The sequence below is a fragment of the Pelodiscus sinensis genome, chromosome 22 (assembly GCF_049634645.1).
Source record: "Pelodiscus sinensis isolate JC-2024 chromosome 22, ASM4963464v1, whole genome shotgun sequence".
Lineage (NCBI taxonomy): Eukaryota > Metazoa > Chordata > Testudines > Trionychidae > Pelodiscus > Pelodiscus sinensis.
Window position 1 is genome coordinate 20,147,061 of NC_134732.1, and position 71,461 is coordinate 20,218,521.

At 50.4% G+C, this 71,461-nt stretch overlaps 1 long non-coding RNA gene across 1 annotated transcript in view; it reads right to left on the minus strand.

The window, feature by feature from the left end:
* The window catches only part of LOC142819346 (uncharacterized), a 4,279-nt gene extending 2,928 nt beyond the window's left edge, over positions 1-1,351 (minus strand). The window contains exon 1 of the long non-coding RNA XR_012897210.1: positions 1,066-1,351. This is a non-coding gene — a long non-coding RNA (uncharacterized LOC142819346). The remainder of the gene's footprint in view (positions 1-1,065) is intronic.
* Positions 1,352-71,461: the final 70,110 nt, after the last annotated feature.

A 71,461-nucleotide genomic window follows, 5' to 3' on the forward strand; every position in this document is an offset into this window, starting at 1 on the left:
GAAGTTTTTTCGGGAAAAGGCTACTTTTCCCGAAAAAAACCCTGAGTCTGGACACGGCCAGAAACTCCCTCCTAGCCAATGCTCGGTAGGGTCTCAGGAGCCAAGGAAGCAAGAGTAGAGGGTTAGGGTTAAAGCTCTGAAGGAGACTCACTGGGGAATAGCACTAAATGTGACTCCCCACACCTGGCCCGAATTTGGGCACAGCTCAGGGATGCAGAGAGGATTGAGTGACTGAGGACTCTGTCCTCCAGCGGCCTCTTTTTTTGTATATTAACTATCGCTTAGTACCATCTATGGAAGGTCTGGGTTGATTGCCTAGTGGTGAGAGCAAGGTTCCATTCTGTGCTCCCCACCTTACCTACCAGCTGGCTCTGCTAGCAAGCTTGGTGGCTGGAATTTGCCATCGGGGGTGGGAGCCGCGGAGGAAGCTGCAGTGTAGACAGGATTCTGGCATTTGTACAACCTACACCAGCTTGCTTGGCGTGGACAAGATCACAGAGAGAAGCTGGGCAGGGCTCTTTGGTTCTCTGCACTCCGTCTGCCCATCTTTAAGCAAGGGTGGGCGCTAGCCAACCTCCCCAGCATGCGTGGCGGTTCCATTAAACCTTGCCAACCCCTTCCAGGTCCTCAGCTGAACTGGCCTATGGAAATTCAAAGGGTTCTTTTCCTGTTCTTGTTTTATTACAAAATTATCCTTTCGGCGACTTGTGCATGGGGGAGACGCCGGCCGTCACCCAGCATCCTTCGAAAGTAACCAGTCACAATCCCGGCTGTTTTTCCCCTTGGATTATTCTGCCTTGTGGCAGGGACAGTCTTGAAGGTTTCCCTGCCTTCTCCCATAAATCTCGGAGTCAGCCAGCGAGCCAGAGAAACAATAATAAGTCATTAGCCTGACAGACTAGTGGAGCAATCGGTCCACGCCCTACCGGCAAAACAAAACACAAACCCTGAGATCAGTGAAGAGACAGGGGCCAGGTGTGGTGCTTTGAAAGAGGCAAACTGCCCTGCCTTGGCTTGGCAGCATTCGCTGCCTGGAGTCCTAGTTTCAAAGTCCTTTAAACTCACCTGTGATTTAGAGCGACGGAACGGAATTGTGCCAGCAAATGCCATTTGTCTCTCCCAAATAGCAGGCTCTGGGGCAGTCAGCAGCCATGCATTGACAGCCCCTGGAGACTGCCCCCAAAGAGTACAGCACCGACAGGATCAGTGGTCAATTTTCTCCCGCAGCTGAGTTTCCTCCTGGGGTCCCGGATTGCCTGTTTCTCTCTTTCCCTGGAGCCAAAAGGCCATAAAAAGCTTTGAAAGCAGGTGGCAGAGGTATGCTCAGGTGCCTGCACGGTGTTCCCCTGGGAGCTGCAATGCCAAAGTTAATATTAAACTGTGTGCGTGCACATTGGCAGCCACCCTTTATTCGCCTGGACTCACTCATTCAAGCATACACCAGAGAGAGGCCCAAACTAGATCTCAGGGTCCACATTTCCCACACCAAAGAGGGGGCATGTGGGGACCACAATTGGGACCCAGGGCTGAAATCCATATCTCAAACCTGTGTCAATGAGAGACTACTCTGTCTTCTCTTACACGGCTGCTCTTGCTGACCGACCGGATCGGAATCAGAAGGCTGATTCAGCATTTCCATTGACATTGGGCCCCCGTCTGGAGGTCATGGCTCAGGGCCCCGTCTCTATCTAGTACACACTCGCTCAGCAGGTGAGTCCATTGCCAGCTGCTTCTCCCTCCAGTACGGGAGGCGATGCAACATCTCCAGCCCTGCCCATCACACAAGAACAAGAGGGCACCCAATGAAATGAATAGGCAACAGGTTTAAAACAAACAAAAGGAAGAAGTTCTTCACCCAGCGCGCAGTCAACCTGTGGAACTCCTTGCCAGAGGAGGTTGTGAAGACCAAGTTTTTAACAGGGTTCAAAAAAGAGCTAGATAGATTCATGGAGGTTAGGTCCCTCGATGGCTATTAGCCAGAATGGGTAGGCATGGTGTCCCTCGCCTCTGTTTGCCAGAGGCTGGGATCACTTGATGATTCCCTGTTGTGTTCATTCTCTCTGGGGCACCTGGTGCCAGATCAGTTGCCCCTTTCACTCTCCCTTGCATCTGACGAAGTGGGTCTTTGCCCACGAAAGCTTATGCTCTAATAAATCTGTTAGTCTATAAGGTGCCACAGGACTTCTCATTGTTTTCACCCTCCCGTCCCCCATCGGTGGACTTGCCCGTAGCCTATTATGGCCTTCATGAGTCTAATTATAACCATAGTTCCACAGATATCGGACAAAGCCCAGGAGGGGGGAAAATGTATTTTCTGACACGATCCCACGAACAGTTCCTGCCCAGAATATTACACACATTTCCTGGTGGCCACAGTTCACTGGCAGCGGCTCTGAAAAGGAATCTGGGAAAACTCATCGTAAAAACGTTATCTCGGTTGCGCGGCTGAGATAACGCCTGCAATATCCTTCCATGGAGAGCACACATCTGCTCCAATTCGGCCACCTTCCTTCGTTCAGGGAGTGGAGTGCGGTTTCCTAGCCAAGTGCCAAAACCAGGCCTGCGCACTCCTGTTCCCACCAGAATCTAGTTATTGTTGGGAGGGGAGGAGGGGGGGCTCTATGTAAATAAAACCCAACTGGATCTAGAGGCTGGGTTTGAAATGTCACCAACTGGGCACATCCCCTGAAGTAAACATCCCTTAGAGAAACAGAAGGGGGAAGGGAACCTCTGACCAATGCAGAAAAAAACAGGAACAATAAATTACAAAACGGACAGTGAGCCAAAGGGGAGGGGGGGGGAAGGAGTGGCCGTAGTAAGGATACAAGCTGAACCAGGGTGTTGTCTGCGTATTAGCAAAGGATCTCCCTGCTGCAGGAAGATCTGCCTGGTTCTGTTAAAGAGGGTAACTTGGCATTTAGTTCCCTCTTTGCCAATGTCCAGGAGGATGTGGGATTGTATCAGGCCGTTCCTGGGGGGAATGAGACATGGGGAAAGGGGTGGGGTCCTGATGGTGACACGTATTAGACCGCAGCAGGTACGCCGAGGGGGCAGCAGCAGCCGTCGCTGTGGGCCCTTTAAATTGCCACCAGAGCACCGTGCAGCGTGGTCCACACAGCCATGCGGGCTGGGGGCGGGGCATGCGTCGCTCGCTGCCCCCACCCTTTCTACCCAAGGCGCAGCCCCTTCTGGGAGAACAGAGCCGGGGGGCCCCACACCTTGCCCACAGGCCCACGCAGGCTCTCAGCTCCCCTGCACAGCAGTTTTGTCTCCTAAAAGCCGTGGCGGAAACTCCCTCTGAGTCAGGCCATGTAACGCTGTATGGAGCCCTGGCAAATGTTCTGAGCATTCCTGCTCAGACCTGGCCCGGGCGGGGTGGCATGAGCTCCTGGGATGCTCCCCGCTGGTTTCGACAGTTCAACGTCCCCTTTTTTCTTTTCTCTTTCGCCAGCAGGTTTGCTGAGCTCCCAGGCATGCTCGCCTCTGCCTGACCATTCCGAACGGCCCCTCCCCAAGGAAGAGCTGCTGGCACCTAATCCATGTTCAGCGGAGCCTTTGAGGAGCCCCATTACACACATGCCACCTTGTAACCCCTTGAAGAGAATGGAGAGGCCTGGGAGCACGCCGAGCAAAGTGTCTGCGCCATTTTTTGAAAAAATTCCCCCGTGAGTTTTAGCATCAGGAAGGAACATTTTAACGTAACACAGGGCAGCTAGAGAAAGGACCTCTCTGCCATGAATGTATCTAGTTCTGTTTTGAACTCTGTGCAAGTCCTGGTCTTCACAACATCCTCTGGCAAGGAGTTCCACAGGTTGACTGTGCACTGCATAAAGGGAAGCAGATGGGAAGGGAGGGTAAGCAGAGTGCAATATACAGGGAAAGTTACAGTTGTTCTTTCCATGTACTGCATCCTTCAGGGTAAGTAGAGGGGCGGGGCAGCGCAGGGCATGAATTCATGACAACTGTTTGAGAAGCAGTCTCTTCCGCTGCGTGTTCTTTCTTTCTTTGGCCTTTTCCTGAGTCAGAATTCTCTCCCCCAAACCAGCAAAGTGCTGCTCTTTGCATCCGGGAAACACAACAGCAAGAAAGATACCAGCCAAAGAAAAGGGAGTTACATACATCCTGCTTTCATTTCCTTTCAGCGTCTTCCCATTCAGCACGTGATGAAGCGTTCCTTTCCCCCACCCACGGCAGAGTTGCGAGCCAACTGCTGCGGGGCTTTCCCCTCTCTGCCTATAATACCTTTAATATGCTCAGGAGATGACACAAATTAGGAACGTGTGAATCCACCTCCCTGTCCAAACTTCTGCAAACTTGAGACTTTGGGTCAGCCCAAGACACCAGGTGCAAAGTTCCTATCACAATCCAAACTTGCCCAGAATTCCAGGGGTATTTTCAGATGTGTGTGTGGAGGGCAGAGTGTGTGTGTGTGTGGGGGGGGGATCTTAGCTTTGGCCTACCCTTCTTTAAATGAGAAGGCAGGGTAGAGGAGTGGCTAGAACACTGGATTGGGACTTGGGAAAGCTAGAATCTATTCCTGCCACTGAGTGACCTTAGTCTTGGCACCGCACCTGTCTGTGCCTCAGTTTCCCCTTCTGTTAAATGGGGATGACGACACAGACCCAGTAGTACATCTGAACAAGATGAACGCAGTCTTTGTCCTTTAGTGGGGGACACACTGAAGATTCATGCAGTGCACTGTGTGTTCACTGTCGCCTGTCTGAGACCATAGGCTGTGAGTGTTCTGCTCTGCTATTCGCCGGGCCTTTTCAGAGTCTGCCCTGACGTCCTTGGCTCAGATTTCCCCTGCCCACACATGCTGCACCAGGCTGCTGCACGCCCACAGTGCTGTCCAGGAAGTGCACTGGGCTGAGCTAACAGGTGCACCGACCAGAGCACCCTCCGTGAGAAGACACTCAGGCCAGACTCCATAAAGACAGGAAAAGCACCTTTCCCTTCCAGTGTTTGTAGCGAACCTCCTGGCTCCTTGGCACTCGACACCTCCAGCCAGGAACTGAAAGCAGCAACCTTCTGCCTCTTAACTTCCCCACAACAGCTCCGAGTCGGCCGCACACCCATAGGAGAGAGCCAAAGAAACAGTGAGAAAAAGAGGCGACCAAACCCAGTTCCCTTTCCTAGCTGGCCCTGCAGGTAGCGAAAAGCCAGCAGATGTTTCCTTGCTGCTTGCTTTGGGAGGCACTGGGCTGCTGCAGAGACTGGCCAGACAGGTACCAAGGCGGAGAGAGACAGTGGATGGCAAAACGTTCACTGTTCTGTAACAGCGACTCCTCCCAGGCCTGACAAACTCATTACACCTAATGTGGTGCTTTCATAGTATTTATCCAAGAAGGGCTATGGGAGGTGTCTGCTAAAAGCTTGTGTCATGCTGATCCCCATAACTGTTCGCAGGCGTACGAGGAGTGTGAGGAGTTGTGTATCTCTATTGACAATGGATTTTAGAAGCTGCGCCCCAGGCAGGATTGACAAGCAGTTTTTGCCAGCCCAAAGGTTTTGTCTGCCTAGGTCCATGCATTAAGTGTTGTAAACCACTACAATAGAAACCCATAAGAACATAAAAACAGCCGTACTGGGTCAGACCAAAGGTCCATCTAGCCCAATATCCTGTCTACCAACAGTGGCCAATGCCTGGTGTCCCAGAGGGAGTGAACAGAATAGGAAATCATCAAGTGATCCCTCTCCTGTCGCCCATTCCCAGTTTTTGACAAACAGAGGCAAGAACACCATTCCTACCCATCCTGGCTAATAGCCAAGGAGGGACCTCTCCTCCATGAATATATCTAGTTCTGTTTTGAATTCTGTGATTTTCACAACCTCCTCTGGCAAGGAGTTCCACAGATTGACTGTGTGTTAGGTGAAGAAATACTTCCTTTTGTTTGTTTTAAACTTGCTACCTATTCATTTCATTTGGTGCCTCCTAGTTCTTAAATTATGAGAAGGAATAAATCACTTTTCCTTATTCACTTTCTCCACTCCAGTCATGATTGCATGGATCTCTATCATATCTCCCTTAGTTTCCTCTTTTCTAAGATGAAAAGTCTCAGTCTTTTAAATCTCTCTTCATATGGGACCTGGTCCAAACCCCTGGTCATTTTTGTTGGCCTTTTCTAAACTTTCCCATTTTGTATATGAAATCAACATGTATATGTGAAGAACACTTGCAGCCAGCATCCTAGGAAATGAAATTCCAGAGGATGAGGGAGAGGAGGAGAGGTAGGGGTGGTCACCATCCTTTCCTGAGGACAAAATCCTGAATTTTGGGAAAAACATTCACTGAGGAAGCAACAAGGCCAATGCTTTTGGCACTCGTGAAAGGTGGATCCCCGCTACGTTGGTGAGTGATGCTAGAAAATTGTGTTGGGTGAGAAACTGCTTTAGACAAGGGTTTTAGCCTGTTTTAGCCTGTTAAGTGTTGGACTGTAAGCTACACATTGCAACTTTGGTTATATTCACCCACTGCTGTTTCCATGGGTATGTCTACACTAGCCTCCTAGTTCGAACTAAGGTGGCTAATGTAGGCATTCGAACTTGCAAATGAAGCTTCATTTGCATGTTCCCGGACGGGCACCATTTTTAAATCCCCTTAGTTCGAACTGACTGCCCGCGGCTACACGCGGCAGTCAGAAGTTAATCCGAATTAAGTCCTTAGTTTGGATTAACTGTTAAACCTCATTGCAGGAGGAGTAACAGTTAATCCGAACTAAGGACTTAGTTCGGATTAACTTCTGACTGCCGCGTGTAGCCGCGGGCAGTCAGTTCGAAATAAGGGGATTTAGAAATGGTGCCCGCCTGGGAACATGCAAATGAAACCTGGGATATTTAAATCCCGGGCTTCATTTGCAAGTTCGAATGCCTACATTAGCCACCCTAGTTCGAACTAGGGGGCTAGTGTAGACATACCCCATTAGACTTATTCACTCTTCCACAATTCTGGGTCTTTGATGATCTTTGAGTAACCTTTCACACAGGCATTACCACTCTGTTTACTCCCAGTTTGCACCAGTGCAAGTGATAGATGAGGCACACCCACCCTGCTGCCCCCTAGCTTTGTTCTGGGTGCAATGGCCAGGCCCCATCTTTTGCACCAATGCACTGCTGCCATTCATAGCTGCAAGGAGAGAGAGGCAGGACATTTCTGCTGACACCCAGCTTTTGGATAAGAAGGTGGAGGGGTTTGGGCTGCAGGGCAGACAGCCTCAGTCAGATAGAAGGAGGCAGGCCAAAGGGGCAACAGAAGCCAGGAAAAAACAGGAGTGATAACAAGGCAGCAGAGGGGTGGGGAACCCCGAGGGGCCAGAGTTGAGAGGGAGGCTTAGCGGAGCTAAAGAGAAACACCTTTAACCTGTGGAACTCCTTGCCAGAGGATATAGTGAAGACTAGGACTTTAACGGAGTTCAAGAAAAGAGCTAGATAGATTCATGGAGGTTAGGTCCATCAATGGCTATTAGCCAGGATGGGTAGGAATAGTGTCCCTGGCCTCTGTATCTGGAAATGAATGACAGGGGAGGGATCACTTGATGATTACCTGTTCTGTTCATTCCCTCTGGGGCATCTAGCATTGGCCACTGTCAGACAAGATATTGGGCTAGATGGACCTTAGATCTGTCCCAGTATGGCCACTCCTATGCTCTTGCATAAACCTTTCTTTGGTGCAGGGAGACCTAGAACCAGGGAGACTCTTGTCTTTCAGTTTTTAGACCTACGTGGCCTCACAGGCCTGGCACTCCAATAGTTTTCCTACCTGGTGTGAGAAGAACCCCCCAGGGCAGCATGTGAGCACACATCCCACTTCAAATCCAGAGAGAGCACAGGGACGATCATTCTCCATAGGACCATAGCAGGGGTGAGGAACTTTTTTGGGGTCAGGAGCTGGATCCGGACAAGCAGAGGAGCACATCTGGCTTCCCAGGCGTTAGGTACCCCACCCTGCTCTATAGAACTCCAGCCAAGGAAACCAACTACCCAGAGCTTATTGTCTGGGCCTAAACCCCTCTTCCTCTGCCAAGGAAAAATTCCTAATCTCCCTCCCACTCTCTCCAGTATCCTATTCCTAACCCCTCAGCAATTGAGCTCAACAGTGACAGATCTTTGCCTGTGTTGTAAATTCATTGATTTGGGGCATATTTTTCCTTCCCCCAAACATCTTGCCAAAGTCTCACTCTTTCTGCCTTGCTACCTACAGTCCCATCCACCTGGACAATAAGTTTTCTACCTTGTCTTTGCACTCATTGGCTCTTTTATAGGCTCACCTGGGGGGTGGACCTCATGCTGGCCAGCCCACCATCCAATCTGGGTTTCTCAGCAGTTGGGCTAATTAACAGCAGGGCGCAGCGTGTTTTGTAATCAGAGGGTAAAATACGCTCTCTGGGAACAAAGAAGATCCCAAATCACTGAACCAGCCCTGAAAGTAGACAAACACCAGGCAGAAGTTCTTCTCATGGACAAACATGAGATCTACCCCCTTTTAGATTAGTGTCCCATGGTTACAATGAAACTGGAGTGGAGTTTGGTTTAGCTCAAGCCAGATTAAGGAAGTATGAAGTCTAAATTAGCCTCGTTAGCACCAGGAGGCTAATGATTTCATGGATCTCTATCATATCTCCCTTAGTTTCCTCTTTTCTAAGATGAAAAGTCTCAGTCTTTTAAATCTCTCTTCATATGGGACCTGGTCCAAACCCCTGGTCATTACCACCAGGACTATAATTGATAGGTACTTTTTTTTCTCTCCTCCCTCACCCTTCTGATTCTGAGGCTGTGTCTACATTGGCGCGATCTTGCGCAAAACTTGCTGCCTGTCTACACTGGCGGGGAGTTCTTGCGCAAGTACACTGATGTTCTAACATATGAAATCAGGGCTTCTTGTGCAAGAACGCTGATGCTCCTGCTCAGGAATGAGCCTTCTTGTGCAATTGTTCTTGTGCAAGAGGCCAGTGTAAACAGGCAACATGAATTTCTTGCACAAGAAAGCCCTGTGATTAAAATGGCCAGCAGAGCTTTCTTACGCAAGAGAGCATCTATACTGGCATGGATGCTCTTGCGCAGAAGCACATCTCTTGCGCAAACGCATATGCCAGTGTAGACGCTCTCTTCTGGAAGAGTTTTTGCACAAGAACTCTTCCGCAAAAGAGTTCTTGCGCAAGATCATGCCAGTGTAGACATAGCCTGAGGGTCCCTCTTTTTTTCTCCAATCAAGATCATCTCATCTGAAGAAGTGAGTTTTGCATATATATATATATATATATATATATATACACATACACACATGTTGGCTGCATCTAGACTGGCAAGTTTTTCTGCAACTGGCCGCTTTGAATTTGTGCAAGAACACTGACGATCTAATGTAAGATTGTCAGTGTTCTTCCGCAAATACAATGACTCTCCCATTCGGGAAAAAGCCCTCTTGTGCAAATGCTTTTGCGCAAGAGGGCCAGTGTAGACAGCTGAGAACCATTTTGTGCAAAAAAGCCCCGATGGCAAAAATGGTGATTGTGGCTTTCTTGTGCAAAATCGCATCTAGACTGGCCACGGATGCTTTTGTGCAAAAGTACTTTTTGCGCAAAAGCATCCTTGCCAATCTAGATGCTCTTTTGTGGAAAAACTTTTCCGTTAAAAGTATTTCCGCAAAATCATGCCAGTCTAGATGTAGCCCTTGTTTTTAGGGCCTTTTAAAAATCTCAACCCTTCTGGGCCTGAGTCTCTTGGAAATCTTATTAACCTGGTGTTATGAGCTTAATAAGCAAGGCAGGAAACTGGCCTATGGAATGGGTGAGATGGGTCCCAGCTGTGATCTCAGTGCACAGGTGTCCACAAAACCCATCACTCCCCAATTACCCACCCACCTGGCTGGCTCAGATAAGAAGATAAAGATGGGATGAGTCATCAAGGGTGGACTTATTCTATCCTAGCACTATGTTAGGTTGGGCTAGTGCATGTTGGGAGGGGTTGCAAGTGCTTTGGAGGTGAGGGCTGAAATTCAAAATGATCGGGACAAGCTAGAGGAATGGACTGAGGTAAATAGGATGAAGTTTAACAAGGACAAATGCAAAGCACTCCACTTAGGGAGGAGCAATCAGTGATGCCTACAGAATGGGAAGCGGCTGTCTAGGAAGGAGCACTGCAGAAGGGGATTTAGGGGTCATGGTGGACCACAAGCTAAATAGGAGTCAATGGTGTGACCCAGCTGAAGAAAATGGTTGGTGCCAGTGCCCCAACATAATTTGATTGGCGTGTGGGCTCCAGGGGGGGCATAGGAGGAGAGCTTTAGCATGTAGGAGGGGGGTCCGGCTTTGTGGGCTAGGGCAGGAGGGGCTGAGCTAGAGCAGCTACCTGTCAGTGGTGCAGGGGGGGCTAAGGCAGTTTCGTGCCTCTCCTGGCCCTGCAGACAATGATGCCCCCAGAAGCAGCCGGCAGCAGGTTGTAGCCAGTTGGAGTGTGGAGCTAGTGCTCAGGGTAGAGGCAGCCCTGTATGCTCCCCACCCCCACCTAGAAGCTGGTCCTGCTGCCAACCCCTTCTGGTGCGCAGCACAGTCTGTGGTGCCAGGACAGGCAGGTAGCTGCCTTCGAGCCTCCCCCCTGCTGGTCTCCCTGCACAAGGAGACCCCGTGCCTGATATTCTCTACCACCCAGCACTGGGTCGTGACCCACAGTTAGAAAACCACTGCTGAACTCCTGTTTGAGACCCTGACGGGTCAGTAGCCTGCGGTGGGAGGGGAGGAAATCATGCGGTGCCTCAGTTTCCCCCATGCAAAATGATGATGACACTTCCCTTTCCACCTCCAAAAGATGCTGGGAGGGTTATTGCGTGAATGTGACAAGTGCTGCGGATTAAGCATTCTTATCATTCCCAAATATTGTCCATCCAGGACACGACTGGGGCCGGGTTGCCAGGGCAACTTGAAGGCAGACTCTGCAGAGCCATCCCCTGAGCTGCTTCTGTTCTGTATAGCCACAGAGGACGCCAGCCTGGCACTCGCTACGCCACAGCGATTACCAATGAAACGAAATTCACTCACCCAGAGACTGTTTCAGGTAGAAATACAAATCATCCCCGATTCACCATCACCACCGTTTGCTTCGCCTTTGCTCCAGCTTCTCTTGTACAAGTGCTGCCCCTGAAATAAAACCTCCGGGTGCAAGGAGTGTGTCCATGCTTGCGTGCGGGATCATTTTGTGATGGCGGGTGCACAGCGGATGTGTTTAGGACAGGGGTGGCGGGGCTGGGGGCTGGATGTGGCCCTTGACTTGCCTGGATCCAGCCCCCGAAGCTCAGGGCTCCCACTCCTAGCGTTGCTGGAGCTCCAGACCCACTGCCATTCTACTGTGGGGCTGGAGCACACAAAATCTACTACCCTGAGCCCCCTTAGGCTCTGGTGTGCGAGGGAAATGCGGGGAGCGTCTTTCTCCTTCTGAGTCAGGGGCCATGTCAGTGAGGTGGGGGGTTTTTTTTTTTTTTTTTGGCTTTTCTTTTCTTTTGTGTGCGGCACCCGACTGATTTTTCTGTAGGTCAGCAGCCCCCGACCCAAAAAAGGTTCCCCAGCCCTGGGCTAGAACAATCACCAAGCCCTGCATTTTACAAGTTGGGAGGCCCAGAGGGGTGGAAAGGACGCTGGCGTCTTCCCCAGTGACAAACACAGGCCCTGGGAACAACGGACTAAGCCTCTCAGGTTGGCGGTGATGAATTATGGACACCTCCTCGCGGCCGAGGCTGTCAATCCCGCCGGCAGAAGGCTTTGCTTGGCTTCAGCAACCACATCTGCCTCTCGGCGGCTCCCCGGGGACAGGAGGGCATGAGAATCATTTTGCTTTCGGCAGGACTCGCACACAACCCCCAGGCCCAGAGGGATCGGGCTGTCGTTTGTCCCTGTTGGAAGCTGTTTGTTTTGCAAGTAAGGGCCCTCTGTACTTGGATGTCCAATACAGCAGGCTCACGTTCTGGACACAGTTTGGCCATGTCTACACTCGCGGCTTCTTGCGCGAGTAATATGCAAATGAGGCTAAGCGTGGAATATCGCCGAGCCTCATTTGCATACCTAACGAGCCACCATTTTTCTCAGAAGAGGCTCTTGCGCAAGAAGGAGCATCTATACTGCCTCTTCTTGCGCAAGAAAAACCCTCTTGCGCAACGCCGTTCTTCTTGTCAAGTAATAGGTGTAACGGCGTTGCGCAAGAGGGTTTTTCTTGCGCAAGGAGGGGCAGTGTAGATGCTCCCTCTTGCGCAAGAGCCTCTTCTGAAAAAAATGGTGGCTCATTAGGTATGCAAATGAGGCGTGGCGATATTCCACGCTTAGCCTCATTTGCATATTACTCGCGCAAGAAGCCGCAAGTGTAGACATAGCCTTTTTGGGGAGTGAATGCAGCAGTGTTATTCTGCTGGTTTGCTATCAGCTAGAGTCAGTCTGGGTTAGAGCCATTGTATTGGTGTAAATAAGGAGGAAGCCGCATTAAAGCAGCGTAAGTGAGGTCCATTTCAAGGCCTCTGTCCTCAAGCTCTCAGGATTGTTATAAACTCGTAAGCCTCCTGGAATATATTGCACTTTGCGTTAGGGATGTTAAGGTGATGCTTACTGAGTACCAGTTAACTAGTACTGGGAGCAATCCCCCACCCGTGGGCAGAGGGCTGCTCCAGCCCCTTGGGGGTTGAGAGCCGGCCCCCTCCAAGCGGGGGAACGGGGAGCAGTAGCAGAAGCGGTGGGTGGTGGCAGGAGTTTCTGCCAGCCCCCCTGTGTGTCGGGCTGCCAGCTAAGGATTAGCTGGTTAGAGTAACGGGGATTTTACATCCCTACTTTGTATAAAGTGATGTTACGTTTCCACATTTCTGTGCAGTGTTACAGCTCCAAAAGAGAGAGACACAACAGATGGGCACCAGACCCGGGGGGCTGACTCCTACTCCCATTGCAGTCTGCAGGGACGTCTGCAGCTTGGAAAAACCAGTACATAGCATAAATCCATCAGCAGTTACAATTGGGGGCTAATTTGGCTATGACAAATCAGAAAGAGATCTTGGAGTTATCATGGACAGTTCTCTGAAAACTTCCACACAGTGTGCAGCAGCGGTTGAAAAGGCAAATAGGATGCTAGGAATTATTAAGAAAGGGATAGAAAATAAGACCCAGAATATCTTACTGCCCCTGTATAAAACTATGGTACGCCCACGTCTTGAATACTGTGTACAGATGTGGTCTCCTCACCTCAAAAAAGATATTTTGGCCTGAGAAAGGGTTCAGAAAAGGGCAACTAAAATGATTAGGGGTTTGGAATGGTTCCCATATGAAGAGAGGTTAAAGCGACTGGGGCTTTTCAGTTTAGAAAAGAGAAGACTGAGGGGGGATATGATAGAGGTCTATAAAATCATGAGTGGTGTGGAGAGGGTGAATAAAGAAAAGTTATTTATTAGTTCCCATAATAGAAGAACTAGAGGACACCAAATGAAGTTAATGGGTAGCAGGTTTAAAACTAATAAAAGAACGTTCTTCTTCACACAGCGCATAGTCAACTTGTGGAACTCCTTGCCAGAGGAGGCTGTGAAGGCTAGGACTAGAACAAAGTTTAAAGAGAAGCTAGATAATTTCATGGAGGTTAGGTCCATAAAAGACTATTAGCCAGGGGATAGAAATGGTGTCCCTGGCTTCTGTTTGTCAGAGGCTGGAGAAGGATGGCAGGAGTCAAATCGTTTGATCATTGTCTTCAGTCCACCCCCTCTGGGGCACCTGGTGTTGGCCACTGTCGGCAGACAGGACACTGGATTAGATGGATTATGGCCGTTCTTATGTTCTTATGTACAGGGTTTAGAAATATCTGAAAAGGCGCTGTCACTTTTCAAGTACAGGTTGAACCTCTCTAGTCCGGCACACTCTGGTCCAGAAACATTTGTGGTCTGGCATGATTTTAATTACCCAGGTGTCCACTTATCATGGGCCTGGCCATGTTTTCTGTGGTCCCATAAAGTTTGTTTACAGCCACCAGTTCTGGCTCTCGGTGTTCTGTGCTGTTATTTAGTTCTAATTGACCCTTACATGTCTTCTAAGAGCCCAGTAAGCAGTAATAATAATAAGAGAATAGAATATTGAGAGAAGTAAGAAAATGTCAGTGAAAACAAATAAAACAGTGAAAAATGGAAACAAAAGGTTTCAAAAAATGTTTATCTTTCTCCTTCCTCCCGCTTTCCAAACAGCTCTGGTAATGGTCAGTGTTCAGTTACTTCTCTAAAGTAGCTGAATTGTCTTGGGCTTTCCGGTGGGGACGGTTTTCTCAGGAGATCCCTGATGCCATCTGCTCTGATGAGACCCAGAATTCCAAGGAAACAGCCTTTCCCATGTTGTGTGTTGTGATCCGGCCTGGCTGGAACCGAGAAGCCCGTAAACTACAGCAAACAATGGAGAGTGATGGGGAGGAAAACAAATGGAGCTGGCCTCACTTTGACCCTAGGAAAGCTCAGGCTAGCAATTACAGTGGATTTGCAGAGAAGGTTGCATTTACCGTTTGCTTACTCTGTCTTGATTAGTATGCATTTATGTTAATTCTTGTGATTGCGGTAGTGTCTCTGAGCCTGTTTGTGCATGGTGCTGTACAAACAGCGCAAGACAGTCGCTGCCCCAAAGAGCTACTCTCTAAATAGACAAGACAGACAAAAGGCGGTAGAATTATTATCCTTATTATCAGGGCTCGCCGAACTGCATCGAGCCTCGCTCCCCAGCCACACTGGCGATCTGCGCATGTGCAGATCGTTCTGCGCATGCACAGATCACCTGAACCCGGCTCTTCCAGGTTGCAATCTACTTGCCACGGCGAGTAGATTGCATTATTTGTCGAGCCCTGTTTATTATACAGCACTAGCTGGGAGACAGAGATGTTCTGTCCATCCAATAGGAATTGCCAGAATGGTGAGACCAATGGTTCCAGTCCAACGTCCTATCTTCTGATCCCTGATTGATCCCTTCCCATCCAGGACACAGGTGCAACTCACACACATTCTCTTGCTCATTTGCCTGGCCCTTGCAGAGGCTGGTTCTGGAAGTACCCAGGAGTGCTGCTGAATGGTACCGTGTCCCGACAAGAGTAGACCCCTTGTTCTGAAGCAGGTCGGAGGAGAACAGCTGTCCCTTGGGTAAACCTCAGGCTGTTTAACCTTGATGACTGCACGAAACTCTAAAACAAATACCCCGTCTTTCAGTAAGGATTAGATGAACAGCAGCTTTTATTTGAACAAACTTGTGTTGCAGGTTGTAACGCAAGAGCTACAACGACAAAATCTAGAACCGCACTTGGCCAAATTCCAGGCTGATTCTGTTCCACCTGCCTGAAGCAACCTCCTTGCACTGGATGAGCCTTCCTCAATTTCCCATCGGCAAACTGTTAGAGTGTTACTGTGCAGTGTTAAACTGCAGACTTGTTCTACCCCAGAAGTGGCTGCATTTTGTTGGTGGCGGACACAATTCCTTTAATGACAGCTAGTACATTACTTTGCAATTAACATTTGAAATGGTGCTGTGAATCCATTCCTGATCCACTGACATCAATGGCATTGCTTCTGTTAACTGCCGGATTAAGCCTCATGAAAATGAAACTCATTGTCACCCCAGATTCCTTTAAGTTTAACAGAATGCCTGGCACTCTTTGGTGTGTTTACCCTTAGCAAAGATCAGAGTAGTGGTAGAAATGTAGCCGTGTTAGTCTGGGGTAGCTGAAGCAAAATGCAGGACAATGTAGCACTTTAAAGACTAACAAAATGGTTTATTAGATGATGAGCTTTCGTGGGCCAGACCCACTTCCTCAGATCAAATAGTGGAAGAAAATAGTCACAACCATATATACCAAAGGATACAATTAAAAAAATGAACACATATGAAAAGGACAAATCACATTTCAGAACAGGAGGGGGATGCAGGGTGGGCGGGGAAGGAAGGAAGGTAAGTGTCTGTGAATTGATGATATTAGAGGTGGGGAGAGTGGGATGTTTGTGAGTTAATGGTATTAGAGGTGATAATTGGGGAAGCTATCTTGGTAATGGGTAAGATAGTTTGAGTGTTTGTTCATTCCTTTTTGGAGAGTGTCGAATTTTAACATGAATGACAGTTCAGAGGATTCCCTTTCAAGATCAGAGGTGAGACTTGAGGAAAGGCAGGGAGGAATGAAGTGGCTTTGGTGATGTCTGCACAGGCAATTGATGGACAAAACTTTTGTCATGCATGGGATACTTCCACCCCCCCAACCCCAAATGACCAAAGTTTTGCCGCAGCAAATGCAAGTGCGAACGCTGCTTTATTGGCAGGAGTGCTCTCCTGTGGACAAAGCAAAAGCTGCTCATGGGGGCTAGAAGTAATCTGTCAGCAAAACTGCTGACAAACAGCATTCACACCTACTGACTTTTAGTGATGGAGAGAGCCTTGCATGGATACAACATTTGTGTCCGCACCTGTATCTGAAAAAATGAGCCGCAGATAGCTGCATCGACAGCCACGGACACTGAGACCCACAGATAGAAAGCAGGTAGCCACAGATTTGCAGTGCTCTAGCTATGGGGCTGTGTCAACACAGCCTTGTTGCCATGGGTGATGAGTGAAGGCCCTGCTGAGGAAGGCAAACCCGGCCTTGCCCCTTCCACCTGAGGCCCCACCCCTGAAGCGAGGGCCCGCCCACCCCAATCCATCCTGGATACCTGGAAGGCTGGGGTTGCCATGTTGTAGCCCTGACCCCAGCCCTCCTGATGGCTGCCATGCCACTACCCCGCTGCTACTCCCCAGCGGCCAGGGGAAACCGACTTGCCACACCGCAGCCCCAGCCCTCCCCAGCAGCCGGGCATGTAGGCAGTTTTGGGAAGGCTGTGCCTTCCCTTGCCTACATTACTGGCTGCCCATGCATGTGGCTAAAAACTGCATCCTGTAGACACACACGTGTAGCTTGTCTGTTGCAGGAAAGCCTGTTATTCTCACAACCACTGCTGAGTTCCTACTCTGCTCCAGGCTGAGCAAATCTTTTCAAAGGGATGAGGAACCTGACCCTCTTCCTCTGGCTCTGTTGTTTCATGTCCCTGCTCCTTCTCTTACAGAAAGGTCAGGGTGTCATGGCAGCATCTAATTCAGCAGCCGGTCCCTGGCATGCACAAGCTCCATGACAAGTCTCCACCCCATCACATCTCCCACATGGTGGGCTGGCTGGGTGGAAGGGAAAGACCCTTGTCTTCTCCCTGCAGGGAACTCCTTCACCTCAGCACTGGACACTAGAGGGAAACTTGATCCAACCCCTCCGAACTCTGGGAAACTCATTCAAGATCCTGGCCGCATTTTCTGTAACGGGCCGGGCATACCTGCAAACTTCAGGGACATTCCTCGGTGGGTCCTTCCCCCAAATTGGCAGCACATTTCCCTAATGAAAACACACTTGCTTGTAAAAGGCCTCCTCCGGCAGAGAGCCTGCTTAGAAAGAGGGCTTAGAACAGGCGATAAATATTTCACAAGGCTATTCCTTTCCCCGGATGTCCCTCGGTCTGCTTAGAGCAGTGGTTCCCAAGCTTTTCAGCATCACGCCCCCTTTTTGATTTTTGAGAAACCCTCACTCCACTCCCCACAGAAAATAGCAGCAAAACGTATTGAGCAAAAAAAAAAAAAAAAAAAAAAGGCCTTTTAAGAGTGGAGCAGGCCTTTTAAGGTGGCCAATTTGAAGTCTGCCCCAGCCAGCCCAAGCATACAGATAGACCAGGCTCTTTCTTGGGGGGGATTGACGGGGGAGGGGAGCTGGGTCATTTCATGCCCCCCTGGAATTTCTTCACATGCCCCCCCAGTTTGGGAACCCATGGCTTCGAGAAACCCTGGCTTCCTAGCTCTCGGTCTCTGGTTTGTGATTGAAACAATAAGGGTATGTCTACACTACCCCCCTAGTTCGAACTGGGGGGGGTAATGTAGTCATACGGAGTTGCAAATGAAGCCCGGGATTTGAATTTCCCGGGCTTCATTTGCATGATCCTGGCCGGCGCCATTTTTAAATGCCGGCTAGTTCGGACTGCGTGCCGCGCGGCTACACGCGGCACGAACTAGCTAGTTCGGATTAGGCATTTTTAAATGCCGGCTAGTCCGTGCCGTGTGTAGCCGTGCGGCACGCAGTCCGAACTAGCCAGCATTTAAAAATGGCACCGGCCGGGATCATGCAAATGAAGCCCGGGAAATTCAAATCCCGGGCTTCATTTGCAACTCCGTATGACTACATTACCCCCCCTAGTTCGAACTAGGGGGGTAGTGTAGACATACCCTAAGATTCCTTCTGAAAGGAGCTTTGCATCGCGATGGGCCCCAGGAAGCTTGATGGGGCCCCCTTTGGACAGTGTATGAATTACATAGCGGGGCGCTCTCCAGCCGTCCTTCTCCACAGAAGGAAATCTATTGTGCACTGAGGCCTGGAAGGTGCTGGGGGAGAAAGGGCAACGTCTCTTCTGTGTGACACCAGCCACGGCACCGTGCCGATCGCCGGGTCTGTGGCCACATCTGCCTCCTCGAGATGTCTGTGGAATCCCTAGCTCGAGCCTGGCTTTCTGCTGAGGGCAGCTGCAGAATCGCAGCAGCAACTGTTCTCCGGTATGTGTCTGAAAGCAGCGGAGCCCAAGCGACTGCAATGCCCAATATGTGACACCAGATACATCCCGGCACCAACTGGACGCTCCCCCGGGGTCACCTTTCCCTTCCCGGGGGGTGGGAGAAGCTCTCTTGTTTACTCTGCACCAAGCAAGCTGCCGCTTGCAAGCCTTTTCAACATGCCGGGATAACAAATCGCTTTGATTCTGGTTCTGGAAAAGGAGGAGGCAGCGAGTGATTTCCCACTGGGGCCTGGAAGGGAAGATTCAGTGAGTGACTGTCTGGGTTGCCAGCCCCATGCTGAGCAGTCTGAATGAGAGCTGGGGGGGAGGGGGCAGACCTGCATCGGGATATACCAACTGTGGACCCCCACAAATAACTACTTCCAAGGGGGACCACTCTGGAGTGGGTGGGAGGCAGAAGGCTGTGGATAATTGCGGGGCAAGGAAAAGACATGGGGGCTGGAATCGCACCAGGCAAGCAGAAAAACACAGGGTGTGTCTAGACTGCAGGCTTCTTTCGAAAGAGGCTCTTTCGAAAGCATCTTTTGAAAGAGCCTCTTTCGAAAGAGAGCGTCTAGACTGCACGGAGAAATTTCGAAAAAGCGGCTTGCTTTTTCGAAAGAAAGCATCCAGTGAGTCTGGATGCTCTCTTTTGAAGAAGCCCTATTTACATTGAAGAACGCCTTCTTTCGAAAGAGGAACTTTCGAAAGAAGGCGTTCTTCCTCGTGAAATGAGGTTTACCGCCATCGAAAGAAAAGCCGCATTCTTTCGAATTAATTTCGAAAGAACGCAGCTTGAGTCTGGACGCAGGGGAAGTTTTTTCGAAAAAAGGCTACTTTTTTCGAAAAAACCCCTGAGTCTGGACACAGCCACAGAGGAGCTGGGAAAAAGCCTGCAAGATTTCTTTCTTTCTTTTTTTTTTAGGTGCCTGGGAAAGGAAACCATTGTTAAGAACAGATCTTGATGGCTCCAGCCAGCTCTCCTGGGAGATAACCAATCACAGCCCACAATGCTCACGACCAGAAACCCAGCCAGCAGGGCTGAAAGGGATCATGCAGCCTTCTCTGTGCGAGCACAGGGAGGGCAGGGTGGGGATGTAAAAGGTTAAACAGCTCACCCGTTACCTGGTAAGCATTAGCTGGTTAAGCATTAACATTAGCCGGGAAGCCAGGTAAGCGAAGGTCTCAGCCGACAGAAGCAGCCCCTCCTATAGCAGCCCAGCAAGGGGGACCCTGACCACAGATGGGCCAGCAGGAACGAAAGAGCCCCAGCGCACCGTGGAGCCGGGACCAGATCAGCCCCTGCCACCTGCAGCTGCAATGGGACCGGTGCCACTGCCCGCCCACAGCCGATGTTTAAACAAACAAATCATTTAACTAATTTGGGTGGTTTTACATCCATAGGGTGGGTCCCCTGGAGGGGAAAAAGACACATGCTCACAGCTAAACTCATTGCAAGAAAGGGAATGCTTTAGGGACAGGGCTTCTCTGCTGGAGGGCGCTGGGTTGGCTTCATTAGCTGATTTACACCTGCTGCGGATTTACCCCCTCACGAATCAGCCCTGACGTGGTTGGAAAGTGAATGATCCTTGGCTGAGAGCGACGTTATCAGTCTCTTTGGAGAAACCCCTCAAATTCCCCCCCATCTCTGCAGCCTTGGCGCTTGCGCTGGGCACAGAAGAAATAGATAGATGATCTTGGGCCAAATCTTCAGCTTCTCTAAATAGGCAGGGATCCTTTGGCTTCAGTGGAGCCCTGCTGGTTTATACCAGCTGAGAATCCGGCCCACGAGGCCCACCGTGAAGAGTCTGGGGGAGACACCCAGCTGCTTTCCAGAGGCCATATTTGTCTTAGTCGCGGCGAATTTATTTCTTGCAGCTGCATAATGGCCCCGTCCTTCCGTTTGCTCCTTGTGCGTCACGTCAACTCCATTGAGCCAGCCGATTTGCTGCGCTGGGTCGACCCCGGCGAGCACTGCTCGGGGACGGAGCTCTCACCTCCAGCCCGACCTGCCAGGCCTCATTAGTGTTTGCTCCGGGGCTCACAGTCATTGCCCTGCACAGGTTGGCTCTGTGTCTCTCCAGAGAGCTATGTATGCAAGCAGACAGTAAACAGTGATTTCACCAAGTCCTTGAGTGGCTGAGAGGTTAAACAAAACGGGTCCCAGTCCGTCTGTTACATGTACCATATGTCTACAAACCCGTCCTATTATGGATATGCTATAGCAATCCAGAGCCATTTCCCATCTTTCCTTGCTCTTTCTCAGCTGCTGTGGAGACTGAGCAATGACAGGAATGCTTTCTATCCTCAGAGGTTAATGCCAGAGAAAGCCCTTTCCTCACAGGCCTGGTGCGCCAGCATCTTTAACCTCCCAGCTCCTCCTCCAAATCCTGGGGCTCTCAAACTTCATCGCGCAGCAACCTCCCAGGAGGGGAGACCGAAGCCTGAGCCCACCTCAGCTCCTCCATCTTGGGTGAGGAGGACCAAATCCTTAGCCCCACTAGTCTGGGGGGGAGGGCAAAGATGAAGTCCAAGGCCTTCTGCCCCATCAGGAGGGCTGTAACCTGAGCCCCGCTGCCAAGACCTGAAGACATTGGGCTTTGGCTTCATCCTTGGGACCCAGCTAGTCTAAGCCAGCCCTGGCATCCCCATTTCAAGGGAGTGGCAACCCACTTTTGGGTCCCGAACCACTATACCAAGCCTTACTTGTAGGCCGTGTCTCAAGTGCCTTTGCCTTGATTTGTTCAGAAGGCCACTTTATTCTGAGGTCTGAAGTATACCAAGAAAGTTAAATTCGACACTTTACACTTAAGTTTGAATATAGACTCTAATTATCTTACCCATTACAAAGATAGCTTCCCCAATTATCACCTCTAATATCATTAGCTCACAGACATTTACCTCCCCCCACCCCGCTTCTGTTCTGAAATTTGATTTGTCCTTTTCATATGTGTTCATTTTTTTAATTGTATCCTTTGGTATATATGGTTGTGACAATTTCCTTCCACTGTTTGATCTGAGGAAGTGGGTCTGGCCCACAAAAGCTCATCACCTAATAAACCATCTTGTTAGTCTTTAAACTGCTACATAGTCCTGTTTTTTGTTTTAAGAAAGTTTCTGTTTGTAGAGTCACCAATACATTGACTAGAACAAAACAAAGCCAATCCCCATTCAGAAAGAAAAAGAATGACATTCAATATGCGCTCAAGGAATTTTTTCCAATTATCAGTTTCTGTATTTATTTCACTCACGAGAACGTTTTCAATTGAACTGTCAGCTAGTGCTGCTTGACTAGCTGATTTCCATGTAACATAGTTGTGTAGGTGATACTGAAGTTTCATGTGCAGGTATTGGGTCTTTCAACTTCCTCCTTCTTCTATTGATGCTCCAACCAGATGGAGCAGACAGTACTGATGCATTTGACGTATTACTGTTAAAAATGAAACAGGGTACACAGTACAGAGCCTGCTTTTCCAGGTACGTTCGTTCAGGGCCGTTTCATGTGTGTCTGGAACGACGTGGCTCTATACTTGTATCCTGGGATCTCAAAGCACTTCAGACCGAAACCCTTCTAAGGAAAGTCTACGCTGAAAGCTCCTTTTGCACAGCTTATTTTGTATGCATATGGAGCACACACACAGCGGGCCTCCCCTAGCCCTGCTTCTAAGCAGAAGTGTTGAGGGTGAGGCACTGCGTAGGTGTGTAAAGCCATTTCTGAACCCTGTGGATAGGTACCTGGGAATGTACCCTGCAGCGCTCTCTACTCACCCAGCAGAGCCTTCCCCATCTACAGTGCTTTTTTAGTGTCCTGCAACCTCCCCGCTGCTGAAGCCCTACCGAGTGCGTCTAGACAGCAGGGCTTAACTCGAAATAAGCTACACAAATTGAGCTATGTTGTTGTGCAGACATACCCACCCTGACACAAGGAAAGGCTCTGGCAGGGTGGAGGCTATGGGGGAAAACCTTGGGCAGATGCAGTGCGGATGCAGCACTGCGACATGTAGCCCCCCCAGACCCTAAAGGTGTGCAGTGCAGACGTACCCTAAGGCCTAACACACACTACACTAACAAACACACCCTGTCAATCTAATCTGTGCAATATCAGCTACACAAACAGTGCAGCAGAAGTTGATGTACTTTCTGCGGTGTCTTCCGCGCAGTAAGGTCGGCAGGGTCAGCTCCGGCGACTCTTCCCATCCTGGTGGAGTACCAGAGTTGACGGGAGAGGGCTCGGAGATCAATTTATCATGTCTAAGTAGACACAATAAATCCATGGTCAGTAAACCGATCACCGCAGCATCGATTCACCGCATCGTGAAGACAAACTCTCAGAGTCCCTGCACGGTCGGTAATTACGGTGCGCATTTTATAGCCAAGTAACACAGGGAGCTTAGCTGATTTGTCTGTGACCCTGTAGGGTTTGTCTACACTTGAGAGTTTACACTGCAACTGCAGCAGTGCTTTAAATTGAAAGTGTGGCCATGGTGAGTACAAGGAGAGAGTTATCCCAGCGCTCTAAGTAAACCACCTCAGTGAGGGGAGTGGTTTAGCGCCGGTCAGCGCTGTATCCTGGTTCACTCTGGTGCTTTACAGCACTGTAACTTGCTGCGCTGACAGGAGAGGGTGTCACACCCCTTAGCCAGAAAGTTGCCACCTGGTAAAGTGCCCATGTAAACTTGGCCTAAGCTAGTGACAGAAACCAAAAGCCCTGACTTCTTATCTCACTCTCTAAACCCAGAACCTGAATCTTAGCAATGCTAGTAACAGGAATTTCTACTATTCATCTCTAAGCAATGGCAAGAAAAAAACTGAAATGCCTGGAAACTCCAGAAGCGTAAGGAAGGTTGCAAGAAGTTTTAGGTGGGATTTTCCAAAAGAAGATTTTTAAAAAACCCACAAAAAAGAAAAACAAAACAAAAAGAGCATTAGGTACTAAAATCTGAAATTCCATAAGGGGTTGGCCTTCAGTTTCTTTGAAAATCACAGCAATTTTAAGCACATCTGTTGCATCAGAACCTATTTCAAGTCCCCTTCCTGATCAAGTCATGTGTGGGTTATCTTTTGGAGAAGCCGGAATTAAGTTGTTTCTTTGGCTGTTTTCTACTTCTGCTGCCAAACACGGGGGCTGAATGCATATCATTATGTAAACGGACATCTTCAGAGCTGTTATGTTTACTAATCTGTGCTGATTTACCATAAACTTTTCTTACGCTTCCAAAGCCATCCAAACTCTAATCAGTTTCCCTCCCCGCACCCTCCTCCCTTTCTCATGACTGTAGCTGTTGATTATGGAAGAAAGGGAGTTTTTCAGTCCTGGTTGTCATTTTAAAGATAATGGGTGTTTTGCTTGAAGCAGAGAAGTGTTATGGGTCACATGGTGATGTCATTTTCCTGTTGGAATAGGAAGTGCATCAAATCCACACCAAGGAAGGTGAAAAGTAATGCAAGCGTGTGACAGCTGTGTGCAAAAAAAGGAAGATAGTTTCTAACACACCAAGGATTTCTCAGTAACCACAGAGGGGACCAGAAGGGCCATTTCTCCCAGGCCTCAGGAGACAAAGGGGCCTCAAATTTTGACTTTTTTCTACAAAGTCATTTCCATTGATTATACACCGTGCAGTTATAAAAGAATCTGTACATATCTGCTAAAACATGATTTAAATCATTGAGAGACCTTGGGCCTTCGTCAATTTTTCGGTCACATCCGAGTTTTCATCTACATGACTGGAGTAGTTTCTGTGATTATTGATTATACGTTATGAAACACTGTTTACAGTCTTTGCATATTTTATAGGTTTTGAATGTCGTAATTAATTCTGATAGAAATGTAGCCGTGTTAGTCTGGTGTAGCTGAAACAAAATACAGGACTATGTAGCACTTTAAAGACTAACAAGATGGTTTATTAGATGATGAGCTATTTGATCTGAGGAAGTGGGTCTGGCCCACGAAAGCTCATCATCTAATAAACCATCTTGTTAGTCTTTAAAGTGCTATATAGTCCTGTTTTTTGTAATTAATTCTGTTACTGTTAAGTGATTTTGCTTGGTCTGAGGGTGAATTCAACCTTTAAATTAGATGTTTATCTCTGCAGAGGAGATTTTTGTATTCCTGTTTTTTCTTGTGTGTCTTTGTATACAACCACCATATCAGGCTCAGCTGTAAGCTACCTCTTTGCCCAGTTTTAGATTCACCTTTAAAGGCTTTTTTGTGACAACTTGAATAAAAAGTTTATTAATTAACTTTATATCTAATCTGGCAATCACTCCATGTTCATATTCATAATAATGCACCAGTTATTAGAGAAATTTAATAATGGGAGCATGTTAGCAAATGAAATGTCAAGACTTTGAAATAGGTCTATAAGGGCTGTAATAAATAACATCCTGTAGTGCAGTGTTTCTTAAACTTTTTAAGTCCGAAGAACACCAAACAATATTTTTTTTTTTAATGCGGAACACCGAGGATTTTTTGTGGAGCCAAAAAGAAAAAAAAAGATTGGGGGGGTGGGGGGGGGGGAAAGGATCAGGAGGACAGTTATTGAGAAAAAAAAGGTTGCCTGCCCCTTTAAGGATGGCCATTTTGAATTCTGTTCTCCGCGGCACAACACAGTTTAAGAAACACTGCTGTAGGGGGTCAGAGTGGCCACCCACTGACCCCGAGGGGGGAGGAGCCTCTCCCTGAGCCTTGGTGGGCTCCCTGGTCCTAGCGCCTCACCTGGGCGGAAGCCAGGAGGCGGGACCAGGGATATAAAAGGCCAACCACAAAGGACAATCAGGCCCCAGCCAGCAAGGAAGTCAGAAGCCGCCCCAGCACAACCAAGGAAGGAGCTAGACCCTGAGCAAGCTGATGACTGGCCTGGCCCGCCAGGCCCACTACTAGAGGACTGCCTGGAGAGTTTGTTTATCTGGTCAGAGGACTCTAAACCAGAGGACTTGTCCCGAATTCAAGTATAACCCGAGGGGGGAAATGGAACCCGCCCAGGGATAGTTGACTCGGTCTAGCAGAAGGTCAGCGGGTTGTGGTACGGACCCCTGCTGATCCAGCACCTGTCTGCTCTGCTGCTGTTAGATCCCTGGGCTGGGAAGCAGTGGAGTGGGTGGGCCTGCGTCCCCTCTGCCACCCAACTCTCCTCCCTCAGCTGTTCCCATTCAGCCGCCTTCATCTGCTGGACGCCCACTTGAGCAAGGGGACCTGGTTGGAGCTGTTGCAAACGGACCTTGAGCCACTTATAAATTGCTTTACTGTTGCCTCACCCTGACCCAGGGCTTGGGTGGACAAACTGTTTCCCTGCAGCCTCACCCTGAACCAGTGCTCAGACTTATAACTGCTTCCCGGTAGTAACTGTCTAGTTGCTTGTTATCCCTCTTTGACGTAGGGTTGGGCCTGAGGTCCTTGGGCTATATTGTCGGCCTGCCCAGAACAAGGGTGGGTGCGTAAAGACTTTTTACTACAGATGGGGTGCTGTGTAGTGGGTAGGAGTGGCCACCCACTGACCCTGAGGGAGAGGAGCTCCCCCTTTTTGTGTCCCACTGGGCTACACACCCCCAAACCATTATTATATAATATTCATTGTGACGTTTATACAATTAAACGTTCAATAGTAGGAATCAGCCTCCCCACCACCCCCGATGTAAAATCTTTTTCCCAGACCCAGCAACTCTGCAGCCTGCTTGCTTTTTGATTTGCAGCTCTGGGCAGCTTGCTTGCCTGATAACATCTGTCCCAGGCACCTTCCCTGGCTGGCCTGTGCTTGCATCTCTCTGTGCAGCATAGGCAGAGAAGCAGCCATGTTCTTCTGAGGGAAATTCACCACAGGACCGAGTCTGAGGTCGCCACTCGATTTCCCAGGGGCTGGGTAGGGTTACCCGGACACAGCTCCCACTGACTTCAGGATTTGAGCTCGGGGGAGCGATTCGTATCCTGTGGAAAGCCCCAGGCTTCGTGAGGATCCCTTTATTTTGTGCAGCAGGAAAGAGCAATCGGGAAGGAGGGGATGGAAGCCAAAGAGGGAAGTGCTACATAAATGGTGCATGTAACAGTGCCTGAGGACACAGCACCTACGCTCAGCCAAGGAAAGGGGGCTGTTTTAATCTCAGTACACTGACACCTTCTTCTAGCTCCTTAGCGCATCGGTCACCCAAACTCAGACTCCCTAACACCACAGAAGTACAGCAAGACCTCCTGGAATGCCAGGGAGCCGGGCGTACACCCCTCACGTCTGCATTCAGCCCAGCCAGAGGTTTTCCTCCGGGCTGACATAGAAAGCCCATGAGAACTCTTTGCTGCTGGTCTATGCACTTTTCTTGTGCCAAGCTGTGGGGAACAGCAGTCCACTTACACTAATCCTGCTGTGTCCTTGCTCAGCTCCTTCCTTGCAAGGATCTCAAAGCACTTCACAAGCCATCTAGAAACCTGCTATAACTCCATAATCCAGACTTCCCTAATCCGGCAACACCCTGAGTCCGGCATCAGCAGGGTGACCCCATGGGGCCAGGAGCATTGTCAGACTAGGGCAGGGGGAGTGCTAAGTCCCCAGCTGCAGTGAAGCCACCAGGTGGAGTGTAAAGTCCCCCCTCCCAGGGGGCAAAAATGGAGCCTGGGGTGGTAGCAGAGCTGGCAGGAGGCAGGGAGGAGGAAAAATGGAGATCCCAGTGCATTGACCTCCCCTGGTCTGGAATCAATCAGGTCCCGAGGGTACCGGACCAGGGAGGTTTAACCTGTCGTACATCGTACCAAGCCCAGAAGGGCCAACTCACCAGACGAGTCACTGCCACCATTCTGGGGTGTTCCAGCCCCGAGGCGGTCAGCGAGTTTGATAAGGTTGCCAATGCTTCTCCGGGACAAACGTAGACCCCGACCTTTCTCAGGACACCCTGTCTCTGACACACCATCACTCGCGCTTTCTCCCCACATTCCTCCAGACATGCAAACACAGGCCCACACGCATCTGTACAAACACACAGGGGGCCTTTCGGTATCATGGAACATTCACAGGAATAAACTGGGAACGATACACCGCCACATGAAAACAAACAGCAGGGTTTCTCCTTCCTCCACCCCATTCCCCTGGAATTGCAGCTGCTTCCCACCACATGAAGGCTGAGAGCAGTGATGGGTCAGGTCCGCAGTTGTATCTGAGGAATGCCTGGGAAGAAAGTGATAGCGGCCTCAGCTGTAGCTTTAATGCAGTGTGAAGGACACACACACGCACAAAGCTAATCCACGGGAGGAGACTTGGAAAGGATCAGAGGCCTAGAGTCTCTTCCCAGCACTCCTTTGCTTCTTATTACTCAGGTCATTCTCTAGTTTTAGAGAGAGGTAACTAGTGGTGTCCTCCAGGGGTCCATACAGGGACCAGTCCTATTCAACGTATTCATAAATGATCTGGAGATCAGTGAGGTGGCAAAATTTGCAGATGACACCAAACTGCTCAAGATCGTGAAGTTCAATGCAGACTATGAAGAGCTTTGAAAGGATCTCACAAAAGTAGGCGATTGTGCAACAAAATGGCAGATGAATTTTTATGCTGATAAAGGCGAAGTAATACATAATGGAAAACATAATCCCAACCATACAGGGGACTACACATATAAAAGCTTCAGAGCAGTAGCCAAGTTAGTCTGTAACTGGAAAAACTTAAAATAACGAAGAGTCTAGCAGCACCTTAAAGACTAACAAAACATGTAGATGGTATCATGATTTTCCGTCAGTACAACCCACTTCTTCTGATGACTGGAGTATTAGAAGTCCTGATCCAAAAATTAATAAGGGGAGATGGGGAGGTGCAGGAGAGAGGAAAAGAAAAAAAAATAGTGAATTGGATTGTTCAAGTTACAAGAGGCTGATAAGAACAATTTGCACCTCTATAAGCACCTATTGTTTGGTTGGTTCATACATATAAAATGATGGAAACTAAATGAGCTGTTACCACTCTGGAGAGAGATTTTGGAGTCATTGTGGATAGTTCTCTGAAAACATCCCCTCAACGTGCAGCGGCAGTCAAAAAAGCAAACTATGTTAGGAATCATTAAAAAAAGAAAAAGAATAAGACAAAGAATATCTTATTGTCTCTATATAAATCCATAGTACACCCACCTCTTGAATACTGCGTACAGATGTGGTCACCTCATCTCAAAAGAGATAGCTTGGCATTGGAAAAAGTTCAGGAAAGGACAACAAAAATGGGTTTGGAATGGCTCCCATATGAGGGGCAATTATTAAGACTGGGACTTTTAGGCTTGGAAAAGAGGAGACTAGGGGGGATATGATAGAGGTCTATAAACTCATGACTGATGTAAAAAAAGTGAATAAAGAGTTTTTTACTCCTTCCCATAACACAAAAAGTAGGGGTCGCCTAATAAAATTAATATATAGCAGGTTTAAAACAAAAAAAAGGAAGTATTTCTTCACACAACACACAGTAAACCTGTGGAACTCCCTGCCAGAGGATGTTGTGAAGTCCAAGATTGTAACAAGGTTCAGAAAGGAACTAGATAAATTCATGCAGGTTAGGTCCATCATGGCATCTCTAGCCTCTCTGTCAGAATTTGGGAATGGATGACAGGAGAGTGATAACTTGATGATTACTTGTTCTATTCATTCCATATGGGACATCTGGCACTGTTGGAAGACAAGATATTGGGCTAGAAGGACCTTTGGTCTGACCCAGTATGGCCATTATGTTCTTATTTTGACCCTGATGTTGTTCCAAGGAGAGACTTGGCCAGCAATACTACTGGTCAGGGGTAGTACTTCTGCTTGGTGGCATGATGTGAAAAATCCAGCGAATCAGAACTAACAGCTGGCAGGAAGCACTGGCTTGTTGCTGAGATAGGCCTCTCACGTCTCTAGTGCTTTTCTCGCTCAATGAGGTGTTTTTAGCTCTTTATTCTCTTGGTGGGGTGTATGACTTTTGGAAGCCAATATAATCTTGCGGTGCCTTAGTCTTTCCAGCTGTAAAATGGGGACAATAATACTGTAACTATCCTTTTTATGGTGCTCTAGCAAGGCATGAGTCAAAGGCATAGAAATCCCAAGTTTAAAGGTGCTAAAATTAGTATTTCTCCTCTATTCCCACACAGTAGCACTTACAACACTTTCCTATTCAAAGGACAGGGTGGAGGCTAAGGCAGTATCTAAGATGCTGCTGTGTAGCAACCTTTGGTAAATGTTGATTTTTAATGGCAACCACTGTGGTTTCACTTTAGATATGAAGCAGACGGGATATGCAAAGCTTATCCTACTCCCTGGCATTAAGCTGGTTAACGCATGTAAAGGACATCCTGAAAATGTCAAAATTTGTCTCCCCCACCCCAAAACAGCTTTTCTAATGGATTGTTTGCTCACAACCACCATGTAGACTGGCAGGATACTCGGCCTCTGTTCAAGTGAAGCTTTGGATCAGGCAACAAGGAGCAGCTGAGAGCGGAAGAGAGGTTGTTGAGAGATCCGCACACTTGTCCATGCTACACCAGGCTCTGGCCATCCCTCACTTGTGCCTATGCTGAAATCAAGTACAAATGTGGCAACTCCAGGGATGGTTCCTGAAGCTTTATCCTTCCTGTGCTCAGGAGTTTGCTCCTTGTTCAAAGCTCACTTTTGTAACAACCTTGCCAATCGATATTTTACTATTTGAACAAAGTCCCGGAAAGGCTGTGATCTCTCCAGAAGTGGCCTGTGTTTTCAGGCAGCCCTGACCTCAGAACAGCTCTCGTTTCTAATCATTGATTTGAAAGAGGTCAGTGCCACAGCCCACTGCTTTCAGATCAGCAAATTGATTTCCTTCTCGTTACGTCTCTGGAATATACATATTCATTTTAGCCTGGTGCAGAACATGACTTAGCATCAAGGTTTGGAGGGGGTAAACAGTCACAGAATCTTAGAACTGGAAGGGATCTTGAGAGGTTATCAAGTCCAGTCCCCTGCCCTCATGGCAGGACCAAGGACTATCCAGATCGGGGTTTCCCAACCTATGGGTCGGGACCCAAATATGAGTCACCGTTACATTTCAAAAGGGTCACCAAGTGTCTCCCCAGCTGGCTCTGCCTCCCTCCTCCCCCCATTTCTGAATTGCCTTGGGTCACTAAGACTTCCTGAACTGTCAAAATGGGTCCCCATCTGGAAAAGGTTGGGATCCGTTGATTTAGATCATCCCTGACAGGTGTCTGTCTAACCTGCTCTTAAATATCTCCAGTGATGGAGATGCTACAACCCTCCTAAGCAATTTATTCCAGTGTTTAACCACCCTGACAGCAAGTTTTTCCTAATGTCCAACCTAAAACTCCCTTGCTGCAATTTAAGCCCACTCTTCTTGTCCTATCATCAGAGGCCAAGAAGAACAATTTTTTCTCCCTCCTCCTTATGACACCCTTTTAGATACCTGAAAACTGCTATCATGTCCCCCCTCAATCTCCTCTTTTCTAAACTAAACAAGACCAGTTCCTTCAATCTTCCCTCATAGGTCATGTTTTCTAGACCTTTACTCATTTTGTTGCTCAAAAGAAGTCATCTCTTTTTCCACTGAAACTGTTCCTTTCAAATCTGAAGTCTGAAATCTGGACTGCAACAGAGAGAATGTGGTTTCCTTCAACAGTTTTAGATGGCAAAATAGTTCTAAGCCTTCACTTTAAAGATGGTGACATTTGCTTACAACTCATGGCGAACATGGGATAACGTTTGACCTCGTCTTCCTGCCTGGCCTGCCCAAAAGGGTCAAGTCTGATGAGAAAATATGTTACCATGAATGGAAGGGTGAAACCCTAGGAATGATAGAGGCTGCACTCACTCTGACGAGCTTTAAAAGTTGTGAACGAGTTAATAAACACAGTGATTGCATGACTAGTTTGGGAACTTTTCCCATTGCACTCAGCAATATTTCCTTCACTTCAGCCACTATAATCCTTGCTTATAGAACAACTTAACTGCCACCTCTCTCCTGCTCTCATCCAATCACCCCCAAAAGAAGACGACGTACTATTCAGATAAAGATACGGCAGTATTGTCTGCACTGACCTTTACAATCTCTTAATATATATATTTTAGCAGTGTGTGTTTGTCTATCTCTCTGTCCATCCATCAAGTGAATCCAATTGTTCAAAAATTTCTCCTAAACAGTGAGAGAGAGGACTGCCACGTTTGGTATGCAGCTTCCTGTTATCATAACTTAGAAGAAGATCAGGGTTTGGTTGTACCAGAGCAATAGGATATGCCTGGAATTCGATTGTTTCTCATAAAACGGAAAGAGAAAGGTCTGGTAAGAGGAACAGTTATGCTATAGAACAGAGCGACTCAACTTTGGAAGCTCCGGGGGCCACAATAATACAGCACATGCCAAGGGCTGCAACTTAAGTGTGGTTGCATAGACATGCAAGTATATATGCAAATATATGCAAATAGCTTTTCACACTGACGGGCATGACTACAAAGATTAAGGCAAGGCTACACAATACACAGACCCCATTTAAGTTATTTCTGCTGATATTAATAAAATGCAATATTTACCCCGTTTCCACCCCTATGACAGCACTTCCAATGAGCAATGACAGTCCAGGAATTTTAACTACTAATACGCATCTCAACAGAAGACCATTCTATTGACTCCTTTTTTGTTTTGGCTCCCACTTGTGGGCTGCATGTTGAGCCCCACGTAAACCCACACTGGTCACGGGCACCAAACAAACTGGCCACCGGCCGCATGCAGCCCACGGGCCACGTGTCGAGTAGTCCTGCTGTAGAATAACCACAAGGCGGCAGCACGAGTCCCAACGGGCACCTGCTGGCTGGCAGCAGCTGCCACCCTGGCTGGCTCTGAGGAGAGAAACCAGAGGGTGAGCTTCATGGCCCCCTCCCTCACCCCAGGGAAAATCCAGCAGACGGGGTGAGAGCCCACGCCACCCCAAGCCAGCCCCTGGGAGAAGCCAGTGGCCTCCTCCACCCTCTGTCCTGCGCTTCTCTTACTTCCAGGACCCTCTCCCGACTCCTGCACCTCACCCACTACCCTGAGTCCCTTTTCAACCCCTGCTGTGACTCCTGCACTCCCACACCACCAGTCCCCTGTCCTGGAAGACCCGAGCAACACCAGGTCAGTGTATTTGAGAGAATGGGATTTTTCTGTATGGTTTTATTAGAAGCAGAGGCAGAATCACCAGGCCGGTGAAAAGGGCTGGCTGGGGACACTTTTCCCATCCGGAACAGCCTCGGCCTTGAGCCTTTCACTCCCCTCCCCCACAGGTGCCCTTTAAGGAGTGGGGGGGGGGGCTGATGCTCCCCACCCAATTTATGCAGGAACTGCTTGTTCCCCTTTGTCAGGGAGCAATGGGAAAGTGCATCTTTTGCTGCGTCCCTCACTCTGGCTGGGGAGCACAGAGGGTAGATTAATTTGGACCTGCCCCATGCGGGGGACATGCCCCCTCCCCCAGCTGTCCCTGCAGGAGTTACAGCAGCCATGGAGAAGCGCTTCTTACCTGGGCCCAACCTGCTGTGGTGAGTGAGGGCTGGGTTAGTCCACTTACTAAACCCCTCCTCCCCAGGCCCCCCGAACAAGGATTCAAATCAAACACGTACATTTTCATTTTCTTTTGAAAAATACAAAAATGAAGTGAGTTGAGGGACCCGAGCAAGGCTGGGTAAATCTTCTAGTTCTCAATATCTCTGAAAGCGTGGCTGGGAGGTTTGATTCTGAGAAGTGTCTGACCTCTGTGGATTTCTCCCTTAGTGTTCTGGTTGATTTTCCAAGAAGCTGTCAGAACAGATGAAAGTTTTGACCAAGCTCTTCGGATGAATCCCTTTGACATCGGAGGAGTTCACAGTTTGTGGCCTTTTTAGGTTTCGTAGAATTATATATTTTGCAATCTCTGGATTTGTTTGGTGTGTGTGTGGTTTTTTTTTTTTACTCTGAATTACACAGACCGTCCCATGTAGAGAACTGGGCCAGATTCTCAGGTGGTGTAAATCAGCAGAGCTCCATTGAACTCAGTTTGGTGTAAATCAGGATTGCACAATAACACAGCCCTTGGCAGGTTGCAGCCACTACATTTACCCTCCTGGCCGCCGGCACTGGTGATCGCAGTTCCCATTGGCCACGGATCACCGTTCCCAGCCAATGGGAGCGGTGGGAAGTGGTGCAGATCAGGACACATCTCCTATTGGCCAGGAACAACGATATGCCTCCAACAGGAGTTTCGATCGCCAGTTCTTGTGGCCATGTAGATAAATATAGTGACAGACCGGATCTGGCCCATAAGACAGTACAGTAGACTTCCAATAATCCGGAACCTATGGGACCTAGATGGAGCCGGATTATCAGATATGCCAGACTATCAGGAGGTAATATAAAATGGATATATATATACTGTATACATTATATACTGTATATAGTATTCTTAACCCTTTTTATTGTACATATTGAATACAGTATACTGTAATGTTTTAGTTTTTTTAAGCCTTTTTTACCCTTTTTGCTCAGTTCAGCTGCTGCCGCTGTTACCTTGTGACTCATTTTTTGCCGAAGCTCACTCACTAGGCTCTTGCCATTTTGATGCCGGACTATCAGGAGTGCCGGACTATTGGATGCCGGACTATTGGAGTTTTACTGTATTTGCCTGCCTTTGGTGCAAATGGTCTGCAATGCTAAGCACTATGTTGGCACCAGAGCTAAGCTGATCTACACCAGCTGCAGATCTTCCCCAAACATTAATACCCTCGGCAATCAGCAAAAGGCAGGCTGTGCAGTCTGAAAAAATAGGAAGTGCCTCTTGCCCTCACATGCCCCAGGCCCACAGAACATGTTTCCAGGCCACTGAGGCACCAAGGGGAAAGAATGTTTTCTTCTTTGATCATGAAATGTCCCAATCCCAAATTCCAGACCTGGAGGTTCATGGGAGTCTGTCCATTGAGAGCAATGGGCTTTGAATGAGGCCTTTCAGGAGAAAATAGTGCAGCCAAAGGACTTGTTTTACTTACCGCCTCGGCTGGCCTGACAGCCGCCAGCTCCTTGTCATTCCAGCAGCTGTTCCAACTCGGCGTCCTTGCAGCATGGCAATCGGAGAAGAGAGTCCGGAGTCTGGCTGCAGGCTTCATGCTCCCGCGCCCAGGGGCTGGGTGTCTCTAGGACAAAAGTCAGATCAACTTATTTACCACCACGGGCTTTGAAAAGTTCTTTTTCTGCTAATACGTCAGGAACCAAGTGGTCTGCCCCTTCTGCGCTAACGGGCCTGCCAGCCCCGTTCCACTCTCAGAGCAGCGGAGTGGGACTGAGGTGTCTTCTGGAGGGGAGGGGCAGGAAGCAAGGGGGCTCCCGTGGCTGGTCAGGAATTGGGGGGCAAAGATACCAGAGGAAAGTGCTCTGGGTCCCTGCAGCCTGCTTGGGGTGAGTTTTGTGTCTGAATGAATAAACGGTGCCCACCCGAGGCAGGGGCTTGAAGACTGTGGGTGGGGGTGTCAGTTGATCTGGGGCTAGAGAAAGAGTCCAGCAGCCTACAACATCCATTTCTCCTCGTCCTTTCCTGGGACAGACATCAAGCCCCCAGACTTTCCAGTGTTCATGGGCTCTGCCTCGGAGGTCCAACGCATTCAGGAACGTCAGTCGGAAAGGTCTGGGAACTTGGACGGAGGGGGTTTGCACAGCCGCACCTTTCTCACCTCTAGCTTCCCCTTAAGGCAGGGCCATCCCGAGGGGGGCACGGGGCCTGAGGCACCCCCCTCCCATGTCCCAGGGAAGGGCCTGCAGCAACCTCCCTGACGCAGACCCCACCCTTCCCCCGCCCCCACTACACCCCTCCTCCAAGCCCCTCCCCTGCACCACCCCCTTAGCCCCCCCCAAACAATGCGGCCCAGGGGTTACAGGGGCCTAGCGCAGCCAGGACAACAAGGTTCATCCCACGCGCACTTAGTCACCACACGGACAGCGGGAACCAGAGCGCTCCGCTTCCCGCCAATGGCAGAAGGCAGCACGGCGGGGTGGAGCAGGCTGCTGGGCCACGCCAGCTCCCGCCACTCAGGTGGCGAGTGGAGCGGGGATCAACCCCTGCCACTGCCGCTACCAATGCCCCATAATCCCTCACTCCCTTCCGACCATAGGACGGCTGGGGCAGCCGCTGTGGGACCCCTAAAAGCGCAGGCCTGAGATGGCTGCCCTGTTTCATCCACTCAGGACGGGGCTAGACAGACAACACAAGCTCCCCAGTGATGGCGCTTGTTTCCGTATTAGGGGGGAGGGGTGGGTTTTGCTGTGGCTTTGGGGATAAGACATTTGCCTGGGGAGCACAGGGTGGTGGGTTTGATGGCCACCCGGGAAGCAGCCGGGCAGCCAACACAGGCTGCTCCAAGGATAGAGCTGGCTCCCGCATTAGTTAGGCGGGATAAGGAACCCACTGGCGATAGGGACAGTTCTGTCTGATGGCAGCTATGGTAAGAAGGGAGGAGACCTGGCACTCGTTAGGAGGAGAGAAGGAGGAGGAGGGTACCTGGTCTACGTTAGGGTCTATAAAAATACATGGAGCCTGGGGGAGAATGTGCCTGCTGCAGATTCAAGTTCACATTTGGCTTCTTTGGGAGAAGTAATGTGTAAAATTCTCCCAGATCCTAGAAACACAGAATTTGCCACCCAGGGTTAAACCGCTGAGCTCTGAGTCTGGCATTCTGCTTCCTACAATGCCCAGTATCTTTTCCTTCAGAGGAAGATGAAAACAACCCATTACAGGCAGCTAACTGTGTGGGATGGGGGAGTTCTCTCCTGGACCACTCAGCTGATCCCTTCCAGCCCTGAGCTACGAGGTGCGTTACATTATCGTCTCTGGAACAGACCCTGCTCCAGGACTCCCTAATTCCCCCTCTAGTCCCATGGAAGGTGTTTTGACAGCAGAAGGAGGTGCCATTTGACGTGAAGAAAGGCAGCAGAACCCGGCTCTGAGCTTGCACAAGCTAGGAATGAATGTCCTTAGGTGGGTTTCGCTTTTCCAGGCACCTCGCTGGCTGGCCCCTCCCAGCTCATTCCGGCGAAGCTGCAAGATGAACCGATGCAAACGGAATCGTGAGGACTGGGTCCACCTTGGACTTTTAAAGGGAGCCAGTGGCAAATGGAAGGTGACGATTCCAGAGTCCTGGGGCTGCAGACGAACAGAGACGCAAAGAAGCTATTTAGCGGCCTCTACCGCTCCCACCCCCACCCCTGCCCACAGGTTGTCGGCTGTATTTGAAAACAAACAGGAGTTCTGAGCATGCAGATGCAGAGAGGAGCACCCCCCCCCCTGGGGAGGGGGGCACAGGATCCATTCATGTTGTGCTATTAGAAATTTTAATTAAATTCCCTCTTTGATCCAGGCATGTTCTCTGCATCCCCATGCTCCTCTCTGCCAAGGCATTCGGTTTGTGTGTCGTTACGGTGTGTGAGCCCGATTCTAGGCCCCGGGAAGAGAATGGGTGCTTTGCTATTGATTTTATTAGGAACCAGAAAAAGCCCTAGAGCTTGAATTGGGCCCTTACATAACTCCATCAGTTTCAAAAGTAGTTCCAGCTTACACCAGCACTAAACTTGGCTCAGTAGGCATCTCCATCAAGAGCTGGCAGTCTTTAGCCTATGCCTGGGCAGCTAGCCAGAAGGGAGGGGTTTCAATACAGCTGCTAGCTCTCCACCTTCATACTGGGGTTCAGGGCAGCCACCCCTGTGGTTTGGGACAGACAGCCTGGAAGACCCGGCCAGCGTTGTCACTCTTTACATCACTCAAGAGTACAAGAGCCCTAGCCCCAATCTGAGACCAACGTCAGATGAGTTGCTTCCCCCGCTTGTGTCTATAGGTGACTCGTCTCCCTCCAACCTCCAGTGCCCCGAAAAGTTTTGTTTGCTAAATGAGGTGTCTCCTCATGACCCCTCTCTGCTCCTCTGGGAGGCCCTCCCTGTCTCTCCTCCTCCCGCAGGCACCGCTCCATCCCTAAAAGGGGCGATAGTGTTACTTCTGCCCATCTCAGGGCTGTGACAAGGCAGGCACGACTGCTAAAGCACTCTACAGCCAAGATATGTAATTGGAGTGATTAGTGGGAGCAAGATTTCTCATCTCCCCTCCCCCCCAGCTCCCGCCTCATGCCAACCCCTCGCTTTAGACAAGATCTGTTCTCTGTGGTGATAAAATAGTTCCACAACTCCTGTCACGCTGGTGACAGTGTCCAGATTTCCGTATCCCTTTGGCTATCAGGCTGGCACCATTCTGCAGGCTTCCTGTAAAACAGACCATTACAATGCACATCCCTATCATTGAGACAGGCAAGTTTGGGGCAACAGTACCTTTCGTTGTAACAAACACTCAGCCCTGATACAAGACTTCCTTTCGGAGTCACCGGAAGGGCTGGAGAAATAACCTCATGAAAGGATGGCTAGTCCCCTTTGCTGGCATGGAGGATAAGCCAAGTTACTTATGTTGATTTCAAGGGTTAATTGCCAGATCTAAGGAAGACAGAGCAGCATTACATCCCAAAAGAGAGAGAATTTGTTGACCTCCACAGTGTCACAATAGCTCTCTTGGGTTACCAAGAACAAGTCAACCCACAGAGACAAAACTAAGTTTGTCCAGATATTGGGACCCAGTGACATTAGATGGAAAATTCCCATATAAAAATAGGTCGTGCCTGGTGAGTTGTCATTTTGGGGTCAGATATTCAGCACAGCATTTGCATCTACATTGGTGACACTTGTTCTGCAAATCCCCGTTAGCAACATCGATGAACTTTTGTTTGCATAATATGCAATGATTCTGCAAAATTCGGTGTACAATGGTATGCATATTTTTGCATCCTACATAGGTATATGCTGATCTGAAAAATCCCATCTTTTCAGTTTTAATATCATGATTAATTGTCCCCAGTAAATTGTGCTTAAAATTGTTTGCGCTCTTCCAGCTCTAGCTCAGTTTGGTAAGGTTGCTGAGTCTAGTTTGAAATCATAATGACTGATTGCTGGTGTAAATAGTATTTCCTCGCTACCCTCTGGATGTGGGTTTCACAACAATGTGTATTGTCAGATATGTTGGATCAGTTTGGCATTTATTCACGTCCTCATCGAAATATGCACATTGTGTGTTTGGAAGAAAACTGAATTTAAATAGGTAAGTAAAATAACTCGCTCCCAGGAGAAAGATCATCAGTTCAGGTTTGAACTGACTATCCCAAGGAAGTCTCAGAGGGGTCATTATGTTAGTCTGTAACTTGAAAAACAAGGGGTCTCATGGCACCTTTTAGTGACTAACAAATATTGAGAGAGTCTCATGAGATTTCGTGGGTAAAACCCACTTCCTCAGATGAGTAGAGTGGAATCCCAAGGAAGCTTATGTCACCACATGACAGTGAAAAGTTCTCCTGCATCTATGGGGAGGGAAAGGCTTTCTGCTGAGCTCTCCAAACCAATCTCTCACATAGGTTCCAGCAGAATGAGTCCTGGAGGCACAGATGATGTCACTGATGGATGGACTAATTGGTTACAGAAATTGCATTAGCCACAGCTGTCAAAGTAAGAGGATCTAAACGATAAGGCAGCATCAGGTCTTATAGCATCTAGAAAGAAGTTTCTAGAGCAGGCCATCTATTGGGCGCTGTCATGGAGTACACTCACCAGCATGGCGCCTTCAACTGGTTGCCTTCGGGAATTAGCTTGTTCTTTCGTTAGGCGCCTTCCTCCAGCTGGTATCTCCCCGTGTTCTTCTTTAACCACGGCATCGTCTTCAGGACACTGCCCTCCAGCAGTGCCCACTCCAGTCTCTCTGCGCCCCCTTCCAGGGGAGCGGGGTTAATGTTTATCTTGCTTGCACCCCACTGCACACTCCAGGGTCCTCCCTTCTCCCAGGAACCCCCAGTTCTTCTCCCATTTCCTCTGTACCCACCTTGCCTCAGTGACCCACTGACAGCCTTCATCTAGCCCCTGCCTCCAGGGCAGACTGCAGTCGGTAACGGCCACTCATCACTGGCAAAGGGGGGTTGACCTGCTGCCCCTGCCTCCTACAGCCCCAGTAGCTTTAGGCCTTCCAGCCTAGGGGCTTACTTGGCCAGAGCTTCCCCTGCCCTGCCTTCCCCAGCACTGCTCTACCTCCAGGAAGCCTCCTGCTTCCCTGGCAGTCAGGTCCCTCCTGTTCTCTAGGGGTACGTCTAAACTACATGGCTCCGTCGACGGTGCCATGTAGATTTGTTGGTTTGGCAAAGTCAAATGAAGCCGCGATTTAAATGATCGCGGCTTCATTTAAATTTACATGGCTGCCGCGCTGAGCCGACAAACAGCTGATCAGCTGTTTGTCCGCTCAGCGCGCTAGTCTGGACGCTCCCCTGCCGACATCAAAGCCCTTTGTCGGCAGCCCCGGTAAACCTCATCCCACGAGGAATAACGGGGCTGCCGACAAAGGGCTTTGATGTCGGCAGGGGAGCGTCCAGACTAGCGCGCTGAGCGGACAAACAGCTGATCAGCTGTTTGTTGGCTCAGCGCGGCAGCCATGTAAATTTAAATGAAGCCGCGATCATTTAAATCGCGGCTTCATTTGACTTTGACTATGTGTCTAATCTACATGCCTCTGCCGACAGAGGCATGTAGGCTAGACACAGCCTAGAAGTCCTTCTTTCTATAGCCCCCAGCTGGGCTCTCATCAGCAGAGCTGCCTCAGCTGGGGCTTCACTCTCAGGGCTGGGGTTTTGCCCTTAAAGGGCCAGTGCAGGGCAAACGCTGTCACAGAAGCATATAATGGCTATTGGCAGTGCTCTGTCTCACTTGCTAACTTATCCCAAGCGGCAATTCCAGGTGCTGGTTATGACCTCAAATTGCTCTGAATGGCCTGGTATTTGGTTCTTTTAAAAATCCTTTGCTCCCCCATGGCAGCGACGGACATCTGGGGAATTTCTGGGGTCAGCAATTGGGCCGGAGGGCTGTACAGCACCAGCAGATCATGGCAGCAGGGCCTCCTTCATGGAGCTCACGCCGTGCGGTGGCTCGCCTTGGCATGGCATCCATTCAGGGTCATGCTAAAGTGCTTCTCCTTCGCCCGGCTTCTTGAATGACACTTGGAGCGGTGCTGAGCAGAGACGAGCCGGCGACAGAAAGCGGTGGGCGAGCTACGAAAGGATGGAGCTGTCGGGCTTATTTCTAAGTCGCTGGCGGGTTGTAGCGACGATCCATGAAGATGTCCTCTGTGAGCATTTCCCCACTAGGGTCCTCCCACTGTCTGATTATTAAAAGAACTGACTATCCGGTTCTTTGCCCAATTTCCCCTCTTCATGTTTCTTTTATTGGTTTAGCATGAGGAGGCCCGAAGCCTCAGCTCTGTTCCACCCTGGTTACCATGGAGTCGATGTGCAAACATTATGTCATACGGCCCCCCAGGCCCTCTGTGCTTCCCATTGGAAGCCCATCTGCTTTTGCCTGCTTTGTAAACATGACTCTGCATTGAAACTGGAGCTTAGCTCTGTCAGTGCCTTCATTGTGGCTGGTGGAGAGCTGCCTCCCCCTTTTCTTCCTTCTCAGCTCCAGGATGTCCACATTATGCTGATCCGCTGCTGGAAAAGGAGGCAACTGGATAAGGTCTTGGGAAACAGAGCGGAGTAATCTCTCATTCTTATAGAGTCATAGAACACTAGAACTGGAAGGGACCTGGAGAGATAATCAAGTCCAGTCTCCTGACTTCACGGCAGGACCAAGCACCATCTAAATCATCCCTGACAGGCGTCTGTCTAACATGCTCTTAAATATCTCCAGTGATGGAGATTCCACAACCTCCGTAGGCAATTTATTCCAGTGTTTAACCACCCTGATAGGTAGGAAGTTTTTCCTAATGTCCAGCCTCAACTTTCCTTGCTGCAGTTTAAGCCCATTGCATCTCGTCCTTTCATCAGAGGCCAAGGAGAACAATTTTTCTCCCTCTTCCTTATAAACACTGTTTTACCCTATGGTAAACTCGGTTGACATCAACTGAGTTAAAGTCATGATGAATTTCACTTGACATCTCAAAAACTAAGGGCCCAGTGCAATATTACAGAGAGAGAGAGACTTTCCAAGCAGGGAAGAATTGATCAATTAGAGCCTGCAAGCCAAGGATCATGTATTTGCAATGGTTGATCTTCCGGCATTCAATTTAGCAGGTCTAGTAAAGACCCTCTAAATCAAATGCTGAGGGTATGCCTGTCAGTGTTGATACTCCTACTCCTCGTGAGGGGTAAGGGAAGTTGACAGGAGTATTTCTCCCATTGACCTCTCGCTGTGAGGATGGCACCAAAGTTTGGCTTAAGTGACATCGACTCCAGCTATGATTTTAAGTATCTTAAGGCGACCTTGCCTCATTGTGTGGACCTCGCCTTGGATCCACTAATTCGTTGGTAATAGAGACCCCAGAGACCTACAAACTTTGACCTACAAAAATGCAGCTCTCAAGTGTGCACCACCCCAAACCGTATTAGTGAGGAAATGTGGACTTCAAGGCTAGATCTTGCTCTGTGCCCCAGCCTTCAGTATCACCCCAGTTTCTACCCACAGTAATGAAGAGTAGAATTTGGCCTTAAATGTCTAATTAATTATTCCTCCCTCCCTGCCCTGTTTGAATCAAAGGGTTTGCTTCTCTTAACATAGACTGGGCTGGGACATTTGCCAACCCCCGCCTCGTTAGTGAGCTAGTGCTCGTAGCAGCCTCTGCAGTAATTGCAGCAGCCGAGACTGTGCTGAGCTGTTTTGCCTCTACCACACAAAGATTATAGGATGCAAGGAGGGCCGTAAGTGCAGCAGGTGTTCCAAGTTCCACCTGCTTATTCATTTTCATTCCAAAAGGGCTTAGCCTTGAGACAAGGAGCTGGAAAAGCAATGGTGGGAAAGTGTGTTCCTTCCTTGTGCCATCACATTCCTGGGATATGTTCGGGCATATTCTGGGATGAAAAAAAAAATTGACTTCCAGAAGACTTGGGAGTTCCGGTACCCAGAGACTTCCCGGGATGGTGAGCGATGGGATTAGAGGAGTGAGTTCAGGCTGCCACCTGCCTGGATTTTTATAGAACGGGTTCCATTTTTGTTGCTCTTTCAAAGCTGATTTATACAACGTGGGCAATCCTTCCAGGTACGGTGCAAAATCCCTTTGAGTCGGGGCCCACACGAGTTAATCCCTACACTTCCTGTGCACTCCTCTTTCCACGAGCTCCCCCTGCATCCTGCCAAGATGGCTCAGAAAGCCCACAAGTGCCCTGCAGATGGAGAGATTATTCAGCCTCCCGAGTGCAGGCTGACCACGTTGTGTGCTCAGAATGGTTTCCTGGGGCGGGCGGCTTTCCAGCTGGCACTCGGCCAAAACCAACCAATTCGTTACCCTTAAGACCTCAGACAGGACTTAATAGCCCCAGTCTCAGGAGGAGAGGTGAGAGACAAGTGCCTCCGCAGATGAGCCACCTAACCCTGTGCCAACACGCCAGCTGTTAAACACGCGGAGCCGGCACGCAACTGCCTGCCTGGCGTGTGGTTCAACAAACCCATCTCTTGATCTCTCAGCCCCTAGCGTGATTTTGAGTTGGGTGCCTGACTTCCCCTACTTTGGTTTGGTGGTTTGAGTCTAGCTGCCTAGAAACACAGCCTAATTGTCGGGCTGTCCATGTCAGCCACCGCCGACTGGGAAATGGGGAGACGCAGAGAAAGCCCTAAGCAAACCAAGTCTCCTTTCGCCCATCAGAAGAAGATTGGCAGTGCTGTAGGACTATTATTCCTCTCTCCTCTCCCCTGCCCCTCCCCTCCACACACACGCTCACACCCCTCAACACAGAGCAGAAAAACTTGAGATGTTTGGGCTGCCCAATTTGTGATTCCAAACAGCATGGGCTGCGAGTGAAGGCCCAGCTGGGGAAGGCAATCCCTAGCCCTACCCCTTCTGACCAAGCCCCGCCCCCGGAGCCAAGCCCCACCCACTCCCAGACTGATCCTTCCTGGCCACCTGGAGGGCCGGGGCCCCAGCATTCCCTTCTCATGAGGTATGTTAATTACGTAACTGGAGTCGATGTATCTGAAATTGCCATCCACTTAGCAGGAGTTCAATGTGACCAAACTCTCCCATCAGCTTTCCTTAGTCCTTGTGAGGAGCAGGAGTACTAGCACCAATGGAGAAGCCCACTGAGTTCAATTTAGCGGGTCTTCACTAGACCCACTAAATCAAACTCCGGAAGATCGAGTGCGACAGCATCGATCTTCCACATAGTATAGACATGGCCCTAGGGTGATGCTGTGGCCGAAAGGGCTAATGTGACCCTGGGCTGTATAAACGGGGGGCTCTCAAACTGGAGGAGAGGGATTATTTCACCTGTGTTTGGCCCTGGTGCCACCCACTGCTGGAAGACTGCGTCCAGTCCTGGTGCCCACAAGTCAAGAAGGCTGTTGACAAATTGGAGAGAATTCAAAGAAGCACAAAAATGATTAAAGGATTAGAAAACCTGCCTTGTAATGACTAAGCTCCTTGAGTCTATTTGTCTAGCTTAACAAAGAGAATGTTAAGGGGCAATTTGATTATGGATTGTAAGTGCCAATATGGGGAACAAATATTTGCCAATGGGAGCAGAGAAAGCTCTAATGTGATCCAACGGGAGCTGAAGCTAGACAAATTCAGAGTAGAACATTATTCACGGGATGAGTACTTAACCACTGGAACAACTTACCAAGTGTAGCCCAAGGTCCGGTGTGATTCAGGAGTAGGTCGGGGACAGGATGTGGACAACAAACTGTGGCATGATGGGATAATTTCCTGGTTCATGCCAGGATGTACCCTCTGCTCCCCCAGCAGGCATAGGTAAGATGCAGTCCCCATGGGCCTCTACTATGATTGCTAAATGGGGTGCTCTCTCATGCCCCCTTTCTGTTCCTCTGGGCGGCCCTTCCTGCACCTCTTTCCCCCGCAGGCACCAGCCGCCTATGCCAACTGGGTCTCAGCACTGGCTGAGCAGGGAACCCGTAGGCTGGAAGCAGTGAGGAGGCTGCTGGACTAGAATCCTGTTCTCTGTTCTTTACAACAGAAAGCCCCTTCCTGGTGGTTTGTCGGAGTGGGGTTGGTCTGAGGTGCACACGCCCTGACACACAACGCAGAGCACACGAAGCAGCCTCAGACCTAGTCTCCCAAAGTTGTGTAAACAAGGCACAAGGCTTCCCCCATGCTGAAGAACCTCCTACTGGGCGAGTGAACAGGAGGGGCTACACGAGCATCATGGCCATCACTGGCAATTTTTAAATCGAGATGGGAGGGATTTGCGCTAGGAGTTATTTTGGGGGAGTTCTCTAGCTTGTGTTATGGAAGAGGGCAGACTGGATCTGGGTGGGGAAGCTTTTGTAGGTCGGGGGACAATGACCACAGAAAAATCAGTTGGGGCCTCACACAAATAAGAAGCCAAAAGAAAAAAAAACCGCCTCATGGACATGGCCCCCAACTGATAAGCAACTCGGGGCACCACAGTTCCCCTCGCACTCCAGCCCCTTAGGGGGAGGTGCCAAGGCTCAGGACTTCCCTCTCAGGGCTAGATTAACTCTTCTACGGGTCCGGGTCTAGTAGATTTTGTGAGACCTCCCTGACTCTGAGTTGGGGCCAAAATGAAGGGTTCTGTGTGGGGGGGCTGCTGAGGAGTAGGATGGGGATGGGGGGACAGAGACTTGGCAAGAGGTAGGGTACAGGACTGGGCTGGAGGTGGTGAGGGCTGTGGGTGGGAAGGGGGTGCAGGAGTAGGGTGGGAGTGCAGGGGCTGGGAAGAGGACAAGTGTTGATAGGGGCTGTGGGCAGGGTGTGGGAGGGGGTAGGGGTTGGGGCACCTACCTGGCACAGCTCCCAGGGAGGGCACAGATGGCTCTGCATCATCATGCTTGCAGGTACCGCTCCCATTGGCCATGATTCCCATCCAATGGGAGCGATGGGGGTGGAGCCTGCAAATGAAGCCCGGGATTTAAATATCCTGGGCTTCATTTGCATGTTCCCGGGCACCACCATTTTTAAATCCCCCTTAGTCCGAACTCCGTGCCCACGGCTACACGCAGCACGGAGTAGGTAGTTTGAATTAAAGATCCTAATTCGAACTACCGTTATTCTTCATTCCACAAGGAGTAACGGTAATTCAAATTAGGATCTTTAATTCGAACTACCTACTCTGTGCCGCGTGTAGCTGCGGGCACGGAGTTCGGACTAAGGGGGATTTAAAAATGGCGGTGCCCGGGAGCATGCAAGTGAAGCCCGGGATATTTAAATCCCGGGCTTCATTTGCAACTCCGCTTGCCTTCATTACCCTACCTAGCTCAAACTAACAAGCTAGTGTAGACATACCCTTAGAGAGACACGATGGGTGAAGTAGTATATTTTATTGGACCAGCTTCTGCTGACAAAAGAGACAAGCTGTTGAGCTAACACAGAAAGTTCTTCCACAGCTCTGGCCAAAGAGTTTGTAGGGCCCAAGGTGGCATGCTGACAACGGGGTCCAGACGGTGGATGTTCTAGTTTAAGTCAAGTCCAGCTGAGGCGTGACACAACACCTCTAGATTTAAGAAAATTTTCAACTAGCCTCTATTTCAGTGTCACCTGCCATGCCTTTACTGTTCACTGTGACGTCGTTGTACGCTACCATAAAACTTCGAACAGAAGTCCCCAACATCTATTAGTACAAACCATCCGAGACCCCGGCGTGTATTAGAGACCTGGCCTTGATTTGACAGATTCCGCATCTATTAAAACTTTTAGTCAGTACTTCTGGCATCTAACCGAGCAAAAGACTCATATTTAAGGTACATGTTTTCGTTTGGGAGGTTATTGTACGATTTTCTGTGACTTGAGACCATTTTCAATACAGTTGACGATGACTGCGTCAGCTCCGTGTTTCAGTGAGTTGGTGTAAGTTTACCTCGTGTGCGAGACCCGGAGTTCCCTTCCCCTGTTCCTGTTACCTTGCATGGGAGACCCCTCCCCAACACATTACAGGATATGGGGAAGGGAGGGAATTCTCTCAGTGGAACAGGGTTTCTCTCCCCCTCACTCTGACCAGCGCATCCTTCTAGGCAGACTGGGAATCTCTTTTGCTTGGTCCGGGCATCCCCTCTGCAGGACAGACTCTGGGTATGGGCAGGGGTCTGTTGCGAGCAGTTGCAGGATGGGTGAGTAGCCGTCTGTCTCCTCCCCTTTATGGGACGGGGGCCAGAACCCTGTGCCTCCCCCGGATACCTGCAGGAGAGAGAGCGGGGGCGGGAGCTGGCAAAGTTTGTCTCTGTGGTTGGCTGCGCCACGCAGCTCGGCAGCTCCCAGCCAGGAGCCCTGAAGGCGCGTGACCCAAGGCAACCACCTTGCTCGCCTTGCCCTAAGGCTGGAAAAGGCTGGAAAGCTGGTCTTTCTCTCTCTCACCAACAGAAGCTAATCCTGTAATAGAGATTATCTCCCCCACCTTGTTATCTGAAACAGGCATAGAAAGGCCCCTAAGTGACTACAAGAAGCTCTTGTCCCCTACCGCCCTAGAGATGGTCTGAAACAGGAGCTTGGGTGAGAAGAGTGGAGCAGAGTTGAGGATCTTTCTGGAACAGTGGTGGCCTCTTTTCGGCCTTCGGTTTCTTTCAGAGCTGCGTCTGCTTTCAATGGATCTTTTGCCAGCAAGTGTTCTCCCGTTAGGCAGCTACGGCATTAGACCTCCTCCTAACTTTTCTAGTTAGAAATTTTCTGATGCCCTGAAGTGTGAGGCATAACATCCCTTGAAAACTTAGGACCCTGGAACTCCTCCTCAAAATGGTGCCTGCCCACTGTACACCTGAAAGCCCCTCTAGAAATGAAGCTTGCTTGAGTTGAGGTGTAGCGCGGGTGTCATTCGCCTGGGGGCAAAGACAAAATTTGCACCTCCCTTCCCCCCGCCCCCGCTGCAGCTGCCGTACCAGAGCCCCAACCCTGGTGCATGGCTGAGCCTGAACCTGACCCTGGCAGGAGGGGGGAGCTTGTACTGTATCTTCCCCCTCCCCCTCCATTTTGGGGCCGGGCCCCTGTATGCACTAAACCGCAGGCAGGGATGGCGGAGGGTCGGGCTGGGGGCGGGGAGGAGGCTCCAGCGGGAGGCGACAGGCGGAGGAGGAGCAGGCGAGCGGAGGGATGATGGGGGAGTGAAGGGGGACTAAATTGGCGCCCTTCCGTAGTGTGGCGCCCGGGGGCAACTGCCCCTCCCAGCGCCCCCCCTGCTATGCCACTGACCCCTACAGCCCTCAACTCTCTCCTAGCAACGGGGCCTGCTCCGAATTTGGAACCTTTACACCATGGCAACCCCTCCCTGGTAGATGTGACCTGCCTGACCCCTCCAGAGCCCCAAGAATGCTCTGAAGTTAGATGCCGGAAGGAGCAGCAATGGAGGTGAAATGAAAGGGAGGAAGGCAAAAATCGGCACCGGTTCCTTGAGAGAATGGCAGGAGTTTCAGGCTCCCCGCCTCCCTTGCTGTGCCTCTTCCCCATGTCCCGCTAGCCACCCGCACGCTCTGTCGGCTCCAGCTAGATGGCAAATGGCTCCGTTTTCAGCCAGCCCTGCCTCCCACACACACACACGAAGCCCAACGCGCCCTGTGCCGCGGCAGAAGGAAGCAGCCCTCTCTTGGCAAGCGGACGTGTCCTCGATGGCTGCGCACAGCTCTGTGTGGCGGAGAGGGAAGTTCCGAGGGCGGCTCTTCCATGAATGGGAAAGTGCCCTGGCAGCCTTATTTAGCGCTGGCCAGGGACCAAGACAGTAAGGACGGCTCGAGCCGCCCCCTCGCTTCAGACCTCATTCATTAAAACGCTCGAGCCTTCCCCTTCCCCGCTTCAAAATGCTTAATGTGCTCCCAGCTCCTCGGTTAGCCTCGCCCTGGAGTTGAGTTTAATGATGTTAGTCAGCTAGGCCCTGGTTGGCTGTGCCCTTCGGAAGGCTGAGGGGGAAAGCAATTGAGGGCAAAATTGCGGCAGACAATCCTCCCTTTGTCCGTCTGCCAAGGTTAGCGGAGCTGAACAAAGCTTCCTTGAGCGGTAGCTCATGCAAAATCCTGCGGAGCTGCCGCCGGAGCCGTTTGGCGAGGCTGGGGTGGGGGGGGGGGGGGGAGAGAAAGCGGGGCAGGGGAACAATGGGTGCAATTAGCATATGCCCGCGCGCGCAAGCCTGCTGGGCGTGTGATCGAGATGCGGTCGGCCTGTGGGAGACAGGCCCCGACTGTGCTCCTCTGCCCAGCCTCTGCTGCTTGCCGTTCGCGCTCAGCTGAGTGGCTTTCAAAAGAGGGGCTGATGGTCAGTGGCTGACTGGTGACTGCCTGCCGCTAGCGAGCCAGCGATATGCCGGCGGAGAATGGCGCCTGGGCTCTCCGGGGGCTGCGTGCCAAAGGGGGGGCCCATCATTATGCGCAGAGCGTGGGAGAGGCAGCGACGGACTCCCTGGCTCCCTGTGCCTGCGGCAGGGAGGGGAGTATCCAGGGTCCCCCTTCTACAGCTGAGGAAAACGGCGGCACCGAGCACACGGGAATTGGATCAGACCTGACCTCTGTGTAGCCCCGGCTCCTGTCTCTCACAGAGTTGCATGCTTCACCGGAAGGCGGGAGAAACCTCCCATTAGGCACATCTGGCATTAGACCCCCTCCTAACTCTTCTAGTTAGAGATTAGCCGAAGTGGGAGGCATAATATCCCTTGAAAAATTGTTAGCGTTAGCTGTGGTTAAAGGGTCACACACTTTCTTGCGTTTAGTGGCCGTCCTTGCACAGCCCAGGAGCTCTTTGCATCCCTCACTCACTCCCCACCTTTCCAACCCCCATGACAATCCTTTGACCCTCTTCCTCATGCCAGGGCCCTGTGTTTCCTCCATTCTCTCCCTCCCGCCCGCTGAGGCTCAGTGCGCATTATAACCAAAGAAATGACATCAAATTGAGCATAGAGCTGCCCTCCCGAAGTTGAGCTCATAACTCCGGATATTCCCAATGTCCATATAACTGTCCAAATCCATGTTTTCATCTTGCTCAGTTCCTGGCTTTGACAACGTGCGGTGGCAATGAGTTCCACCGTCTAAGTGCATGTAGTGTGGAGAAGATGTTCCTTTGATGAGTTGGCAGTTTGTGGCCTTCCAGTTCATCACATGTGCCCATGTTTCTGTGTTATGCAAGGCTAAGGCTGCCATTCCCAAACCTGGGTGCCTAAAAATTGACCCCTAAATCCTCACTAAGTCATCTAAATAAAAAAGCCGATTTCCAGAATGGTTGAGCACCCGTTGACATCTGTGGAAACGATGGGTGCTTTGGGCCATTGCTTTAGGTTCCTATGTGCAGATTTTGGGGCTTAACATTTGAAAGTCCTGATCTCTCTCTCTCTCTCTCTGTTCCCCATCTGTGAATGGCTTCAATGGTACTTAGCTTCCTCACAAGAATTTTGGGAGACTTAAACACAGATGCTTTGAGATGCTGCGATGAGAGGCACCGAAATGTTAGTCCCCAAAACAAACCCAGGTAAACCCAGGAAAATCAGAGTTAAGGTTAAACTGAAAAGAAATCCAGGTTCAGGATTTGGACGCTTACATAACCTTAACTCTGCCCTGTGGTGACACCATCCAGTTACAAAGAAGGCATGTGAGCCTTTGGTTTCCCAGAGCAGAGACTGGTTTTCATTCTTTTCCGTCTCCTGGCATCGCTTCAGGCGGCAGAGCTAAGCCTTATGGCATTGTCCAGTGGGTAAAGGCACTGGCCTGGAAGCAAGCAAGGGGGGTTTCTCACCCTGACCCTGCTTGAGTGACCTTAGCCAAGACCCACCTCTGCTCGGTGCCTCAGTCTCCCCTTTAAGGAAGTGGTTGCTGATGATCTGTGGAAAGCAGTTGAACACACGAGGATGCTGAACAAATCATACCTCACTTATTTTATTTCCTGAGAGCCAAAATAAAAAGCCCATTGGGAGGCCGAGTCCACAAGGGCAGGGATTAGACGTGGTGACCTCTTCAGGTCCCATCCTGTTCTAGGATTCAGCAAATCGCTGGAAACCTTCTCCTTCCCCTGACTAAGGACTCTCAAGAGGTGCTGTCTCCTTACATCACATGGCGGGGGAGGGGAGGGGCTGGTATCTTTTTTTAACTGCTGGGTTCGGAAATGAAAAGTGCCTTTTTCCGCCCGGTTTTGCGCCCGTGGCTAGAAGCTCCTTGCCTGAAAGGGCCCTCTGTTCTGCATGAGTAATGAGCACTTCTGGTCGCTTTCGGCGGAACATGTATTTTCCCATCGGGCTCGCCCCACATCCCACCCGTATCATATGATTCCTGGCTGATTTCTTCGCCAGCCCCGTGATACTTGCTCGTTCCAGCAGGAGCGGACTTGTCTCCTTTCAGGGGGTCAGGCTGCTGTTCGTGCCATGTGCCTGTCTCTTCTTTCAGGCAACGCTTCCCACTCGCACCCCTTGGCTAACAAGGCAGCTGGGGTCAGAGTTAAGAGGACACCGGGAGCGGGGAGGCGAGGTGAACTCGGGGGCTGGAGGATAAATTCCGACACCGTTAACATACCAGTTCTGATGGAACCTTGTTGGACAGTGACAGGTTAGATAGACATCTGTCAGGGATGGTGTAGATGGAGCTTGGTCCTGCCTTGAGGGCGGGGGGCTGGACTCGATGACCTCTCGAGGTCCCTTCCAGTCCTATTATTCTATGATTCTATGATCTGGTGGTCTCCCCAGCTCCGAGTAGATTCACACGGGTGAAGTAATGCTCTATAGTGACATTGTGATATATTTTTGGGCCCTCCTGGGGGAGCAGAGGTGGTGTGGCTGTTGCCAAAAGCTGGTGAGGGGTAATACTGTTCTCCCACCTCCCTGCCACTGTGGCCTGGCTTTTGGATGGATTGGCCTTCTAGGCTGAACAGAGGACGTGGAAGCTGCAGCTGGCAAGCAAGTGCTGTTGTATCCGTCCCCCACGGGTGTACTGGGGAGCACAGCAGGGGGGTTGTGAGGTGCTCATGGACTTAGCAGCTTTCAAAGCCAGAAGGAACCACCATGATCCTCTGACCCGACCAGGCCCACGGCAAAAGGGGGCAATTGCCCAGGGACCCAGCAACTGAAAAGGGGTCCCAAACATACCCCTCCCCCCCGCCGTTGCCATGGTAACATCTCTTGATTCAAAGATGCTTTTGATATACCCCATGCAGGCCCTGGGGTCCAGTCGCCCTGCCCTGGAACCTGCATGGGGCATATCAAAAACATCCGTAACCCACGAGACCCTGATACAGGCAGGTTGTGTCTGGGGAAAGGAGGGGAGGGGTGGCTGTGCTGGGGATCATCCTGAAGGTGGAGGATGGGATGGAGGTGGAGGCCGTAGAATTGCCCCCTGTTTCCAGCCAGCACTAGAGCACGGCTCCTAGAAAGACACTCGAGGCGGGACTCAAAGAGTCCAGGCAGCGGAGGATCCACCAGACCTGCCCCCCTCTCCCAGGCAATCGGTTCCAGCTGTCACTTACCTCAGGAGTCCGGTGAAGAGTGCAGGACCGGGGACGGCGGGTTGTGTGGGGCAGCGGTTTCATTCCAGAGAGGAGTTTGCCTCCTGGTGCAGCCTTGCGACTGCTCTGTGCTATGGGAATTGTAGTCTTGGGGGAGGCTGAACTGGGGGACACCAGCACCGACGCCTACACCGACTACACTTCCTAGCCTGGCTTTGGAAGTAGCACTGGGAAAAATCTAACCCAAAGTGCCTAATGGGAGCTGGATTGATGAGGACCTGAAGAACTAAGGAAGAAGGGAGGGAAGGGAAAATCCAGCTTCCTTTTGCACCCCCACCATCTCCTCTGCCCATTATGCAGAGCTTCACACAAGATCACAGGCAGCTTTCAGTTCCTCCCAAGAGGCTATAGCTGCTAACAAAGCAGCTGGTCAACCTTAAACAGTCTCTCCAAACCTCTAATGCCCCCAAGTTATCGGCACTTTTTTCACGCCTCCATGTAAATTACCATCTGCTTCCTGACATGCTAAACCAGGGGTGGGGGACCTTTTTTGAGTGGGTGGGAGTGGAGTGTCAGCACGGGCTCCCTAGTGCTGGTGGGGGCCCTAACCCTTAGGGGCCAGATCCAGGGAACCCAGAGGCCACATCTGACCCCCGAGTCTAAGGTTCCCCACCTTTGTGCTAAGCCATGAGCTGGTCCTGGTGCTGGAGCTATTTCTCACTCTTCCCACCCCATGCAGAGGGATATGTGTGCAAGGGACCCCTCGCAGGTAACCAAGAATAGCAAGTGAGAGAGGAGGGACGGGGCTGAGGGGTGATCAGTAGCATTTCGAGGCCGGTTGGGCTGCTTTCTGCCTGTACTTGGCGATGGTTTCACTGGGATCTGATCACCATGGAGACCGACAAGGCCGCAGATTTTCCCCCCTTTTTCCCCCTTGAGCCTGGCCTGAACTTTGAAGGAAGCTCTCGATCAGTTCAGTGCCACATCCTGTCACATTTAAAGGGAGATGCCACCAATGATGCAGTCTGAGCTCCCTGCCCGCCCGCTCATCTGGATGTGAGATTTCTCCTCAGCTTGAAAACTATAGATTGTGACTGTCACCCTCCACCTCTTCCCGCCTCCCTCGCCTACTCCTGTCAAGCTGTGGTTGCTTAGACAGTTGCCTGTATCCATCAGCACCACAGCTCCACTTCGTGTGGTGCCCCTTGGAGAAACAGCATCCTAACACAATGTCTAATTGTATCCCAGTGGCACCGAGAAGCCTGAATCAGGACTTTCAGGGGGTAGCCGAGTGAGTCTGTTACAGAAAAAAAACAGCAAGCAAGTGGTCTGGTAGCACTATATAGACTAACAAAACATGGAGATGGGATCATGAGCTTTCATGGGCACGGCCCACTTCTTCAGATGACCGGAGTTATGATTAGAGGATAAGGAAACTCGAAATAAATAGGAGAAGGGAATGGGGGGGGGGGAAGAAAGATGTTCTGTCGCCCACCCCGCTAGCTCTTTGCATAAAGTATCAGGAGAAAGGGTGCTAAACCTGAGTGACTTTGATCTTTATCTACTCAGGTTTAGCACCCTTTCTGCTGATACTTTATGCACAGAGATAGGGGGGTGGGCGACAGAACATCTTTCTTCCCCCCCTCTTCCCTTCTCCTATTTATTTCGAGTTTCCTTATCCTCTAATCATAACTCCGGTCATCTGAAGAAGTGAGTTTTGCCCATGAAAGCTCATGATCCCATCTACATGTTTTGTTAATCTATAAAGTGCTGCCAGACCATTTGCTTGCTGTTTTTTTTTTCTGAATCAGGACTGTGAGGGGAGCATCCCGCCTAAGCAGACAAGGCAGTCCCGGACCCTGATGTGGACAGGATGTAGCAAAGCTCTGCGGAAGAGGCATCAAGTCCCCTGCATTCCTTCTCCCCCCCCTCCCTGCCTGCTCCAGGCGGTGTTTTAGCTGCTGGCGTTCTGCACAGCAGGAGGTGGGGTGATCAGAGGAGAGGGGTGCGGGTGAGTGACTAGGAGCCTGGGCAGGGGAGATAAAGGGAGACGGAGGGAGGAAAATAACAGAGCAGAGGGAGATGTTCTAGCACGGGCCGGGGAGAGGAGCATTGGGAGTTGGGGAAAATGAGTCAGCCAAAGGGATCCAGAAGCCCAGACTCCGACGTATGCCATCTCTGCGCCCTAGTCCCGGGCATCCCGCCGCTGCTGCCTCGGCTCCCGGTGCCTGCTCGGGAAGTGGGCTCTCTTTGCTCCCCGGGGCACTTGGCAAAGACCAGCGCTACAAGGCAGCTTTCAGCAACTGATTACTGGCACCCAAGCAACCCAGCTTCAAAGCCAATGGGAGATAAATGGGGTCACTGTTTAATCAAGGCCGACAGCTGGTATCTCAGCAGCAGCTTTTCATGTCTTGGGGCCTCTGACAGCGGCTCCAACTTAAAAAAACCCAAAGTTCTAACAGGAAAATCGCCCTGCGAGAAGGTGGGAAGGAGTGCGGTGCCTTGGGGGTTACTCAGACGCTAGTTTGTGCACTGTTGAGGCCGTACAAAAGAGTAGGGGTTTATTGCGTATGCTACAGTCCCAGGCTTAATGTCTCACTAATCAGAGCATGATGACAGCCTCCCACTTCTCCATCTCAATGTGCAGGGGACGGCCCAGCCTGGCATCAGCAGGGGCGAGTTAAGAGACTGCAGGACTTTCCTTGAGCTCTATAGGGGTACGTCTAAACTACATGCCTCTGTCGGCAGAGGCATGTAGATTTGTTTTTTTGGCAAAGGCAAATGAAGCTGCAATTTAAATGATCGCGGCTTCATTTACATTTACATGGCTGCCGCGCTGAGCCGACAAACAGCTGATCAGCTGTTTGTTGGCTCGCGCGCTAGTCTGGACGTTCCCCCTGTCGACATCAAAGCCCTTTGTCGGCAGCCCCGGTAAACCTCATCCCACAAGGAATAACGGGGCTGCCGACAAAGGGCTTTGATGTTGGCAGGGGAGCGTCCAGACTAGCGCGCGAGCCGACAAACAGCTGATCAGCTGTTTGTCGGCTCAGCGCGGCAGCCATGTAAATGTAAATGAAGCTGCGATCATTTAAATCGCGGCTTCATTTGCCTTTGCCTATGTGTCTATTCTACGTGCCTCTGCCAACAGAGGCATGTAGTCTAGACCCGTGGTCCCCAACACGGTGCCCGCGGGGGCATTTGCATGCGCCCGCCAGGTGCTCGGGGCTGGACTGGCCCCGGGCACATGGCGCGGCGCTTGCGGGGAGCGTCGGCCCCGGGCGCGCGGCGCTTGCGGGGGGGGGCAGCGCCGGCCCCGGGCGCGCGGCGCTTGCGGGGGGAAGCCCCGGCCCCGGCCCCGGGCGCGCGGCACTTGCAGGGGGGAGAGGGGAGCCCCGGCCCCCGGCGCGCGGCGCTTGCGGGGGGGGGGAGCGCCGGCCCCGGGTGCGCGGCGCTTGCGGGGGGGCACCGGCCCCGGGCACGTGGCTATGGGGGGGGGCGCCCCCTGGGCGCGCAAGTGTCCCCGCCCCCTGGCGCCCGGCGGGCGAACGGCCACGCCCCCTGGCGCCCGACAACCTCAAAAGGTTGGGGACCACTGGTTTAGACACAGCCTAGGTGTCCTATTCGGTAGGGCTTGTCTAGACATAGAGTAGTGTGTCCACACATGGACCTTACTTCAGAATAACAGAACCTTGTTCCTACTGGGCTGGTCCCAGTGTCCCGAAAGGGACAATTACTTTCCTCCAACTCCTTTTTGAGGCTGTTGAGGTAACCGATGCGGGTGTTAAATTGAACCTCAGCTGGTGAACATCAGCATCACTCCATCAAAGTCAGTGGAGCTGTAATAACCTACCCTAGTGGGGATCTGGCCTTGAAACTATTCCCTCATCTCAGGGGTGGCAATAATTTTTGCAGGGAGGGGCACTTAATGAACATAAGAACGCCCAGACTGGGTCAGACCAAAGGACAATCCAGCCCAGTGTCCTGTCTGCCAACAGTGGCCAATGCCAGATGCCCCAGAGGGAGGGATCACAACAGGTAATCCTCACGTGATCCCTCTCCTGTCACTCATTTCCAGACAAACAGAGTCTAGGGACACCATTCCTACCCACCCTGGCTAATGGCTATTGATGGACCTAACCTCCATCAATCTATCCACCAGAAGGGGTGGAGCCAGGGTGGAAGGGGCGGGGCTGCAGACTAGCCTCCCCCCAGAGTTGTCTGGGGCCAGAGGCTTTGCATTTAAAACACCATAAAGGACTCCCGGCCCCAAAAGGCTTGCGGCTCCAGCTCCTGCCGAAGGGTCACTGCGACCATGAGCCATTTAAACAGGATCCTGCTGTCTGAGCCACCACCTGGAAAGTCGGTCGCATGGGCAGCAGGATATAAATAGAAAGGGGCCAGATGCAGCCTGTAGGATGGATCAAAGTGTTAGGTGGGCCGGATCCCCGGGCCACATCTTGCCCAGTCCTGTCTTATCTTCATGGCTGAGCAATGTGCTAAAGCGACATGTCTCCCATTGGTGGGTTGCTTCCACTGCTCAGGCTGCCTGCGCTGGTTTGTTATTGTAGGGTTGCGCATGACCAGTGAGCTCCTGCTAGGTTGGAGTGGAAGGGTCCTTGGTTTTTCCCAATGGCAAGTAATCCTTCATCCGGCAAAGGGAACGCCAGGTTCGCCGACGCTGGTTGTCCTAGTAGCTGTCAGCCAACACCTGGGAGTCAGGGACCTCGGGCCGCCTGAATGATGTGAACGAATGGGGTCCCCCCACAGCCCTGGGAGGGAGAAAACTAAGTGTGGGGGGAAACTGAGGCCTGGAGAGCATGGGCAGTGGGTGACCCATGGCTTGGAGAGGCCAGCCCCCCAGGCCCACCCCTTCTGCACCCCCCACACACAGTGGCCGCTGCAAGTTCTTGCTCCAGAGAAGCCCCCCAGCCTGGGATAGTGCAGCCCCAGCCCGCCCCAGAACAGGAGCCAGTGACGTGGCGCCAGCCTGCTCCAGAGAGCTGGGGGTGATGCATCCCAGGCCTGCCCCAGAGAGGAGAACTGCGCCCCGCCCCCTCGCACCCGCCCCTCCCTGGACAACCACCACCACTTTGGTGATGGATGGACCTGGCACCCTTGGGACATGAAACGGATAAGGGGGGCCCAGAATTTAGGGAGGTTTGGGGGCTACTCCAGTGGTGCAGTGGATAAGGTACCTGTCTCCAGAGGTCAAGGGTTTGAGCCCCCCTCTCCCTCCAGCCCTGGGGCTGCCACCACCAGCCAGACCCCTCAGCAACAAGCCCACCCTCTTCCCCACCACCCTCTCCATAGCCAAGTCTCCAGCCCCAGCACAGCATGGCCATAGCAGCCCCAGTGCTTGGAAGACCCCTGCCGGCTGGGGGAAGGTGCCACAACTGCTGGCTGGGGGAACTCGGGTGGAGTCTGAGCGGGGCCACGTGAGGGAGTTTGGGAAGGCCTGGCCTTCCCCTGCCCGTGACACCGGCCGCCCACGCTGGAGAGGTTCCATGAAGTCTAGTGGGGAGGTTACAGAGAGGCAGATAAGGCACTGAACTGGGAGCCCAGAGATCCAGCCTTGTCCCAGGCCATGGGCAAGTCACTTCCTCACTTTTCCTCCTGCCGGCCTTTGACCGTTGAGATTGCACGCCCTTGGGCTCGGACAGCCTTCCACTCAATTTGTGCCCTCCAGGGCACAGCTGTCGTACACTCCATCGGTCAGAGACACTGACCGCTTCGACCTTTTCCACTTGTTCCCCAAGAGCAGTTTCAAGACCCCACCGGGGGCTGCTCAAGCAGGATGCAAATTCGGCAGCTGTCTAGGCTGTCCAAACCTGGGCTGTGCCTTCGTGCCGTATCCACACCCCTCTTCCACCGCAACCACTGAGACCTCAGAAAGTCCGATGCGCCCCCTCTGCCCCAGTGAAGAACTCCTGTTCTATGCGGACGCAGGGGTCAGCGAGTTTTGGCGAGGGGGCGGCCTATTGTCTTAACCAGCATCTGCCTGCTGCGTCCCACGCTCACCCTGTTTGAAAGGAAAAGCAGAGCCGGCCTTACCATGAGGTGAACTGAGGCGGCCGCCTCAGATGCGAGACTGTGTGTGTGTGGGGGGGGGGGGGGGGGGGGGGCGCCACTGGGACCCAGAGAATTGAGACCTTTCAAAGTTTGGCCCCAGTGAAGGGGCATGGGGGTGTCTTTTGAGCTTCCCGCCTCAGGTGTCAAAATGTTGTGGGCCGGCCCTGAGGAAAAGCCTCAGCTGGCCCACAAGCAATATCACAGTGGGGCCTCTGGGGGCTTCGTGCCCTTTCTCTGACCACTGCAAGATGTCCCGGGCCTGTCGTCGGAAGATCTGCTTTCCCCATCGATCCATGGAGGGGTGCAGCCTCACCCCTGCAACAAAAGAAGCTAAAAAAAAAAAACCCCAACCCCACAGCCATTAAACTAATGCCGGCAGCACCAATGGGGGAGTCTCCCAGGCAGCCTTTGCAAATCAGCCCCTGGATTTCAAATGCAGTTTCCCCGCTGGTAGCCTGCATGCTGTGACTTGCTGGGGAAGGCCTGGCCTCCAGGCAGAGGGACATACACACTCACCAGGAAGAGTCCAAAAGGGGAAGGGCGGCCCCCTCCTGCCCCCAGTAAACAGCTTGGAAAACAAGGCCCAAGGTTCGTAACATGTTTGAGCACTTGTAGGTGAACTCAGGTTGCTGCCTAGTGGGAAGGGCGCCCGGCAGCCTGTACTGGCTAAGCATGTACGGCTGGACCCCCGCGTACGCAGACACACAGAGGCTACGTCTACACTGGCATGATTTTCTGCAAATGCTTTTCATGGAAAAGCTTTTCCGTGAAAAGCATTTGTGGAAAAGAGCGTCTAGATTGGCACGGACGCTTTTCCGAAAAAGCACTTTTGGCAGAAAAGCATCCGTGCCAATCTAGACGCGGTTTTGTGCAAGAAAGCCCCGATCGCCATTGGGGCTTTTTTGCGCAAAACAATACCGCGTTGTCTACACTGGCCCTTTTGCGCAAACTCATTTGCATACGCGGGCTTTTGCCCGGACGGGAGCAGCATAGTATTTCCGCAAGAACACTGACCATCTTACATGAGTTCATCAGTGTTTTTGCGGAAATTCAAGCGGCCAGTGTAGACAGCTGGCAAGTTTTTCCGCAAAAGCAGCTGCCAGCGACTTGCAGCTCCTTTAATGTCGCTGCAGAGAGATGAGACGCACCCATGTTTCTGGGTATCATCTGCGAGAGCTGCAGGTTTCAAACTTCATTTCAAACCCAACATCATTTGATTGAAGTGGGAGCTCCCAGGTGAGGCGGAGGATGAGAGCTTTGGCCTGCAGGGGTGGGGGTTCCGACTTTGGGGGGAGGGTCAGGGTTGGGGCAGGAGGGGCTTACCTAGAGTGGCTCCCAGGCAGCGGTGCAATAGGGGAGCTAAGGCAGCTTCCTGCCTCTCCAGGCACCGCAGATCCTGCTGCCCCCATAAGCAGCCAGCTGCAGGTTCCCCGCCAACGGGAGTGCAGAGCTAGTGCTCAGGGCAAGGGCAGTGTGTGGAGCCCTGTGCACTCCCGCCCCCCTCACCAAGCGGCCGAGGCTGCTGCCGGCCACATCTGGGGCTCAGTGCAGTCTCCCCCACTGCTCACCTGATCCCCCTGCAGCAAGGAAACCCAGCACCTGACGTTTCACCCCCTAGTCCTGAGTTATGACCCGTAGTTTGAAAACCCCTGCTCTAGATGGAACAGCTGGAAAGCCGAGCTGTGCAAATTTTTTTGTGTAAGAGCACGACCGCCCAGATCTTCAAACAAACCATTTGGAAGCAGAGAAACGCAGGATTGTAGGACTAGAAGGCACCTCGAGAGGTCATCTGGGCCAGTCTCCTGCCCTCCTGGCAGGACCAAGCACTAAACTTCTCAAGCGATGCTGGTCTTGTGAAACGTGATCGCTGTCAAGTTTAGCGAGCAGATTTATTTGCCCGGGGGGGGGGGGGAATAAGTGTAAGAGGGACAGTCCCAAAGAATTGGTGGCAATGCATCAACACCAGAAACCACTGCGGGCCTGCTGTAGTTTGGTTAATCTAGTCATGCAGCAGATGCTAATCACATGACCCATGGTTGGCCATCTGTTGTCCTGGGTGATGCTTAGCTTTGATTTGGCTGGGCACACACACAAGGCCAGCTGTTGGGGCTGGAACGGAGGTTTTAGGAGAAGAGTGAGATCTACTGAAAGTCTTAGGTTAAGAAACACATTGAGGAAAATATTGATCTTTCGGCAAGAGGATTATGTGGGGAGGGAGAGGGATACTCATGAAAGAGCTGCAAAGGATTACATCCTCTAACTTGGCAGGCCAAGTGTTCCTCAATGCCTAATTGTTTACTGGCTGTCATTTAATTGGACCTTGAAAGGCTCCTTTTGCCTTTCAGTTTCTACCTTTGCTGACATCTTTGCATTCAACATCAGAGAGAGAATACAGAAGAGTCCCTCGAATATCCTCACCATTGCTCTGGAGATGGGCATCACAGAAATGCCTATAAATAAACCAAAACCAAGAAATCATAAAATCAAAGAACTGGAAGGGACCTCGAGAGATCATCCAGTCCAGTCCCCTGCCCTCACGGCAGGACCAAGCACCATCAAGATGAATGTTTCTCAATCTTTTTTCATAAAGTACTCCTTTAAAAAAAATGTATAAGTACCCCCAGTACCTACAGAGTTTTCAGACACACAAAAAAATGTTCTACCATTGCAACCCATTTATTTAAACAACTTACTCGGAGCCAGGCAGGTGATGAAATTTTTGGGTGTAAAAAGTACAAAAATAATAAAGCGCTGTAAAACTTAAAACAAAACTTCAGTTTTCTACAAATTTCAGTTGTGTGGACATACCCCCCAGACTTCTCTCAAGTACCCCTAAAGGTATTTGTACCACTGGTTGAGAAACACTGATCTAGATCATCCCTGACAGGTGTCTGTCTAACCTGCTCTTAAATATCTCCAGTGATGGAGATTCCACAAACCCCCTAGGCAATTTATTCCAGTGTTTAACCACCCTGACAAGCAGGAAGTTTTTCCTGATGTTCAACCTAAACCTCCCTTGCTACAATGTAAACCCAGGTGCTTGTGTTGCATAACGTATGCAAGATTTTAAAAATGCGCCGGGCGAGCATTTCCAGTCAGCAGATAAACTGAGTCTGCAATAAAGAAATATTTACACAAAAGAAAATTGCCAAGAAAGTCAGATGAGCAGCAGGTGATGAACAGAGAGTGGGTTTTTTTAACTGCTTGGTTTACCATCTTCAAAACAAGCAACAACAACAAAGAGAGAGAGAGATTCTACATTGGTGCAAATTCATCAGGCTAAAAATCCTCAAATGGTGTAAATCTGAGGATCTAGCCCATAAATCTAGATTTAACTTCACTTTAGGCCCTGGTCCACACTAGGAAGTTATATTGAAATAACCTCCCTAAAGTCGATTTTATAAGGGGAATAGCTACACTACCAAGCCCGTTATTTTGAAATAATGGGCTGCTTATTTTGAAATCTGTTCTCCTGCTTTCCTTGAGGAATAACGCTAATTTTGAAATAGTTATTTTGAAATAACGGTAGCAGTGTTGTCTTCAAGTCGTCATTGTCAAGTCCAAGTCGAGTCTCAAGTCTCTACAGTTCAAGTCTCAAGTTGAGTCTTGAGTCCCTAAAGTCACTTTCGAGTCAAGTCCCAAGTCGAGTCTCAAGTCTTAATTTTAAAAATGTCAAGTCACTTTTGTACAAGCCATCAATATCGGCATTTGCGGACAATTTTTTCACCAAGTCGATTTAACAAAATTAGCAAGTCTCAAGTCGAGTCTCAAGGCACAAACAATGAACCCGAGTCAAGTCTCAAGTCGAGTCACCTAGGCGACTTAAGTCGGACTCGAGTTCAAGTCGTGGAACTTGAGTCAACAACTCTGAACGGTAGTGTGGACGCTCCAGTGCTCCCCAGAGTAATTTGAATTAATTACTCCCCAGTGCTTTCTAGGGCTCTAAGTTGAGGTAGCATGTCCGCATTAATAGCACCTGCCTCAGACTACTTTCGAGGCTTCCCTGTAGTGTGGACATGCTATTTCGATTTTGTTAAATTGGCAGTTATTAAATCGATTTTAGTTATTTCGAAATAAGTTTCCTAGTGTAGACATGCCCTAAAAGAGATCTGAATATGGCCCACAATGCCTCAGTTAATGGTTTGCCATTGCCAAGGCCAAACATTTCTATATGTTTCATTCCCATTTTGGTAAATTTTGCCCTGAAAAAGTCACAGCATCTGTGTGGGGTTGGCCTTTTCCAGCCCAGAGACTGTTCGCTGATGTGAGCCATCAGGTCAGAGTGGAGCAGAAAGAAGAATATTTTGGGAGGAAGCCATTATGCACTGGTTCCAAAAAAAGAAAACAATCTAAACAGACAAAGCCTGGGATCGGACTAAAAAAAAATGTTACAAACTATATTTACTCTGCCAGAAACACTTTGCTGCCTTAACCTCTTGTAATATTGAGATAAACGCCTCATAAGTTGCTATTCACAGCGAGCCAAATCCGCTAGGGTGTGACACCCCCATTCTCGGGGGAATGGTTCCTTCTGCAGCTGTCGGGAGGGTTTGGGATTCTGCCCTGTCTCCCACTCCACGGATAGGCTGCGGCAGCAGCACAGAGCTGGTGGGGCTATACCACCAGAAGACAGGGGAGTTTGTGATACCCTAGATCTTTATTAGGTTCCTGTCAGCAGTTCTGTATGGACCACCTCAAAAACCCCACTATGGGGGTAAAAGGCAGGGCTGTGAGGCAGAGGGCAAAAGTGGCTAGTGAGTGGGCCACAAGATTGTCGTAGCCAAGACAGTCTCCCGGGAGAGGGGAGTTTTGCGTAGTGCGCTTGCATAGCTAGAATTTGCAAGGGGTGCCGACGGAACCATAGCAGCACTGTGATTGGCTGGAGAGGGAGCACCCGGCTCTCACAGACAGTGTTGTGACCAATCAGCCCACACCTCGGGGCACCGGCCCTGGCTTTATGTGCAAGTCACTTTAGTAAGACGGGTAGGGAAAAAACGACGCCGATGGAAACCAGCGGAATCTGGGCGTGGGCCACAGGAAACAAAACGTCTCGTGGGCCACACATACAACACCAATGGGCCCTGGCTGCCCACCACTGGCGAGAGAGATTCAGAAGGCTCTCTAGGATGCTCAGAGGATGCGTTAGCCTTGGGCACAACCCAGAATCCCAAGGTTGCAAAGGGAGCGTTCATTTTGCCCCGCCCCTCCTCAGCTGTTCCCTCGGGAGGCACAGCTCAGAATTCCAGCAGGATGTTTTGAGTCAGTGGTGAGAGCAAGCCCTGAACAAAATAGTGCCAGCCCTGAGTAGGATGGGTCAGGCCTCCAAAAAACAAACACCCGCCCCCTCGCCCCGCCAACCACATGCGTTTGGCTTAAATATCGTGATTTTTTTTACTTTTGCCAGCTGGTTTGAGCTCTAGTGTACATTCAGGTCACATTTTCAAGGTTGACTCAGCAACCATCAGGGCTAGAAACATCCTACAAACAAAAAACAAACAAAAAACAAAAGCTGAGAAGGCGTGGAAGGAAAGACTACACAAGCTGTTAGAAAAGCACAGAATCTCACTCTACTCGCAATAGAATTGAGAGAAATTCCTAAAATAAGCACCTCGGGAGCTGGCCCGATATACAGATTTATTTCTTTGTGTGACTTTTTCCTTAACATGAGAACTGATTTTTTTTTAATTGCTTAGATGGAGCCATTTCCCTGCAATACGGTGAACCCAGATACAGTAGACTTGGCCCAGTATATGAGAGCCTGAAACTGACTTTCTAGAGCAAATGAAATAGACCGGCACATTTCCACTGTAGGAGCTGAGTGAAGTTCAACTATGACTTCATAAATAAATAAGAATTTAAGAACTGTTTCACTTTTCATAATGAGAGAGGCTGCTAATCATACCGCTAAGGAGCCCTGGGGATTCAACATGACCAGCAACATATGTTGGTTTCTTGTTCCTACTATAATTTACAATGGTGGCAGCGAACATGTTAAAACAATTACAAAGTGTAACCCCTGGTGTGAAAGTAGAATCCCTCACGCACAGATTTAATAATAACAAAATAAAAGTAGAATAAACCACTCACAAAGGTTTCCTGTCGCGGCAGTAAGGAAAGGATGTATCACTTACCAATGCAATCTCGGCAGAAAAAAAAAGCATTTGTCATAGATTTTCCTGACAACACTCCACACAAGCTCCCAGCATTCATCTCCGCCATGGCCCTGTCTGAGGAAGTTCTGAGCACCCTCCATTCCTTGCAGGATGGAACCCACTAGCCAGCTGCACTCCAGAGATTTTTACAGCAGCACAAAGCCATAACCACAGCTCCATTAACCCTGTTTACACCCGCTGAAGCTGGAAGACCAGCCTCCAAAGGTACCATTGCATCAGGGAAATGAAAGATGTACAATGGAGCAGCTCGGCTCATAACGAGTAGGGATCCTCCCCAAGGCACACACTTTTTTGCTGAAAAGGTATTTGTTTATTTTGTTTCATTAACGTATTTCCTATTTCAAATGACAACCAAAAGCCTAATATCAGGGTTCCGATCGTCTTTAACAAAGGTTGGCATCTTAGCTACCTAAGTCAAATGCTCTGACAGCACTCCTGGGCTGTGTCTAGACTGGCAAGTTTTTCCGCAAAATCAAATGATTTTGCGGAAAAACTTGCCAGCTGTCTACACTGGCCGCTTGAATTTCTGGAAAAGCACTGATGATCTCATGTAAAATCATCAGTGCTTTTCCGGAAATACTATGCTGCTCCCGTTCGGGCAAAAGTCTTTTTCCAAAAGACTTTTGCGCAAAAGGGCCAGTGTAGACAGCATAGTACTGTTTTCTGCCAAAAAGCCCCGATGGCGCAAATGGCGATCGGGGCTTTTTTGCGGAAAACCACGTCTAGATTGGCCACGGACGCTTTTCCGCAAAAAGTGCTTTTGCAGAAAAGCATCCTGCCAATCTAGACATGATTTTTCTGAAAATGCTTTTAACGGAAAACTTTTCCGTTAAAAGCATTTCTGGAAAATCATGCCAGTGTAGACGTAGCCCTTGGGTTTTTTTCCCATAATCATTTTTAAATGTAAACACATTCTTATCAAAGAAATTAGTGCATGTGTAATGCCGACAGGTGGAACCGACCCTGGGACCTAAGGAGCTTTGTGCATGAGCTAAAAGGCACCTCACTCTCAACTAAGGCTGCAGAGCAAACTCATTCTCTGGTTATGTCTAGATTGCAGGCTTCTTTTGGAAGAAGCTTTTCCAGAAGAGACCTTCCGGAAAAACTTCTCTCGAAAGAGAGCGTCTACACAGCAAAAGCACTATGAAAAAGTGATGTGCTTTTTTGAAAGATAGCGTCCACATTCATTGGATGCTATCTCGCATTTAAGTTCTGATTCCTGTGGATGGAGTGGCCACTAGGGCACCTGTGCTTTTTCCTGGAGGCCTCTTCTTTTGAAAAAAAAAAAAAACCCTCTTCCTCGTCCACACATGCCTTTTACCGAAAGAGGTCTTTCGGAAAAAGGCTTCTTCCTCGTAGAAAGAAATTTACTGCTGTCAGAAAAACCTCTGCGTTCTGTCGAAAGAACGCAATTGCAGTGTGGACGTAAGTGTAGTTTTTCTGGAAAAACAGCTGTTTTTCTGGAAAAACTCTGCAATGTAGACCTACTCTCTCTCCCTGTAAGGGGGTCTAAGGGTATGTCTACACTTGCAGCCTCTTTCAAGAGAGGGAAATTGCAAATGAAGCGCGGATTTGAATTTCCCATGCTTCATTTGCATAATCGCGGACCGCGGCTATTTCAAAATACCCTATTTTGAAATAACAAATGCTGTGTAGACGCAGATATTTCAGGAGAAAACCCTTCTTCTGAAATAACCCTTATTCCTCATACATTGAGGTTTACTGGTTATTTTGGAGGAAAGGTTTTTTCCCAAAATAACCGTGTCTACACAGCGTTTGTTATTTCGAAATAGGATATTTCAAAATAGCGGCGGTCTGCGATTATGCAAATGAAGCGTGGGAAATTCAAATCCGTGCTTCATTTGCAATTTCGCTCAATGGCATTTGCATCCCTCTCTCGAAAGAGGGTGCCAGTGTAGACATACCCTAAGTGTCACTCCACGGGACAGTGGTCCACACCCAGAAAGAGTGTGGCTTACACACAGTCTTAATTACTACTAATAATTAATAATTCGTGGCAGTAACATCTAGCAGCCCCTGTTGTGCTTGGCACTGTACAGACAGAACGCTGAGTCACCAGCAAAAAGCCAGCACTGGGCAGGAGCTGGAAGAGTGTTAGTCACAAACCCTGGGACCTGCAAACCCTGCAGTTTTTAATCTGAGGTTCAATCCAAAACCACATGGTGTCCATTTCCCACTTCCAGCCCAGACCTGGCTCTGCATGAAGACTTCCAAAGCAGCTGATGAAACACCAGCCCGACCAGGCCTCCCCCGAGTCTTCATTCATTCCCAGCTCTTATGACTCACGGCGTGACGCTGAGAGAAGTCACATCCCCTCTGCACCGGAAAGTCTCCGTTTGCTCTGTGTGCGTCATAGTGACAATGGTCCTGCCTCACCTTTAAACAAATCTTTGGGCTCCTTGAACTTGATGGCTGGAGAAGCCTGCTGTTTCCAGTGAGAGCAAGGGGTCAGGAGAACTCACATGGTTTGTGGGGGTAGGGGCGGGCGCGGTGCTGTTCTGCCCCATACGTGCAACACGCAGCCACGTAGGGCACTGAAAATTTGGGGCACCTCTGTGTCTTAGGCCATGTCTACACCGGCACTCTACAGTGCCCTGAAAGTGAAGGGGGTGGAGTAGGTTCTAGTGTGGCCTGGGGCATAGGGTGTTTGCCTGCAGAAGACAGGGTGGGGGGTTCTACTCCTGGCTACCCAGGGGGAGGGAAGATAACCAACATACAGTATGCCCTGGTGAAAGGTGGGATATAGGATGCCCTGAAAATATGAGGGGGTGGGGTGGCTTCCTGTGTGGCCTAGGGGATAGGGCATTTACCTGGGGCAGGCAGGGTGATGGGTTTCTGGCTCAAGGGTGTGACAAAACAAGTAAAGCACCAGTGTCACCTAGGCTACTGCACCGGGAGCTACTTCTCTTGTGGGAGTGGTTTGCATAGTATGCAGCTCTCCTGGTACTTGTGCCATGGTCATGCTTTCACATTAAAGTGCTGCTGTGGTTGTGCTTTAAACTGTTCTGTGTAGACACAGCCTCTGTGCCTGCCTTATCCTCTCTGTTCTGTGGCTCTGCTTTCTCAGAGAGGATCTGAAGAAACCTGCCAGACAGATGTGATGGTCAGACTACCAGGAAGGTGCTTTCTGGTGTCACAAGGGGTATGTCTAGACTACAAGCTTTTTTTAAAAGTAACTTTTGAAAAAGCCTCTTTCGAAAAAAGAGCGTCTAGACAACCAGAAGATTTTTCGAAAAAGCGGCTCGCTTTTTCGGAAGAGAGTCCAGATGCTCTCTTTCGAAAAAGCCCTGTTTTCATGCAATAGCCCTTTTTTTCGAAAGATGACTTTCGAAAAAAGGCGTTTTTCCTCGTAGAATGAGGTTTACCGCCGTCGACAAAACCGCCGTGTTCTTTCGATTTACTGTCGACAGAACGCGGCAGCAATCTACATGCAGGTAAAGTTTTTTTAAAAAAAAACCCTGTAGTCTAGATACACCCAAGGGGCCCACCGCATAGCGATTTTCCTGGCGTTTATATTCCTTGCACTCATCCGGTGCAGTTGTTTTGACATGAATGGCATCAAACAGGAGGGAATCCGAGGTTTGCCGGCTCAACTTCAGTAAGATTGCACTGATAAAAAGAGCAACCTTGTTTATTCTGATGAGATTTAAAACCATGTAAACTCCGTTGACAGCCGAAAGCATTATCGCTTTGCAATGATACTTTGAGCTCACCATTCCGGACCTTTCCTTCAAAGACCTCCGAGCGCTTTACAAAGATAGCTCCCTAGGACTTGCAAATCTCCTGTCAACCAGTCCACATTTCTGCAACTCCGCCTGCTACTGGGGAGCATTGGGGAAAATGTTTGGACCCCTGCCTAGGATACCCACCTCCCATGGGAATCAGGCAGGGGCACATAGAAGTCACCTGCCCGGAGCTCACTGTAGGATCAGAGCTTTAACGTGCAAACACTTTGGCTGTGTCTACACTGGCATGATCTTGCGCAAATACTCTTTAACGCAAGAGTTCTTGCGTTAAAGTATTTGCGCAAGAGAGCGTCTACACTGGCATGTGACTTTGCACAAGAGATGTGCTTTTGCGCAAGAGCATCCGTGCCAGTGTAGACACTCTCTTGCACAAGAAATTCATGTCTACACTGGTCTCTTGCACAAGAGCAGTTGTGGCTTTGGCACAAGATCACGCCGATATAGACACACCCCACAGAGCAGGAGACACGACGTATTACTATTACTATTCTACAATGTGTTTAGTCGCTCACCTGTGGAGCTCTGATCCTGAATGAGGCCCAGAGCGGCTACAGCTGCACTAATCAGGTATCTCAGGGAACCACGTTCTACTGTTCCATCTCATGGGATATTCTCAATGGACAATGTAAATGATGCACAGCGCAGAGGCCTGACATGTTTCTCCAGCAAACAACGAGAGAAGAGCCCTCCGTTCATGGCACTTGCCCCTTTTCTAGAGGGACGAGGGAGCCCCCGGCTCCGCGAAGCCGGAGGAAATCCTATTCTTTTCCAGTTGTGCAATGAAACAAACACAAGCGCTTGTTTATTTCCTGGCCGATTGTATTTGCAAGGCTGGAGATGCCTTCTCCAAACCCGAAGGTTAACTCCCTCGGGGCCAGGTTTTAACTGTCTCGTGTTCTGCCGCCCGAGAGCCGGTCGAGGGGCGTTTTAACACAGCGTGGGAGCATTCTTCTCCTCCCGTCTCCCCCCCACCTTCGTGGACGTTTGATTGGAAAACCTGAGAGTCATAAGTAAGCGTTCACAGGCCTGGGAAGCAGGAAATCGGCTCTTCTCCTCCCCCACACATTGGGCCGGCAAAAATCAAGGGCGCGTCGGGTAAAGGGATTCGGAGCTGGAGCTAGTGCAGGATGAAGCAAAGGACAGAACACTCGCTGACTTCATAGCCTGTCGCTGATGCAAACCACCCGGAGGATATTTAAAGCAGAACACTGACCCGAGAAAGGGATGAGCTCCAACCCCCCCCCCCACACCTAAACTGGGGAGCAATTGGTCTCCTACTTTGCCACCGATCCCGGCAGGCCTGAGTTTCTGGGGTGAGGAGCACGGAGCACAGGTGTTGGAATTTGGGGTGCGGGGAGAGGGGTACTGCAGCACCCCCTGGCTTGAAGGGGCTTCCATTCTATCCAGGGTTTACAGTTTGGCTGAATAGCTCTCAGCACCCCCAAAATACACATTATCCCCCCACCTCCTCCGGCACCAACTACACCCATTGGCATCGACTGGAGTGGTGGGAGTCTCAGAAAACAAGGCCCCCCCAGGACAACAGGCTGGGGGTTAAAGTGATGCTGGGAGCCGCCTGCTGGCTCCAAGCTGGGCCGCTCGCACTCATCCCTGCCTCAAAGCAACGATGGGTACTTCCGGAAAGGGGCGGCAGGGAGAAGCGTCGCCTTTTGGCCACCGGCTAAGCCTAAACTTGCTCAGCTTCACAATACCTGGTGCCCTCGGGTAGCCGGGGAGGGGCACAGCCGTGGTCTGCCCCCCACTAGCTCTCCCCTCCCACGGCCAGGCAGTACTCGTCCCTCAGCCGGCAGCCAGAATACTCCGTTTCTCATCATTTCCTTCTCTTTCTGCCCTTCATTTCCTCCTCGGCCCTGATTCACACCGTCCCCGATGGCTTCCGCCGCACGCTGCCTTCACGGAAAGCCGTTAACTCGTTCCCAGCACGTGACGGGGGGGGGGGGGGAGCCACTCGCACACGGAGGCAGGGAGCGTTGCCAAACGCCAGCCTTTCTCACAGCCTCCTTGTCACAGCGTCTTCCACTCCCACGTTGGTGTTTCACAGGCGCTCTCCTCTTGGCTCCTCGCCGCCGGGCCTGGGGCCTGGCTTGGAAACAGCATCCAGATGGATTTATTTTTTCACATCTTCTCTGATAGAGGCGGCCGGGGGGGGACGACCTTGGAGAGACGCAGCAACTCTGCTTGGGAGAGAAGAAAAAGAGACGCCGGGGTTTGGAAATGGGCTATTTCTTCAGGGCCTAAAAGTAACATAGGGACCCAGCCAGGAATGTCCTGCCTTAAACGGACCTGAGTAGGCCGCTGTTTCTCCCCAAAGCGTGGGGAGCCCTGGAGTTTTCAATTCCATTTGAAGAGGGCTGACAACAGTTTTACTAGCATGCCCGGCTCCGTGTGTGAGGCATTCCCTTGAGATTTACAAGAATGGGGCTTAGGCTGTTTCAAGCCCAAGTTTTCAAGGTGTTGTGCCTGATCGGTGTGCATGATGAGCATCCAATTTACGGTAATTGCAGGCAGGGTTTGGGCTTTCTGTGCACACCTCAGAATTGTGCCGTCTCCCTGAAATGCAGCCACCTCTGGGGTCAAACGTAGCATCTGATTAACACCGTCAAGCAACACTTCACAATAGGTTGGGGCAGGAATTTGGTCCGGTCGTGAGGGTCACCCGCTTTCACGCCTCAACAGGTGTCATCGGATCTTTCACCCTGAGTGATCAGAGCTTAGGTTTTGCATATGATGAGAAAGATGGCCCCTCTGTACACACAGGACCCTCTTCTAGCACAATGTGGCATTGGCTCAGGATCGACTTTTCGGGACCAGCATCCTCTGCTGAACCACTAGTACCGTCCCTGACAGGAATCTTTATTGTTCTGAAGAGGCAACACCCATACAAATTCTGACTGAGCTCAGACCCTCTTAGCTCATGGCCGCAGACCCAACCCCACCCCACAATGGCACGGAGAGGCAGTAAAACCAGCTCCTCTTAGGGACTTACCACAGCATGTGGGCATCTCCCAATCATTAATATATTTCTCCTCTGGGAGGGAGAGTCGTTATCCCTATGGTACAGATGGGGAAACTGAGGCACAGAGCGGCTAAGTGACTTGCCTAAGGTCACACAGGGAGTCTGAGGCAGAGAAGGGACTTGAACCTCGCTCGCTCTACTCCTGGGCCACCTACACCATGGATGCTGCATTGCTTACTGTAAAACAGTCCCACTCCTGTTCCCACCGACATCCATAGCAGAACTGCTCTTTGATCCAGGATCAGGACTTTTGCCCGGATGTTGCCTCGCAACGTTCAACCACAGAGCAGGTCGCATGAACGACCAGCTTCTTGATCATCCAAAGACGGGGAGGGATTAAAGAACAGACCCTTGGTGCCTTCAATGTAGAAAAAAACCGCCCAGCACTGAAGCTTTAGAAAACCCACCATTGTGTTGGGGGATAAACATTTATTGAATATTTCCT